General features: G+C 34.6%; 1 protein-coding gene, 1 long non-coding RNA gene and 2 pseudogenes across 30 annotated transcripts; all 4 read right to left on the bottom strand.

The window, feature by feature from the left end:
- Nucleotides 1–1,998: 1,998 nt before the first annotated feature.
- Nucleotides 1,999–13,436, bottom strand: LOC147406211 (14-3-3-like protein D). 25 transcript variants are annotated; one of them, XR_015176357.1, is made up of 10 exons: nt 13,109–13,435; nt 10,740–11,007; nt 9,472–9,559; nt 9,260–9,369; nt 8,907–9,055; nt 6,802–6,920; nt 3,021–6,595; nt 2,641–2,700; nt 2,270–2,503; nt 1,999–2,196 (listed from the first exon to the last, which is right to left on the bottom strand). XR_015176357.1 is itself a non-coding variant. In XM_086434184.1 (9 exons), the coding sequence occupies exons 1-4, from the start codon at nt 13,142–13,144 to the stop codon at nt 8,495–8,497; spliced, it is 306 nt and encodes a 101-aa protein (XP_086290310.1). In that variant the 5' UTR covers nt 13,145–13,430; the 3' UTR covers nt 1,999–2,196; nt 2,270–2,503; nt 2,641–2,700; nt 3,021–6,595; nt 6,802–6,920; nt 8,391–8,494. The 25 variants fall into 25 exon arrangements, 18 of the variants coding, with proteins under 18 accessions (XP_086290310.1, XP_086290296.1, XP_086290303.1 ...); XR_015176360.1 differs by lacking the exon at nt 9,472–9,559 and having other exon boundaries at nt 13,109–13,436; XR_015176358.1 differs by lacking the exon at nt 10,740–11,007.
- Nucleotides 13,437–16,248: 2,812 nt separating this feature from the next.
- LOC147406210 (uncharacterized) lies at nt 16,249–22,406 on the bottom strand. 4 transcript variants are annotated; one of them, XR_015176356.1, is made up of 8 exons: nt 22,130–22,406; nt 19,085–19,168; nt 18,965–19,004; nt 18,758–18,829; nt 17,446–17,523; nt 16,908–17,037; nt 16,742–16,820; nt 16,249–16,572 (listed from the first exon to the last, which is right to left on the bottom strand). It is a non-coding gene; the product is annotated as an uncharacterized LOC147406210 (long non-coding RNA). The 4 variants fall into 4 exon arrangements; XR_015176354.1 differs by lacking the exon at nt 16,249–16,572 and having other exon boundaries at nt 16,579–16,820; nt 16,939–17,037; nt 22,130–22,404; XR_015176353.1 differs by lacking the exon at nt 16,249–16,572 and having other exon boundaries at nt 16,579–16,820; nt 22,130–22,403.
- A 5,481-nt stretch (nt 22,407–27,887) lies between these two features.
- On the bottom strand, nt 27,888–59,537 carry LOC147406208 (uncharacterized; annotated as a pseudogene). Its single transcript, XR_015176352.1, has 12 exons — nt 59,337–59,537; nt 58,475–58,539; nt 58,124–58,384; nt 57,920–58,027; nt 57,671–57,823; nt 31,306–31,392; nt 30,740–30,805; nt 30,554–30,650; nt 30,335–30,438; nt 30,087–30,162; nt 29,146–29,259; nt 27,888–28,439 (listed from the first exon to the last, which is right to left on the bottom strand). The product of XR_015176352.1 is annotated as an uncharacterized LOC147406208 (transcript).
- On the bottom strand, nt 40,308–40,919 carry LOC147406209 (large ribosomal subunit protein uL13y pseudogene; annotated as a pseudogene).
- Nucleotides 59,538–72,089: the final 12,552 nt, after the last annotated feature.

Genomic DNA, 72,089 nt, shown 5'->3' with positions numbered 1-72,089 from the left:
CATTTCAGGTCATTTTTCAAAGTTCTGAGATGTTTTGGATTCAATTTTTCGTAAGGAATTCGATGGGATTATCAGTTTGTGTCACTTATGAAATTTTTTGTATGAAATGATTGTGAACCTTATGAGGGGCATTTTCATAATTTTGTCAAATTTGATGAAAATTGGATGAATGGTTTATTTGATTTCAATTTGTTGTTTTATGTGTTTGAAAGGGTTTTCCTAAGCGTAATGTGGGCTCTAATGATGTTTTGATATTATGGGTATTTTGATAATTTGGTCATTTTTTAATGATTTTTATCGTAAAACTTCTTTTTATCTGAAAATGATGATTTATATGTTTTTGAGTCGTATTTTCCTAGCGTAGCATGGTTTTTAAAATTTTGTTTGCTTGAGATACCTCATCTGAATTTCTGAAACATATCTAGTAGTAGACAAAAAACATTGGAATATTCATCCATCATTGGGAACCATCGCATTCGGGTTGACGAATTGATTAATCAGGCATATGCAAAAATGAGGTGTCTACATTACCAAAAATTATAGGTGATTTTTTCAAATCTTTAACTCTTCGAGATGTGTTATAATAAATACAAATAATGATCAACTCTGGTCTTTTTCTTCAGTAAAGCTTCTAAGTTCTGTCCGTCTTCTCCAACGATATTTCTAAGTTTTTGGTTGTAATCGTCAGTCGCCTTAACCTGAAAGGACACTGGTGTGGTGTTGGGCCAGGAGCCTCTGACAATCAAGTCAATACTTGATACAAATTGCAAATAAAGAATAAGAAAATAAGAGCAATAGAATTCTCTATAACTTGTGCTTTGGGACTTGAGTAGGAAAAGTCTCCTTATTTATTGATTGAACTTATTAAAAGAGATAGTAAACTCAACTATAACCACTCACCCATGTTCTCTAGTATTTATGATTATAAAAACCCATGGTACTTTAATGATAATGAAAACCCACTCCTCATGGTTCTTTAACCTACATGAGGAGTGTTCTTAAATAAATAATTGTCTTAATGCGGTGGCTACTTAGTTTTTAAGTTGAATTAGTCAAGTTATGTAGATGTGATTCATTTGGGCACCATGTGTAATTTGTGCTACTTGGGTAGCTTGACATAAGGTTACCTCTTTAGTTACAATGTAGGTTTCTCCTTAGCCTAGGTGGCTGAAACATGTAGTATATAATATTGAGAAAATGGGTCGGCCTTGATGGCCGAACCTTTTAGTGTTTGTGGAGCTTGTCAAAGGTATGGGTTGGCCTTGGTGGTTGAACCACCTAGTTTGAGGGGATTCATTGACCAAGCCTCTTAATGGTTAAGGGGTTCATTGGTCGAACCTCTTAGGGTCAGATCACTACAAAATATGAAGTTTTTAAAGGTGATTTTTAACTGCCACCAAATTCATGAAAATCACCTCGAATATATAGAAGGGTAGTTTAGTCATATGCCTACTATAGTGGTGTCATCAATTACTTTTAGCAGCCAACTAACGGTGGTTACAAAACCACCTCTAATAATAACAATTTAAGGGTTGTTTTAAAACCGCCTCTAATTAATGTGAATTAAGAGTGGTTTTCTAGTATTAACGACTGCTTTTTCGAAGACGATTGTTATATTTTTAGAGGTGGTTAAAAACCACCCCTAATCTCAAAAAAAAATTTAAATAAATCTTATTCTAGGCAGTTCAAAACCACCCCTACTATTGTCAATTTTTTTTATTAAATTTTTTATTTCAAAATAAGACCTCCACGTATATAAAGAAAAAGAGCTGCTATTCGCACTCCAAATTTCACTTATTATGCTTCAATTTTTTTTAGAAATGCTATTGGCAACCCATATTTTACATAGTACACTTCAACTAATTATCACACCATAATTAGAATAAAACAGAGCATTCACATCACAAAACATTATCACACTCTGATCAAACAATTTCACTAAAAAGATTGAATCGTCGCTTAGAACAAAGAATAAATTCCAATGGCAAGAAATATCAATGTATAGAATTGTAGAAATTTTATTCTAAAGAACTTAAATCAGCAGTATAACCCTTAAAATTAAGGTAACTGATTAAGTAGTGAAATAAGAAAAAATATCATCTTCGTTTACCAAACATGTAGCAACTAAGATGCCTCTTTACATGATGGAGGTGCACACTTCCCCCTTATGGTTCAAGACCTCCTAAAATAACCATCCTGCATCACAAATGCTTTAGCAATCAAGATTTTTCTAAAACAAAAGATAGTAATTCGTTTTTTAGATTCTTACCCTTGGGGATTGAAGAATCACCAGTCCTTCATCTGCAGCTTTATCAAGAAATGTTTGGTTTTGTCCAAAAACATGTATTGGTTTGGATATGGCCAAGGAAGTTGTAGGGGCTGAACCATTTGAGTCGGGAGTCTCAACGATTGTTTTTGTACTAACTGGAAGAGAAATTGGTGGAGGGGAAGGTTCACTTTTCTGGGCCAAATCCCTCGTCACGTATAGTCGAAACCCATCAAGCTAGCCATATCAGGCGAAAGGGACATAAAAGAGTTAGAAGAACCACATTTTTTTAGTAGAAGATCTTCGTGTTTTTAAAAGAAAAATCAAAGCAACAATCGAACAAAATGACGACCTTAAAGTGAACATTTCCACACCTTCAATTCAAATTCTACAATCAAAGATGTATCACAGATCTCCGAGAGCAAAGATTGCACCTATAAACAAATTTGGATAGACAATACCACATGAAACTTATATGGTCCAACAAGAGCATAGCTCATAAATGATATGAGACTATGACATGACACCTTCAAGAAGTCTAAAACACAATTACATATTTTTCAATACCTTGCTTTTTATTCAAGTCAATATCGACCCGTATGTCCATCTCATTGATGTATAAATTGAATTATAAGAGTCTGATCAATTTAAACATACTAAAAGCTTCTTCTACCAATGCACAATGGAAAAAATTTACTAGTAAAAATGTTTGATATATTAACACAAATAACACTTATAAAGAAGTTGTACTCACCTCGAATGAATTTGGGATGAAGTTGGCTTGTCATCATAGTAGATTTCTTTTCTTCCAAAGCATCATCTACATAACTAGCTTCTGATTTTAAAGGAATATAATCAAACAATTTTGAGTTTTAGAATAGCATAAATTCATATAAAAACGTAATAAAATCCAAGACCCATTAAACAACATTTCTGTAGACCCAACCAAAATCAGAAATAAAACCGTACATCTTACACGAGTAGAAGTAGAGAATCAAGTTAACTCACCAACAGAAGAAGAGTAAGCTTATTTCCCTGAAGTTTCAATAGGAGACCCTTTTTTATGATTCGCAGTGAACCACACTACACGTGTGAACAATTGCTTTCCTCCTTACTTCACTATTTTTTTTATCAGTAAGTTGTTACTATGAAGCGCCCCACCCTATAATATTAAAATCAGAAGCTAACACCAAATAAAATTACAAGTTTATCCTTTGAAAGAATTAAAAACCAATCACGAGGAATATTAACTAGATAAAAAGAATGGAGACGTCCTCGCAAAGAGTCCCTTTTTTTTTAATAGTCTCATGGGTTCTCATTATCTTAGAAAAAAAATTACATCTTGGGTTCGATCAGAGATGATCTTATAAAACAAACTTGCACAAGTTAATTAAGAGTTGTGCTACACTGATGTCGTTGGATACTGCTTTCAACACTTTGCTGACGTGGTAGTGGTAGTACGCAAATAACCATAGATTTATTCCTCGAGATACAAGTAAAATATATACAATTCTCTATGCCCTGCCACATCAGCAAAATGTCGAACGCAAGATCCAACAAAGTCAGTTCAACATTTTTCGTTAATTAATGTGTTACAGTCAAATCAGGTTTGATTAAAAATGAGTTTCCAATGTTACTACACATTTGCGTAGCAACAATGGCATGTTAATGAGTCACTCTATTTGCACACAATCCATCACCACCAATTGAATAAAAAGTGTAACCATCACCAACATCATAAGTATGAACACTGAGATCAAGAGAATGTGGAACAACTCCACTAAACCATGCAAAAGAGAGGTTAAGATATCTCAATTCACGAAAGGATCGAAAGAACATTGGGATTTTGCAATTAGAAAAATTGTTCCAACTCAAATCCAAGTTATTTAAAATGTTTCAACTCTATCAATGAATGATTTACCTCTATCCCTGCTAAGCACGCACTGCTATAAGTTTCATCAGTGCCTATGTCTTCATTATAACGTTCTTTGTGAAATGGAAATGGGTTCCAAAGATCAAGCTTGACGACATGCCCGGTTCTATTATCGTAGTGTATTCCTTTCCAAGTGCAGCAATCCTTACCATGGGCAACAATTACAACAACTCAGGGTTTCTCAATCTTTTAAGTCCTAAAAACAGAAAGTTAAAAGAGTATTTATAAGCATAACAAGTGTCTCTTTCGAGGGTGGGACTTACTGCAAGAAAAATATGTATAGTGTTTAGAATTTATAGTCTTACTAGTATAGGAATCACCACCAACATAATGAGGATTTGAGAGGAACTCTGGGTGATCAATCAACTACTCTTAACACCACAAATCAAAATTTGTGAAGAAATATTTTTATGATGAGAATGGTTTTATTCTTCAATGGAAGTGATCTAAATTTTGATTGCTTGGGCATTTGGTAATTTGTTGATTCATTCTATCATGGTGGGACCTTGATGAGATTTAGGTCCCAAAAATGCCACATTTAATTTCATCCCCCAATAGTTATCTTCTTCCTTACCTTTCTAAGAAAATTGTAAACTTGTTTAGCTAATTTTGTATCTGTAGTATTGGAACCTTGAATTATGGTGCATACCAGTTTAATTTATTAGAAGAGAATCTTTTGTGATGCATAAACTCAAGGTTCAACAAAATGCTTATAGTTGGAAACATCTCTGCTAAACATGATCAATGGAAGCAACCATAAAACTGTATTATAGGCTTAGTTATGAACTTTGAATATCAAAAAGTGAACCACTAAAATTTGTGTCAAGCCATCCCCTAGCCCCTAGGCTTTCCCATTTTGAGTCCAACATTTCACAAATTATGTAGCTCCTAGAATGGGAAGCTTAGAAATTGTCCCACTTTAATATTAGCTTCATTTAGAAAATATCAATTTATCATAATGAGGTCTTATTGTTTACATAAACCTGGACATAGAAACTAAAATTGAGGAATCTAATATAATATTTTGATTGATCTTAATCAATATCACACCATCTTACTAGATATAATGAACTAAGCACTTACATGTGCAGAATTTCTGCCTCAATAGAATCCTAACTTCTACTTGGGAGACCTTATGCACTACAACAAAAATGGAAATTAGGAACGGTTTATACCAGTTCCTAAATGGCTATGAAACGGTTGAACGACCGTCTCTAATCAAGGCGTCGTTAATGAATTTAAACGGCTAGAAGCCGTTCTAGATGGCAGGATTTAGAACGGTTAGGAACCGTTCCAAAATCTCGGAATTTGGAGCAACTTACAACCGTTATAAATCTGAATGCACACCAAAAAAAAAAATACCTTAGACATCGATTAAAATCCGATGTCTATAAGACTGATGTCCTAAGTCTGAGACTTTAGACATCGGTTACAAACCGATATTTAAAATTGTCACAAACCGACATCTAAACGTAAAAAAAAAAAAAATAGATATACGCCAATATGGATGGGATTTGACAAAAAATGTGGATGCAATATTTTAGAGCATAGATAAAACTTACTAGGCCTATGGATCTCTGCAACCCTATTTGCACAAGCTCGACCAAAAACAACAAGGTCAAGCAAAGAATTTGCACCAAGACGATTGGTGCCGTGAACTGACGCACACGCTGCCTCCCTAGCAGCCATTAGTCCAGGAACAGTTGCATCAGATAAATATCACCTAATTAAGCTTCACCTTATGATACTCCCCCAGCATCAGCCATTAGTCTTCACCACATTGAGTGGAATCGTCAATGCAACAGTCAAAGCCCCAGCCGTGGCATGAACCACCAATCGCTCATTGCTCACATTCACCAAGTTAGAAAAATCTCAAGAAACAATAAAACAATAGAAATAGTGGAAGGACAGTTATCAAAGCAACAACATATTCGAAGCTCTTATTGCTTTACATGCATATGCTCCACGATAGAAGTCACAAGAAAAAGTGATAACAGTCATAAACAACTCTTAAACTGTGCATTCTTTCCTTACACACTACAATATATACTCATCAAAATCTAGGGTCCTATGTTGAAGGAAATGACCTTTCTTTCCTTAAGCTCAATCTGAGAGTAATAATTAATGAAAGGTTCAGACCTTACCATACAATGGATTGAGTACTTAAATCTTTCAGGTCAGAACTTGAAGAAATTAAAGCAGATGATCACCTACTACAACCATCCAATTTGTAAATATGTATCTAGAGGTTTGCTTTTAATTGTTAGGTTGATTTATATAGGCATTAGAAGAGACTGAAATGTTGGTTACCTGCTGGTTCCAATTGGTTTTCCAAATGACTATCAAGAGATCAAGGTCTGTAGAGCAGTTCCACAAAGTATGCCAGCCCAGATTCCCTACAACCATAGCACTACACATTAGTATAGAACTTGATATGCTCCAAAAACTTTCAATTGCTATATTATCCGAAAGCAAATGTGGCAATGAAAGTGAGATTTACCTCAACTCCCCAGTTCAATTTGTAGCCTAGAAAGAACCCAAAAGGGAGCCCAAAAACATTGTAACAAGCTAAGTTAATATAAGCCACCAGTGTGTAACATACCTGTTCAAGCGGTAATTAATGGCAGTCAAGTCTTTGGAAGGGCTTTGGTATGCATGAGTACTCTCTCCAACACATGCGTAGAAGCTTCGAGAGCTACTGTTTGAGATTAAAGCATCCATCTGCACACATATTTTAACAGTCATTACAGATACCAACCTAACAGAACAATGGAACCAAACTTAAAATGCAGTCATCTTTTATAGACCACACATATATTATTCAGAAAATTGGATAATTAGAAATCTGTGAAAACAAGGTCATGATCAAGCAACGGATGTGTATACGATTTGGGACTCCATTTATAAAAAAAAAAAAATTATGACCTTCAGTTTCATTCGGTGAACTACAATCTTGACCCACAAAAGTTCTTTTTTATTATATTCAGCTGAAAAGTCTGCAAAAGAATAAATCCTCTCGAACATTCTTTATTAAAACTACTATATTTTTCTATAGGTGAATAATTCCAACTTCTGTATCTCAAGAATAACTAATATCGGATAAGCATTCATATTGCAACAGAGTCAACCCTTGAGGATCTAAGAACTTGTATGTGCTTCAATTCTTTATTAGTTTTTCCTAGCCAAAGTGGAGAAATATCTCACTTCCCCTTCATTAAAGATGTTTCTTAGTTTTACTTAATACTTGCTAAAAAACGCTTCTTAATTTTGACTTTTGAATGAGTAATATAACTGCTCATAGGCAATGTCATTCCAAACTAACTTGCTCCACATGGAAATGTTCTCTAGATCTTTAGATTATCCTCCGTAAGATAGTAAGTATTTGTGTTCCCTTTTGTGGGGATAAAGTGTGCACATCCTACACTTGTCGTACATTGGTACCATTTAGTGCTAACATGCTTAGAATATGTAAAAAATAAAAATAAAAATCTGGTCGATATGTCGGTTAAAGAAAAGCACAGTTTGCTGACAAAGGATTCTTTTAATAAGACAGTAAACAGTCTCCCTCAGTTCTTGAGATAGTTTTAGCCTTTCAACCAAGCCATTGATTCTGACAGTACCCAACTTGACAATCTATGAAGTCAACAAGATGCAGAATTAAAAACTAAATAGGAAATAAAAGAGGTACCTATAGCTGCATAGATGGGGAACTAATAGTTGTGGGTCACATCATTGATGGGACCCACTGAGGAAATCTTCCACGCCAGAACTCGACCCATTCGAGTGTAACCATCCAAGCTATACAGTTTTCTTCTTGATTATTCGCCATATATTTCCAAGTCATATTCTTTGATGTATGAGAAAAATTTAACAACAATGCCTTTTTTATTTTTCATGCTAAAGTTCCTAACATGCTTATTTCTATTTTTTAAGCATTCAGAGATCGAGCCCCCACTACAGTTACGTCATTTCCAGACACCATGGAATAGTTGAAATGAACTTACCCACGAAGTCCCAAGTATCAAAGTTAATATTGCTTCGGTTTTCAGTTTTGGACATCACTTTAAAGAAAAATAATCAAATTATGTTTCATCAAATTCAACTCTAAAAAATAACTGGTTTATAAATTTCCCAATCCTAATCAAACTGACATCAGAATCCTAATATATTTCAGCTTTTACCAAAGCTTACCTAATAACAGGCATAGAGGCAGGTGCTTTGCACATGAACAAAACTCGAAATATTTTTGGTCTACTCACTCTTTTTGGAACCTTCAACCTATTTGGTCTTCTACCTCAATCTGAACCTGAGCCAGATTCAGAGAATCATTGGAGCAACAATTGGATATAATTTCATAGGCAATAGTAAACATTCTATTTTCAGTCTCCACAATTATAATGAATCTGCCATCTTAATTACTGGTATATGTATATGATATTCTAATCACTCAGATGTGGTGAAAAAGATCTTAGAGATATTCACACTCTATAAGTAGTAAAACCAACCATTATAAACATCGTACAAGTCAATTTTATTCTTCAAAGCATAAGAAAAGCTCATAAACAAAATTAAGGTCGCAAAAGAAGAAAAAGAAGCTCATGTGAGATGACTTGAAATGAGAAAAAAATTGTAACTTATTGATCAAAAAAGACGATGTAAGATGGTTGCCAAAAAAATGAAGAACAAAGAAGACTTGTTCTTCTTTACCTCCCTCATCGGGCAAATCTGAAGTCCAAAGTGTGAGATTGTCCCTAAGAAGCTGCATTATAATGGTGCTGTCCTTATAAGATTCTTCGTTGAGGGCATCGAGTTCTGCAATAGCCTCATCAAATGCTTGTTTGGCAAGGTGGCATGCCCTGCATTGTAAGAAACCTTGAAGTGATAAGATGATCTAACAGGTAATCAATATTGATTAAAAGTAAGAAATTTAATAGAGTTCAATTATTATTATTATTATTTTAAATTTGAATTAAAAAATAGAAATGAAGGCAAAAGCAAAAGTTTTAAAAATAGAAATCCAAATTAAATATACAAAGGAAAACCTAGAGAAGCTTGCAAACCTTTTGGGTGAGTTCAATATCTCATAGTAAAAAACAGAGAAGTTGAGGGCTAAACCAAGTCTGATTGGGTGAGTTGGTGGGAGATCTGCTGAAGCAGTGCTAGTGGCAGCCTACATCACCACAAACAATTCCGTAACCACTCTCATTTCCACTTGTAAAGTTTGAAAAATTACAAAGAACGTAAATAAAATAAATATATATATAAAAGAGACCTCATAGGCCTTGAGTGACTGATCTGCCACTTCTTTACGTTCATTCCCTGGTTTATATTCGGCCAAATATCAAAAATAGTTCCCCTTCCTAGACAAGAGAACCAAGATTGAAATTAGCCTGAAAAATACTTGTTATGATAGAAAATCAAAACCAGGGCAATTTTCATATATCAGGTTTTGGATTTATATATTTGTCGGTGTTATAGGAGAGAAATCGAAATGGGAAACTCGGGTTCGCGGTAGGGGAGATCTGAAAGAGCCAAAGAGGTATCATTTGGATACACGTGTATCTAATGATAATACAAGCTTATAACAAATCCAACATTTATAGCATTGAAATGTTGTTCACATTCTGAAACAAATTGAAATTAAGTCAAGGTACTCCAAACAAATATGAGGAAGTAAATGATTGAATTTACAAGTCATACTAACAGGGCATCTAACTTATAAACAAATGTTAGAATAAAAAATATAAGTACATAGCAAAGGAATATCTATAGATGGAAGGGTTTAATGACCAAAGACAAAAAGACTAGGACTAGAAGTTAGCTACTCCCACAACAGTAAGACTAGGACTAGAAGTTACTCACTAACTCACAAATTACTTATGCTAGGCCTACCAAATTAAAGAAAAGAGGGAAAACTCTTAAGAGTTGCTCCCACAACAATAAGACTAAGACTAGAAGTTAGCTACTCCCACAACAGTAAGACTAAGACTAGAAGTTACTCACTCAATGCAGATTTGTAAAGTAGGCTCATCCACATAAAACCTTAATTGGGATGCTTCATCTTCTGTAGTGATATAAGTCGCATACTTAGATCAAGCATAATGAATTTTAATATAAACTAAAGCTAATATTCAAACACTAGTGAGAAATTATCATCATTGTTGATAAAAAAAAAGAGGATAACTATAACAATCCTCATCCCCATATTGCTACTTCGGACAAAAGGCATCGAAAGTTGGCTACTTTTTAGGATAAAAATTATATTCTATTCTACACAATAACGAAATTCAAATATATTTGGATAATAATGATAATGATTACCAATGAAGCCTTAAATGGCCTAAAAAAATCCAACAGAATTTTATTGTTGAAGGGTCATAGAAACATGTAATTTCAATGTAGAAATGGTAACACAGTCCTTAAATGATTGTCTGACTTGGCAAATACAATACTAACTATTGACAATCTTACATGTCACTGTATGATTCAATTAATTTTTGTTTCATATTCAAATCATTTTGGGAGTCAAGTCAATCATACCTTAATCCACAGAAACGGAAGGACTCCACAGCACTTACTATCTTTTGCAGCTTGTTGGGACCTTTGGAAGGAAAGGAATTCTTAAGCATTGGATGGGAAGGAACATTCTTCAAGAACTTCTATATTAGTATTTTGAGTATTTTGTTCTTTTGGGGAGTTGTTCGAGGGGTTCAATAGGTGTCTTCTTTTTCTAAGTAGAGAAGTATATGGTTTCCTATAGTTCGCAACGGGTGCAGAAGTGTCAATCAATTAGGTAATGAACGTATTTCTGCAGAAAAACCAGGAAATCAGGCCCTTGTCATATATAAGAAGAGTAAGTATATTCTTGACCAGACACATTGAGTGGTTTGTGCCCATGTGTTAAGCTGTTGATTGTAAATTTTGATCACTCATAAAGGAATTAGAATGAAACAAATGACTGCACAGAACATAAACACATCTCAAGACATCATCTTTAATCTTAGTATTTTGAATCATCTCAGCAACCACCGAGACCAAGATGACTCTGACAGCATGTAGACTAATATTAGAAGCTAAAATCACAAAATCTCATTTTATATAGCTCACAAATATTTAAATTCTGAAAAATCAATTACATATATAACCGTTCTATACTGGTCGACTTGGTCGAGTTTTTCAAATTCTTGGACAAGATGACTAGTGTTTTGGACCAGTCATTAGGATGGCTGATTCATAGTAGAAATCTCGCTTGGATGCCTCAAAATTTAGAGATCACTCGTCTAAGCTGTCTCCAAAATGTTGGATCATGGATTATGATCTATACAAAGTCCTCTATAGAATTGTACCAACCACACATAAAAAAATTCTTCAAAAATTAAAATAAAATTCAGATCGAAGGAGAATCTGAATTAAAATAAATATACCTGACTTTAAAATTAAATTAAAATTAATTAAATTAAAATTCAGATCAAATAATAGAATTACATACCTTTCAATTTGAATAATTCCAAATGTTGTTAAAGAGAGATCGAAAGAGATGTTTCAGATTTTTGGGGAGTTCTTCTCCCATTGATAGAGAGAGAGAGAGAGAGAGAGAAGTTTCAGATTTTTGGGGTTTTCGAGTTCTCCGACTGAGAGAGAGAGAGAGAGAGAGAGAGAGAGAGATATGAAGCCAACGAATTAAAGAGGGAAGAGATTGAGAGGTCGTTCGAGGGAGCGACTGAGAGAGAGAGATGAGATCTGAGAGAGCGACTGGGAGATCGAGTGATGAGATCGAGAGAGAGAGAGAGAGCTCGATCGAGGGAGCTACTGAGAGAGAGAGAGAGATGAGATCGAGAGAGAGAGAGAGCTCGATCGAGGGAGCGGCTGAGTGAGAGAGAGAGAGAGAGAATGAGACTGTTAGAGATGTTCATTCCAATACGGTGATTGGGGCGTTTAAACTACGAATAAAACGGTTTTATAAAGTAAAACGGTTTAATACCGTTTTTTAAAAAAAACGGCTTAATACCGTTTTAGACGTCTGTTCCTATTTGGCAATTTTTTTGTAGTGATGGCTCTTATTATTACTTTTTTTTTTTTTTTGCTAAGAAAAAAAGATTTTATAAAAATAAGAAAAGTTTATGGTTTTATATAGGAGGCATACCACTAGATTACAAATTTGCCAACCAACATAAAACCCAACAAATTGCCAACATAGGTCTTCTTACATCAATGGATAATTAAACCAGTCATCAAACATTTTTTTTGCTAAGTAAGCCAATGAATTAAATAATTATAAAGAAGAATTACAAATAGAGTTAAACATTATGAGTCTTAATAATTTCATATTTCTTTCTGCATTCAAATACATGTGTACAGAGACGGTAATGCTCCAGCCCATCTACTCACTAAACATGCATGGGTTGGCCAGGTTTCTTGTTAATTATTAAGAAATCTTTTAGATTTGCCACATGTTATTTATAAAACTAAGATTGGAGATGAAATGGGTCTCACTAATTTTAGATTTATGAAGTTATGACACTACTGGTATGGCCCTATGATCCTTGTACATCAATTCATTGCTTGAATTTGAAAATAATATTAAGAAAAACGACACAACTGCCTAATGGTATTACAACGTTGATATTGTGGTCTTAAAAGCCCTGCTCAAAAAAACATCTGGGTTCAACTAGACAATTCTTGTAATGGTTGAAACCTTTGGAGATTAGGGCTGAACTATATTCCTAAAGAGGAACATCAACTAACTTCGACCATAAAGAAAACCATGAAACATAAAAACATCGATGAGGAATTTCCTTCATATATTAGCTAAGATATGAAAATTCATCATGATTCCTCAAAATAAAGAGAAATTACAGAAGAACTAATCATTACGAAGAAAAGGATTAGAGAAAGGGAGATAAACATACCTCTTTAAGAATGCCAACTAAGCTCTTGCTTGCCATCAAAATTGTAGAGAGAGAGAGAGAGAGAGAGTTTAGAGTACAAGGGTTTATATGCAAAAGGGACGAGGATGAGGGTATGATCGAGAAGAGAGGAGAAAGATGCTCAGATTTTAAGGACTTTTAGACAGAGAAAGAGATAACCAAAGGAGAAGATGAAAGAGTGAGAAAGTTCCAAAAATTTTGGTAAAGTACCCACGGGAATTGTCATGCCAAAAGAATTGGCCAAAAATTGATATTGATTGAGCGGCATTTCCCCAAAAGAGCGTTGTTGTTGATATGGAATTAGAAGCGTTTTTTAAAATCACCATTTTTTTTTTTTTTTTTCATAGTAGTGAATGCGTATTTTGCCGAACCATGTAGAGTGAAAGGGCACGTGGGCTGAACCTTCTAGTGTGAAAGGACATGTTTAGCTGAACCTTGTAGTGGGAAGGGGCCCATTGGTCGAACCATTTATCATGTGACATGTTAAGAGGAGGGGGGCGACCTAGTTAGCCGATTAAGAAGAGGGGTCGATCAAGCGGGCCGAACCTCCTAGTTGGTGCATGATGAAAGGCCGACCAATAAAAGCGCCTCGACACTTTTTACTATAAAATAAAAAGTATCTTGCAAATTAAGGGATTTTGATAATGGGGGCAGTCGTTACCTAATTTAAGTCTAGGAATCATAAAATGACTCCAAATGGATCTAGAGTGATCCATGGGTAAAATATATGGACGAGGGGGTCGAGTTACGGGTTTTAGAAGGTGTTACGCCCGATTGAGATGATCAGTCTCCACTACGATCTAAGAAAATCATAAAGTCAAAAGAAGAAGACTAGGGTCAAGCCAAGATCCAATGATCATCATTATTTGCCCAATTATCCAAAGATCATCCTTATTTTGCTAATCAATCACAATCTTAAATTCTCAAGAATAAAAATCTTTTTGTCCAAGTTTCGAATTTAAGGAATCTCAAACAAAAACCACGTGGTATGCATCAATAAATTGATTGGCAAATTTATTCCAAAAATCGATGGGTCAATCGAATGGCCGTTTTTAATAAAATGAAATTCAATCTTAAATGCCATGTGTGCAAAAATCGACGAGTCAACTTGCTTAATAAAACTCAATCTTTTAAACATTCATTTCCCCCAAAATTAATGAGTTGATTCGGCCAATTTCATGAAAACTTCTCAAATTAAATCGATTAAAAGGTACCCCAAAAATATGTGACTTGGCTTGTTAACCTTAATGAAATAAATTTAATTTGTCCGATCTCTAAAGCACAAAATCAATGAGTTGACATACTGATTTTAATAAATTAAAAATGATCCAATCGGTCTATTAAGTACAAAAATTGGCGGGTCAACTCATAATTAATTTGTTTTGAAAACTTTTTTTTTTTTTCTAATTTTTGCTTAATGCATCCTCAAAGAGTGAGTTGATTCATGGGTGCCCCTCTTGAAGAAATTTAATTCTGCATGGTGCACACACCCAATCATAGGTCATATCAAACCTCAATCCTAAAAAAACTGGGTTAATATCTCCAATGATTAGAAAAGTTATAATTCATACAACCATCACAATAACTACCCATGATATTTGAGAGCTCGGTTATGTATGGTGTCCCGATTAATGAAACATAACCACCTCAACCTTAACCTCTCTTCAACCTACGATCAACCAATCTCTTCTTTAAATCAACTTGTGATTGTGTGAGTTCCAACATTAATACGACGAATGTATCTGATTTATTACACTGAATCATGTCTCAAACAACATTAAAGAAGAGATTGGTCGAGCACCTGCTCAAGATCCACATGAAATCACAATCAAAAGGGTCCAATAATCTGCACATGTTAAGGAAAACTTTGGCAATTGCATTCCTCATTGCTAAATCCTGGTATGTGATTTTTGAAATTGAGTGTTTTCCTCTTATAGCTTTAAGCCAAATCTCGAATAATCATACAAAAGTTGTCTTTGTCTCATTTTCTAGAAGAGCGCATCCAAATTGAATAGACTAAAAATGATAATTTACTACAATAAATGGGATGAACGATATCTTCTACTTATTTATCCTATAAGTTGTGTCAACTATCACCACATCACCGAAATATTCATATAATAATCTTGACCTCGCATCCACCCAAAAAAAATTAATTGCTCTCTTATCTTCATCGCATTGTATCCCATAGAAAATTTGCGGATTTTCATTTTGTTTTTCAATTAAGTACTTGAATAGACATTGTGCATTGCCTCTTTTCAAATCCTATCGCTTAACATTTCGAAAGTGGTTGTAATAGTCTTTACCATCAAAACCGATCATATCTCTACGAAGAATTGATGAAACTTTATTAATTTGAAGGTTTTGATTACAGAATATTTTTATTAGATCCTTAGCTATGCTCAACATATTTCGATTCGACTTCATTTTCATTCTCCTCGATGGAGTGACAACCTTGTGATTATGATCATTGTTAAAAAGCGATACTTTCCATTTTATTGCATATTGGTCAAATACAATGCGCATGTATGCTTCACATCCACATTTAAACATAGAACAACTTTTTACAACTCTCTTCTTCCCTCTTTCATTCTCATTTTTCATCGTATCTTCTTTTGTCTTCGATGTATGTTTGCCTTCATATATGCAAACATATGTTATCTTAGTCACTACATTTAAACCTTGTATTATCCTTGAACTACTTCCACTACGTCATATTGCGGGATAAACGACTGTCTTGAACAGTCGTTTTTGACAAAAACGACTGCCGCTACAGTCGTTTAAAAAGGAGTCACGATTAGAAAGCGACTGCCAAAAAAAGTCGGGAAAAACGACAGCTTTGATCCGTCAAAAAGGCCGTCGAAAAAAACGATGGCTTTGGGCAGTCGTTTTTATGAATTTATAATTTAAAAAAAAATAATTTTTTGTTTGGTTCGCAGAAAACTGATAGCGTACTTCCGGCTGCAGTATTGCATTAAAATGCTACAGAACTTTAAAACGTTAACTGATGATTAAGTCAATAATGAAACTGAAACTAAATCTAATTGATGTACCCATCATTTCCGATACGGATAGCACACAACAAAAAAAGAAACCTTCGTCCTAGAAATAGATAGAAGAACAGATACATTGATACACATCAACCTCTACTATACTCATACCATAGACTCTACCAAACCTCCTTCAGCCTTTATTTCCACGACAACCTTAATGGTGGTGCTTATGTTAATAGTCTGTGGAGCCAACCTTGTTGCTGGTAGCGAGTTTACGGATTGGTTAGCGAGTTTACTGGGCTGTGACCCACTAGAATTGTGGGTGTAACGCCATTAGACTTAACAGAGGATTACAATTCGTGTACACCGGGCAGCCCACAAGGTTTTACAATCAGCCTGATTGCAAGGGTGCAGCTGCAGCTGCAGCATCCCAACCATCACCTGACAAAGGAACTATAGTGCACACGAGAGAGGAAACAAAACAATAAATAAAAAAAGTATCTTGTATGTGTAATCCATGTGAAATATAACTTCGATCACAAACGGGAATTAGATCTCTTTAACAATAATAAGGGGTGAACACATATTAACACGAAACACCAATCACCGCCATCCCACATGCCTTGGTTGACGATTCAACGCTATCAATAGGTACAATTTTACGATCGAAAATCTGTCACTCCATAGAAAAATAAATCCACCTGCACATAGAAAAAGTAAACTTGAAACATCACAATTGAAAAAATTGGATTGATCAACTAAGTGGACAAACAGAACCATCTACTAACAACAATACGAGTGGGTTTGATTTGAGCTTGCCAATATGGTCCAACTTGTTTGACAGAATATCCCTTATGCGATCTGGGTCCATTATGTTTATCCTAGGAGTTGTTCCATACCAAATAACAGACATTTTACCTGTATTCAATAACAAATTCAATTCTTATATGTTGATTAAATGTAAAGAATCAAAGATCTTCTACTTCAGTTGTTGAAAGATTGATTCTGATATAATATATGGTTGGCCAAGTTGCTTTTCTCAACCAAAACAAACCTTACCTTAAAACATCTCCAAGTAAGTTTTCTTAAAGGTATGTAAAATGACTAAACCGTGAATAATTTGTAGGTAAAAAATTCGTGTATAATTAGTGAATAATGTGGAGAATTGCTAACTATGGTGAATCCATACAGTAGACCACTCTTATTTTCATTATGTTTTTTTTTACTTGTATTGAATCAGGTCCAAATGACAACCACAGTATTGCCAAATGAAGGGGAGAAATAACATGAAGTAGAAGACAATCTTCAAGTCGTTAAGTAAAATACCTTCCGCCCATGAGTTAATCGCAGACGTGGTTAATCTTTAAGAATGTCATGGACACAATGTGCTACGGTAGTCCAATTCTGATAGGTACACCATGAAACACAAAAATAAATAAGTTCAACTTAAAAGCTACACATAAGCTGCAATGCAGGATTCAATATGAACAGTCTAATTCAGTTGTAGAGATCAAAGCAGCCATTTTACCTTTCCAGATATTGTCACCTTCAAAACTAAAATTGAAAAACTATATAAAAATACAAACGATTAGACACATCTATCAAACTATTCTTTAAGTAAAGTAAAAGATGAAAAAACTATTCCAGATATTGTCACCTTCCAAACTAAAATTGGCTACTAGCTAAACATTTAAAAAAATAAAAAAATAAAAAATAAAAAACTTATAATAAATTGGTTAATTCCCATAAGCATCATAGAAAAAGTAAAACCTATAAAGAGATGAGGTATATCTCAATATTTCTATGGGGTGGGGTAATCGACCACAACAAATACTTATTAGAATCACTGAATCATGTGAGTCAGTAGGTCCACTTTAACACAAAAGAGAGCAGTATTTCATATATGGTTTAATCACATCATACTTTAACACAAAAGAGAGCAGTATATGGAAATAATTGACTTTCATATATGGTTTAACCACATCAAGGTATCTTGACAATAAATTTACGTCAATGAATGAATCTCGCGTACAATGGATAACAGAAGTATTACTTAAGAAAATGTACCAAAACAGGTGAGTTTGCATTTGTAAAAAATTAGTCCAACTACAATTCCAATGTAGCCTCACACACAAACAGTCTAATTCAGACATTTGAAAGGTGACAATATATGCCCCCTTCTCAATACTAAATTTTAAATTTACATGACATTTTGGAAGACAACGGCAAAAGTATCCCTGTAGATTCACCCCCAGAACTCAAATTGCTTTTCTTTTAGTGGGAGAATATGTCGAATCCAGGCCCTACATCTCTGAAAAAAAATGTCTGTTTTTCTTTTTGGAATCAATTTTGATAGGATGGATCCCTAAGAAAAAACAAATGAATTAATTATGGATCTTTCTCACAGATGATAGATATGACAGATGACAAATGGCAGGTATCTATTAAATCATGACTGCCACGTGTAGAGATGCTTAGTTGGCTAAATGTAACTGAGCTAACTTTTTGTTTTACTTTCTACTTTCTACTTTCTACTTTCAATATGAATGGCCCGCTCCTTTCAAGAGAAGAAAGAAAATCTTGATGAGTAGTAGTACTATGATAGTGTAGTTAAGGTGGTCCCACAGAAGAAAATTACAGTGTTTTGTGTTCATGTTTTTGCAGCGAAGCTTGCAGAAAGTTCACTTCTTTCAGTCAGAGATGACCCAACCTGATACAGACACACCAAGCATTTTACTCAACTAATTAGATAAACATCCGGTAACAGTTGGCAAACCTCGTTGGGGAAGAAGAATGAACAAAAGATAAAAGTAAAAATAAACAGAAATAATTATAATGAAATCACCTGCAAGCTTCCTGTGTATTAAACAATGGAGACGTGGCACCTGAAAATAAAAGGGTTATTTTAAGTTCCAATGAAATCACAAGTTTCATTATTATGTAGCTGACATATGAAATCACAGACCTTTTTGGGATGCAAATGGGACAATGTATCTTCACAAAGGTCGTTGGAGCAATCATCAGGAATACCTTGATGGAACTTTAGATTCTAACCCAAATAGAAGGTCCGAGAGATATGTTAGTTACATAAGCAAAAGATCTTTTTGTTCTGTTTATATATTTATATAACCTTAGATGAACACAACCAATAGCTAACAACATACGAACATAACTTCAACAATAAAAAACTAGAAAATTGTAATAACAATAAAAACAAATACCTTTGAAAGAGGGGAAAGGGAGAAGCGATCGTTCAAAAAAAAAATCATATCTCAAAATCAGGCACCACATTCATCTTCAGAAGGATCTCTTTATTACTTGGTGATTCTTGCATTTGAGCTTATTCGCAAGAGAATCCTCCAACAGTCATCCGGACTTGGGACCATCATTTTTCCTCCTCCTTTATCCGGGCTTGGGACTGGCAATGTAAAACATATAATTTTACATTGCCGGAGTTAAAAAGGGATTAATTAACAATAACAAAAATAGTTATAAAAGAAATCATAAAACATACGTAGGTAAAAAGTCTATGTAGTAAAATTAAATGTACCAAAAACTAAATGTATCGAGATGACATTGGATTTACACCTAACTCTTAACCTGATATTGGATCTTTCTGCATCTGCATTTGCATCATCACAACATTTAAGTATAGCTTCTTAGTAAGGAATAATGCAACTGCATAGTAATATAGGAAGTAATGAACTAAATGAATCCGAGTTTGATGCAAGCAAGTAATACAACTATAGGAAGCATGCTTTAAACGATGCGTCACTTGAAATACAAGTTTCACTTGAAATGGAGTGAATCATTCCACGAGCTCATAATTTGCTGAAGATCATGAATGAGATCCTTGAAGGCAAGCAAGGCGAGTCGATCAGTTTCATTCCCTAAGGTGCTAGATTTGGCCAACCCTATTGGTAAACCAATGCACAAGAAAATGAGGGAAGGTAGAAGAAAGAAATGAAGTACACTCATCATGGCCAACAATGTAATTAAGCTCTCCAGTGAGTGGTTTGTGTGGTTTTCTTTGTGAGTGAACTATATATAGACAGAGTGTCAGAATCATAAGCGGATCATCTACAATAACTTTTCCTGTAGAGCCACTGCAACACTTATGGACGGTTATCAAAATGCCACGTAAGCACATAGAAAACTTACACTGCTGACATTTGTTGAAAATTGGAGATTTAGTGACCGTCCATTTTCAACGGGTTGGATCATGTTAAAAAACAGTTTTTTTCAAATTCATTTTGAAAATCAGATCTAAACCATTGATACAATTGGGCTCTAGTGTTTTGTGTCCCCATGATATTACAATCTCTTAACTGTAGACATAGTGCTACAGGGGGCATTACAGGAAAAGTTGCTGCAGAGCATCCACTTCCCTCCACGTTGTGATTAATTTTTGATATACTATTCCAATATATTCAAATTGGTACAACTCTCTTGACCTCAGTCTTCTCATATAGACTAATAGAAAATGATTTCCGAATCCATTAATTTTTTTTTTCAAAACTAGTCTTAATGGTGATGGAAGTGATGATGATGATAACAACTATGTTGATGATTATGGCATTGAGATCATTTTGATGAGAGCATTTAGGTCATTCTTCGTTAGTCTTCAAGAGAATATGAAGGTCAAGGAGGGCATACCATCAATTTAAATCATAGAACGATGCATCTGAAATATTAACAAAAGTGAAAAGCATAACATTAATTTCAAGATTTATGGGGTTTCATGTCATTTAAAGACACTGGTTTCACCAAAATTTTGAAGCGGACAGGCCCCTTCAAATTTTACTCCTCAAAATTGTGGATTTTGTATTCTGTGTCTATAAGGCGATACGAAAGGTCAAGGAGGACACTTTCAAACATTCACCACATAAAGGATACACTTAGGGAAATTGAGGATCATAACAATTCCAAAAAACAACGTAAAACTAAAGCAAGCATGACTTAAAACTATTTCCACAAATAACTCAATGATTTTCAGTAGATATAAATGTTAAAAAGAAAATGAAAAGTAGAATGATTAAGAATCAATAATGTGCCAAATTTTTTTCTCTTAACATAGGATTACAAAATTAAAAAGGAAAAAGCATTGATCACTGTTAAATCAGTTTGCATTGCATGATTTTCAATACAGTCCTATAATAATGAATTTTGAGACTGCAAGAAGTCCCATGAAGATCTTCCATAGGCAAGTATCTTTTTCATGAGATTGAAATCCTACAAATTTCCAACCTAGAGCGTAAAGAAGTTGAATACATGTAGTAGAATATCATATATCTACTGTTATAGTACATATCCATCCAACCTAAATTGTTCCAAAAATTATATAAATAACAAACGAAATGTAGTTAAACAAAAATCCTAAAATAATCGAATTTTTATATAACGGATCTCTGATCTAGTTTAACACAAAGAGAACTCCTAAGAACTCCAGATTAAGACAGTTTAGAAATGGTCAGAACCTATTATAATCTACTCATAAAAGATAAAAAAATATATTATCATGATCATCTAACCTGAAGAGAACTTTTATCATCCAAGAAAAACAGGGAAGAAATATAAATAGATCAAAGATGACGAAATTGATACTCAAAACCATAACTAATAGAGCTAGATTTATCAGATCTGAGAAAACAACAACATTTACCGTAGACAATGATGGCTAACCTAATAAAAAATCAACGATTTCTTCAGGATCCATCCATGGTGTTAGGGTTTGTGGTCTCTCTTTCTCAGACATGGTAAAGAGAGTGATAAATCTCTCTTAGAACAATTTTCTGAACTTAAGAGGCCTTTTGGGTCTGAGTCTCAAGAAATTAGGAAAAAATAATAAACCCTCACTTCAATTCGAAGATTAGGAGAAAAAGGCGAGGACGACCACTAAATCCATAAATTAAGGAAAAAACTCTGATTACAGAGAAGAATTTTAAACAAAAACTAAGTGGAAGGCAAAAAAATGTATAAAACTCTAGTAGATCTTTGAGGAGAAACTTACCTAGAGTGGCGATCTTTAAGGAAAACCCTCGATCTTGGATGCTGCGGAGAAAAGTGCGTGCGACAGACAGATACAAGGACAAAGAGATCGCGAGAATTTGAGAGAGAGTGCGAGAGAGCGAGAGCAAAAGAGAGAGAGACAGAGATGAGAAGAACGACAGATTCGAGAGAGCTCGAGAAGACAGACAGAGTCGAGAGAGGAGAGTGAATGAGAGAAGAAAGAAGAAGCTCAACAGAGGCGGATATCGAGCTTCTGTCCAGCAGATATTTTTTTTAGAATGGCTATTGGCACCCCAAGTTTTACTTATTACCATTAATGGGTTAAAACGACGATTAACCGACTGTCCAAAACTGTCGCAATTAACGACAGCCTTCAGCAGTCGTTTTTAGCGCAATTGTAGTGTCGCAAAACCCGCAACATGACGTAGTGTTCGTACACAAATGCAAAATCCTTCTTGATGTCTGTATTTTTCATAGTATTTTTTTGCTCCCTCAATTGAATAAAAAATTATCCCAACATATGGTACACTTAACTTTCGAACATCTTTGTTAGGACTAAGGCAATCAACACGTTCCCCACTATCTACTTTGATGATCGAAGATGATTCCACATTTTTATTCATAGGTACACTCCCATACTTCTCAACATCAATCCCACACTTCTCAACATCAATCATATTCATATTCATGAACAATTATCTAAAATAAATTAACAAATGAATTCCTAACACCAAATTCAAGAGTAAATTTTGAAATTTTTTAGCCCAATTAGGACAACAAGTTGAACTCCATTACACAATAATAACAGATGCTTTGTACTGAATTTTGCTTTAACATAATTATATTAAATAGATCATAAATACACATAATCATAAAGAGTGGATGCATGAATACACATATCTCACCGTAGATATCATCCTCACCAAAAATCAGCCCATTCCAAAACTTCTAATTTTTGGTGATGATGATCTCCTCACCGTAGAGATCATCCTCACCAAAAATCAGCCCATTCCAAAACTTCTAACTCATGTTTTGAAAAATGTTTTGCCAAAAAGTTAGCCATTGAACGGGACCCTATATATATATATATATATATATATATATATATATATATATATATATATATATTGTCGAACCACCTCTTTCCATTGTTTTCTTTGACCGAACCTAAGATTTTCCCTTTTTTTTTTCTTATTTAGTTTGTGGTTTATTAGGTGTAAGGATGTTGGAGGAATTAGGTTTTTATTTTGGTGTTGAGGGTTTATGCACTTGTAGGAGAAGATTTTTTTTCAATTTTTTATTATAAATCTTGGTTTTTGTTTATGTTTGGGCTTAAGTAAAAGGGTTTGAGATCGGCCAGGATTAATTAATTTTTTTCTTTGATTTTGAGAGGAAAATTTTTTTGATTGATTAAATTTTCCATGATTGGTTGAATTTTGAATTTATGATAGGTTTAATTGGTTTAACATTTTGAGTTGGTTATTAATTTTTTTAATTGGTTCGATTCGATCAATTCATTGTGTGGTTGATGTCAAGATTAAGGTTTAACTATTTAAAGATTTTACTATGTTAATTTTTTTTAATTTTAAATTTTGAATTAGGGTAAACTTTTTAATTTTTTTAATTTTCTGTTTCGAATTAAGGTTTCAATATTTAGATTACGGCTTAAATTTCATCATTCTGTATGATCAATGGGTGTCATTCCATGTAAATAGAAATCGTTATTTCTTATGAAAATTTTTAATTTTATTTGTAAAAGCCTCAGAGGTCTCTAACTTTTATTGATTTGCGTGATTATTGGCGAAAAACTTAGTTTTGTCTCGGAATCGTATTTTTCTAACAGAGCGAGGGTTCTAAGTGCGAGTTGAATGTCAGGGGTATTTTTGGTCATTTTTAAAAAAATTTCTAATTTTAACAAGAAGCTTTATTTGGTTCTGATGTTATTATTTTTAAGTCTTGAGGTTTCATTTTCCAAACTTTGCAAAGTCTCTACATTATTAAATACGTAATGATTCTAAGCGTATGTACTTACTAAATTGAGTGTAGAGGTGGCGATAATCCTAAGTGTGCAAAATTTTCTAAATTGAACATGCCAAAGTAAGATAAATGAATCATAGAAATCTAGGAACTCTTACGACTAAGTAGGAATTGGAAAAAATTGAGAGATAGCCTCTCACAAACTTTCGATTTATTTGCATTTTTTGCGTTCATCATTAAGAATTCACAACAATCGGATGCAAAATGAGATGTCTACAGATGTCCCTCTTTGACAGAGGGAATAAGCAAATTGAAAGCGCATCGACATATTTTTACTAAATAATAAAAAGTATCACACGATAAATTGAGAGATTTTCTGAGAATTAAGAGTCTCCACCTAATTTAGGTTTATGAATCACAAAATAACTTAAAAGCGGATTTGGATCAGTCTACGAGTAAGAAAAATGGGTAAAGGGTCAAATTATAGGTTTCGAAAGGTGTTTGGCACCGAACCCGTTCGATCGAGATGATCGATCTCTACTACGATCCAAGAAAATCCTATAGACAATGGGTAGAAGACTAAAGTCAAGCTAAAGTCCAATCATCATCATTTTATATCGAATTTGCCAAATGAATCCTATGGTTAAAGTTCCCCTAATATTCAAATGATTCCTCAAGTTCCACAAATGAAAAGGGTAAAAAGCCTAAATCTTGTTCAATGCCCAAAGGCTCACGTGATAAATTCTCATAAAATTTGATATTCAATTAAAATACCCTGTGCACAAGTAATTTCACACAATTTTACATCCATCATGGCATCTATGACTTCCAATTCACACATAATTTCCAAATTTATGAAATATGATCACGTGTAAAGTTTCCAAATCAATAAAATTCATATCACATGTAATTGCCAAATTGGTGAAATATGAATATGTGCAAAATTTTCAAATTAGTAAAATTCATATCACGCATAATTATCAAATCGGTAAAATATATGTAAACTTTCCAAATCAGTAAATTATAAACATATGTAAAATTGCTAAATTGAAAAATTATGAACATATACAAAATTTCTAAATTGAAAAATTATAAATATATCTATAATTTCTAAATTGGAAAATTCTAAACATATGTAAAATTTCTAAATTGAAAAATTATACATGCATCAAAATCAACAATATATGGATATAGGCATGATTTTTAAATTTCCAAAATAGTCGTCATGAATATTTACCAATTTACATTATTACATGGAATAATTATAATATGTTAGGATCTATTGAATTGAAATTTTTTTTATTCTTGTAGACATCCTAATTTGCATGAACCCATTAGAAAAATCCAATTTTTCTAGAATTGATTTCAATTAAAAGCTTGAAGCTCTTCAATAGACTTACGTTGCCACTTAACACATTTTTTTATGCTTACATGCATATATGCATCATCTCATATTGTTTTGCATAACCAAACATGTCCCTAATCCAATCTAATTGCATACTCACTTGTATAATCCTATCTAATTTCATACTCACTTCCATAATCCTATCCAATTTCATATCCACCTCTCTAATCCAAACCTACTCTTCATTAACCAATTCATTATCTATATTCTAACTAAATACTAAGCTCATATTCAAATCTAGTTCAAATATCCAAACCTAAACCATCCTAAGCTCATGACCCAAGTCTAAAACAAAGTCCATATCAAGTCCATTCTAAGCCCATGGTCTTACACCTTTTCCCAAAAAAAGACACATGGTGGTCTCTCATAAACTCCCCAATACTCAATGCTCTAACCTAATTGGAGGGTCAACTTCCTTGAAAAATTCTAAGAATGTCCTCCTCAAAAAGTATGGTCAAGCCAAAAAGACACTTTGATTTTTAGTAAAAATCCATAAAATTGGGATAATTTCCAATCGTACCCCCAAAATGTAAGAATCTTCAAATACATACATGAAACTCTTATATTAGTCTATTTTAAAAATATACATCCACTCTTACTTTATGAGTTATTTACAAATGAATCAAGATTTACTTTTTACTTACCACTTTACTTTTACACTCGTCACTCCCATACTCACTCTCCTATTAGTTAATATAAAAAATATACATTCAGCCTTACTTTATGAGTTATTTACAAATGAACTAAGGTCTACATTTTACCTACCATTTTGTCTTTACACATGTCTTCTATTCATCCTCGCAAAAGTACTTTTGTTATCTCACCTCTATTTACCAAAAAATCAAAGACCAAAAATACTTTTAAAGTTTCTTCTCACAAATTTCATATTTATCCTTATAAAAATAAAAATTTCAAAAAGAAATAACCTAAACCTCATGTCCATTCTCTTCATTTTTAGGATTGGACCACTTTATACCCAAAAGTTTTTTAAAAACTCTATAATTAACCTCATTTCCTATGAGTAATTCTTATTTTCACCCTCCCTCCTCATCTCTCAACTTCAAACTCCACCAAAATCCCTACTCACCTCTATAGCCTTCTCTCAATCCAACCTTCAACCAACACCTCCTAGCCTGTCTAACCATCTACCATTAACTAAAGCACTCAACTCTCAAGTTCACATCTCAAGCTCATTCAAGATTATCAAGGGACAAGGTGGGTTAGATTAGATTTTCATTTTCAAGCATTTGCATCTTTTACTTTTAACCCTCTATTTATTATATGTTTTAGAAATCCTTTAAGATGTAATATACACCATCGCCCACCTCTGGTAGGTTAGACTTTAGTTTAGCCAAAAAGGTGAGGGTTGAAGCCTTCTTTCCTCTACAATATAATTCATGCATCATATTGTATGCTATGCACCCACTCACATATGCTTGGTCACGATGAAAAAATGTGTCACCCTCTTGTTAGGGTTAAAACACTAAGTTTTTAACCTTACATGCATGTATTAAAGTTATGACATTAAAGGAATTCCATCATAGAGTCTCTCTAAAAGGTTCAAACCAACATTCATACTCATGAAAAAATAATGTAGACTATATAGGCCATCATTCTTTATAGGGTATTCTTAATGTCACATTAATATCACAATCCTTTTCAGGGGGAACATTTTCATTTATTGCACACACCACCTCTAACATACACTTTTATATTTTTTTATTAAGTTTTTTAAAAGATTGACCAAGTTTCAAGATAACCACCTTTGGTGGAAAGGACAGGGTGTCTAAGACCTTTTCCATCTTCTAATCGGATCTCCTTACTTAATTCTTAGGTAGACCATACTTTTTTCATGTATGAGAGTCACTACAATGATAAAATTAATTTCAAAATTATTTCAAGTGCCCATTCATACTTATTTCCAAAAAAGAATGGTGGCGACTCCAAATAACGTAGCGTTGAGGTTCCATGACGAACATTTCATGTCTACAATTTCTAAACATAAAGAATTACTAAGGTAGTTTGAATTACTCTAATCATAAAAAAATAAAAAATAAAATTCAAGCAACCTCAATTTCATAAGAAAAAATTGATTTTAACATGGATCATAAACTTGCAAAAACGATATAATTTCAAATATGCCCGTCAAATATTTTCTTGTAGAATTTTTTTTTTTTTTGACGACCCTGAACTATCAAATTATTGGAGAATGAACTTTAAAAAAAGTTAAAAAAATCCATAGAATATGACCGTCAAATTTGGAGGTTTAACAAACAATAGCACGATCCTCTAATTCATCAATCACAATAAACAAAATAATAATGAAAAAAATCAGAAAAATAAAAAATAAAAGAAAAATTATAAAACAAGCTCCAAATTAAACTAAACAACTCAAAATTCATATTATATATTGAAATTTCATTACTACAAGCTCTAATAGAAGCAATTGGGCACTAATAAATGAAATTGAGTCATATAATTGCTTAGAAATAAAACACAATCAGAAGCAAATGATTGTGATGCCTTTCATCTCTTATGGCTATCTTCATTAAAGAAACTTGGTTCAAGGATGATTTGCTTAAACTGTGGGTTATTGCTTTCACGTTGGACGTCAAGAAGACAAACAAAAACGCCAATTCTTGTTCTCTTTGTGGAAAGTCCTTTCCCTGAATGGATTCCTTGTTGGATCACATAACACGCCACCGTGAAAGAGCGTGGAAAGAATTTGATCCTGATACGCAAGAAGTTCTTCTAATGGAGGCGCCCAAGAAGACATTTGTCATGGACCCACAACAGCAAAAGCCTGTTCTCCCCATGTCAGATAATAATTTCAGCAAAGGTCCAGTATTGGTGACTGAGAAGAGCTCGCTCCGCATCAAATTCAAGTACTCAAAAGAAGTTATGCATTGGACTATTTCTAAGGTGCCGGCTGATTCACATAAAGAACACCATGACGTTGGAAAAGAAAAGAAGAAGATAGTAGTAATGAATCCAAAGAAGATAAAATAAATAAATTAAGAAGATAATAACGAGGCAATCATGATGTGGGACCAGTGGAAGAAGCTGCACTAATGAGGATTGTGCTCATATAATTGCTTTACTATTTTCATTCGTAGTGGATACTTTGCAATTTGTGTCGTGGTTTTTTCCCCATGGGGTTTTTCCACATTAAATCTTCGTCTCCTTTCTTCCTTTATTATGACTGGTCTCCACTTTTGATGTTTCCTTCTGGAAATCAAGGAAAAACTTAGCATACTCTTTGGGGGGGGGGGGGGAGGTTGCTCAAGGGTTGGGCATGGGCATTGCCAAGGCAGGCCATGGGCACAGCCAAGAGCAAGCATGTGGGCATGCCATCCACTCGGCCATTGAGCAAGCCATCCACTCGGCCATTGGGCATGCCGTCCGCTCGGCCATCCGTTCGGCCGTGTGGCAGTCCATCAGCTCGGCCATTGGGCAGGCCATAGTCCCAGCCATTGGATAAGATTGGATTAGATTTTGAGTATAATCTGACCTATTGACAACCATATCTCCAAATTGACTCATATATAAGATCCAAATCGAAGACATTGGCAGCTCTATGAAATTAGAACCTTTGGATTTCATATGAAAAGGAAATGAAAATAAAGGAATGGGACCTTTTCCTTGCTTCCGGCACAGCCAACCATGTAGCAACCAAAAAACTTGGCGAACTATCCAACGAGATTTCCCACTGATCCGGAAGCCGCTGATACCAACACTTTTTCCCCTTTCTTGGGTTTACATGCATTGAAAAAATCAGCATAAGCTGTAAGTTCACTGAACGCTGCCCAAAAGAAAAAGAAGATTATTATGAATCATAGAGATCACCATTTGAATTGTTGAGATTGATATCACATTCATCATCCATCTCTCACTGTATTAACATGAGTCATCGAGATCAACGATTCAAATTGTCGAGATGAACGATTTGAATGGTTGATCTCAACCATCTGATTTTTCAAATGAATAATAATAATAATAATAATAGTTTTATTTTATTTTATTAAAGGTACCTAAGTGATTTCCTCACTATAGCAATGTGTGTATAATTGTTGAATTGATACGTGCACACCTCTAGGATACTTTCTTGCCATATTAACAATGAAATCTTATAGAACAACTAGGTATATCTAGTTTTAGGTACGTTCCACATGTAGCTAAAACTGTCATAAAATTTCACTATGGAAAACTAATATCTTGATCCTTCAAAACAACAAGGAGGCCCAATTTTGACGTAGCATGATATAGGTTTGGGTATAGAATCGGTATGTGTATAAGTTTTGTGTTGCATATGGCACAGGCACACTTACAAAAAAAATAGCAATAAAAATATTAAAGCATAATCATCATCACCATCTTAATCATAGCCCTATTTCACCATTTATTTCTATTTTGAGCAAAATGTATAACATGCATCTTATACAATCCTATCCCAGAACCAGACAAAACATGATATTTGGATCTGGGGCAGGTAAGTCTACCACTTGGGCCATACTCATATCCAATATCCTCATATCCAAGTAATCAAAAGAGAACTTTTTAATAAAGAAAGCCATACCTTCACCATGGAGACCTACAATGGGCTCATTAAGCCCGTCAATCTTCACCAAATCTTTGTGTACAAGAAGTGTTTCCTGACAATACCAAGGTGAACAACACCGAGTGTTATTATCTCACAAAAAGTGGAGAGTAATTACTAATAGCATATATTAGTCATAAATAAAAAGCCAAATCTGCAATATGTAAAATCCTGTTCATAACAGTATCATCTAACATATCAGTCAAAAGAATGTATAAAGGAATTACCATTGCATTGCAGGCGGCAGGATAGTCTATCTTTGCATCCAAAACAATGCATTTGGCCATATCAATGTTAGCTGACTTATCAACATAAACATGGCAAATACCATCTACACAGTAGACATTGCAAATTATAACTCTCATAGAAAATGTATCATATATCAAAATCGAAGCTTGTGTGGACAACATAATTATAAATAGAATTCCTAACATATTTTAGGTTACCAGCATGACCAAGAACGGGAGTTTTTGTTGACTCCTTGATTTGCGAAACAAGTTTGTTACTGCCTCTTGGTATCACAAGATCTATCACATCATCAAGCTGGGGCAGAGCATATATTGAGTTAAACATCAATGTGTTATGAATAATTCCAAGCACATATTCCTGAATTCCTTAATGACATTACCCACCTTAAGCAGATCAGGAATCTCATCTCTTGAAGTCACTAGTCCAATAAGCTTTTCACCAACTGTATCCGGGATGGACTCAGTAAAAACGTATTAAATAGGAGATTGATAACTTTTGTACCAATTGTTCTAATAAACAATCTAGTAGATTTAGAATTTATCGAAACATGGATAGGAGCACAATTAATTACTAGTTTTACTTTAGATTTATGATCAAGGTGATCCACAGATTTATGCAATGCAGACCGATAGAATGGAAACATGATGTGACCAACACCATAAGAGCAAAGATACATAACTAGCAATAACTGAAGATAGAGTAGCCACCTAACATAAGTATACTTCACACAACCATTCTCAGTTAGCTTCCAATAGACATAAATGGTTTATCTTTCTTTTACATGCAACATACATTGAATCAACCAAACATTTAATCAAAATAGGTGTGAAGGTCTAGACCACAACGATTTTTCTATGAACTAATGACAATCTTTCATCTATTAAAAATTTTAATATAACAATGACAACTAATTAATAGCATAAATGAAAATTGTGAAAATAAGAGTACCTTTTCCGAAGGACATATCTACAGCTGGAATTCCAATGTGTTGAACAAAAGGTGAATAATTTGATCCTCCACCACCTAATCTCCCAATCTTTCACACCAAGAATGTTTGGTATCATTAGCGATTTCAACTTATTTAATAAGCTACCAGGTTCATTTTTTAAGTTAATCATTCGTGAGTATTTAGTTTATGTGAGCAAAATAAAAAGATGCAGGAGTTGAGTTAGTTGGTTATGTTCAGAACAAAATCACCAAGTCGAAGTATGGGTTTAAAACGGCAAGGAAAAATTTCGGAAAAAAGGGAAGTAAGAAAAAAAAAAAAGGGATAAAATATAGAAATTTTTTTAAATATAATGAACAAGGTGAATATAATATAAATACATTAGATACTTACCTAAGTTTTCAATATATTTTTGAGTAAAAACTATAAACGCACACTATGAATATCTATGACATGATAACATATTTCTGAAAGCGCCCTCGATCCGCGGAGTGCGCGGATCCGCTTTTGACCCTTGAGGTTTGGGAGTCGCCACCTAGTTGTTATGGTTTAGGAACCAAATTGACTCTAAAAAAAAGCAAACTAATCTACGAAAGAGAAAAAGAGTCCGGGGATCACGTTACGGGGTTGGAAGGTGTTAGGTACCAACCCCGCCCGGCCAAAGCCGGTCTCTACTAACTTCCCAAATATATCACATTGCTAAAAACCTAGATAAAAATAAAAATAAAAAAATTTCATACCTTTCCGATAGCAAGAATTTTGATCTCTCAAATCTGACAAAAAGAGCTCCTTGTACTGTACTCCCTTGCTTCGTTCTGTCTCCGGATTTGACTTCGGATCTCCTAGATCAAGGTATCTCCTTGTTTCTGAATCTGAACTCTTCAAATTTATTGTGGATTTAGGGGTGTTTTTGGAGGGATTTTAGGTGTTTTCTAGACTAAAATTGAAGGGGGGATGTTAGGTAAGGAGTTGGGACTCCAAAACTAGGGTTTATGGGGGGCTATGGGGGCTTCTAGACCTACTTGTCTTAGGGTTTTATGATTTGATACGAAAATAGGGTGTGAGCACCTCTATTTATAGATGTTTTTTAGGATTGATTTGGATAGAGTTAGTGTTTAATTAGAGATCTTTTAATTAGAATTGTGTTTTAGTTAAAATTGTTTTAGGTAGAATTGTGTTTTAATTAGAATTGTTTTAGGTAGAATTGTTTTTAAGTTAGAACTCTATTAGATAGAGTTATTATTTAATTAGAATTCTATTATGACTTTTGGTCTTATTTGATTGACTTTTAATATTTTGACTTTAGTCTTAATTGATTGACTTTTAATATCTTGACTTCAGTCTTGCTTGATTGACTTTAATTTTGACTTCAGTTTCACTTAATTGACTTTAATACCTTGACTTCAGTCTTGCTTGATTTACTTTTAATTTTTGGAGAACCCCCTTCCATTATTTCTTTAATTCTTTGGACCCCCAAATGGAGGGGTCCTTAAAGAAATATCTCACGAACCCTCAACAATTTTGCCTGAGAGTCCGATTAATCGATTTTTTAGGTTCAAAATTTTAAATTAATTTCATTAATATTTCACTTTAATTATTTAATGTTTTATTTATTAATTTCGAATTTTTTAATTATGAAAATTGTGAAATTACCGTTTTGCCCCCGGAGAGGACTTTTCACGTTTTAAGTCGGTTTTTAATGTTCTAGGATGTTTTAGAATCGATTTTTCGTAAGGAATTCAATGGAAATATTATTTTGTGTTATTTATGAAATTTTTTGTGTGAAATGGTCGTGAACTTTATGAGGGGCATTTTCGTAATTTTGTCGAATTCTGTGAAAATTGGCGAAATGATTTATTTGGTTTCGATTTGTTGTTTTATGTGTTTGAATGAGTTTTCCTAAGCGTAACGTAGGCTCTAGGGTTGTTTTGAGGTTAGGGGTATTTTTGGTAATTTGATAGTTTTTAGTGATTTTTATCGTGAAGCTTCTTTTTGATTTGCAAGATGATGATTTCTATGTTTCTGGGTCGTATTTACCTAGCGCAGCGTGGTTTCTAAGTTTTGTCAGTTCGAGATACCTCATCCGGATTTCTGAAACATATCTGGTAACAAAATAAAGCAATGGAATACACATCCATCATTGGGAATCATTGCAATCGGGTTGACGAGTTGATTAATCAGGCGGATGCAAAAATGGGGTGTCTACAGATGCCCCTCTTTAGCAGAGGGTTGAAGCAAACTAAATAGCAAATCTATTTTGGTAGATAGTACGATATCCGAATGCCAAAGCTAGTGACAGTTCATTTTGCAGCCTGATTTAACAATTCGTCAGGGTGTTCGGATCCTTGAGCGTAAAACTCTCCCCGAACTAAAAGGTTGTCAGGTCCTCGAGCGTGAGCTCTCACTGACAGTGTCAGATCCTCGAATTTTAGAAAATTCTCCCTGACTAATGCAAAAGTGCACGTGTGTGTAATGGTGTGATGCTATGTGAAACTGAGTAAAAATGTGCCAGGTCCTAGAGATCTTCTCTCACTGATAATAATGATTCAAAATTGAGATGCACTTATGCAACGAAAACAATCATAGCAAGGTTTAACAAAGGTAATTGGAGTTATAACATTGTAGGAACTTCGTTAAATCCTATTTGAAATTCTTTTTGGAGTTCGAAAAAGTTTGAGTCTCATTTATCGGACTGAAGCCTATTGTAGCCAAGCTTCTCAGGCTAAGGAACTTAAAAAATCCTATTAATTCAATATGATTTCAAACAAAGCTGGAGTCTCATTTCTCGGACTCTAGCTAAGGTTTACAGGAACTTAAACAATCCTATTAAAATTGGAGTCTCGTTTCTCGGACTCGAACTAAGGTTAATAGCCACTTCAAAAAGCCTATGATTCAAAACATTGGAGTCTCGTTTCTCGGACTCGAATTTAGGTTTATAGGCACTTCAAAAAGCCTATATATTATTCAAAAATTGGAGTCTCGTTTCTCGGACTCGAACTTAGGTTAATAGGCACTTCAAAAAGCCTATTCATTCTATGATTCAAAAAGTTGGAGTCTCGTTTCTCGGACTCGAACTTAGGTTTGTAGGCACTTCAAAAAGTCTATTCATTCTATGATTCAAAAAGTTGGAGTCTCGTTTCTCGGACTCGAACTTAGGTTTGTAGGCACTTCAAAAAGCCTATTCATTCTATGATTCAAAAAGTTGGAGTCTCGTTTCTCAGACTCGAACTTGGGTTTGTAGGCACTTCAAAAAGCCTATTCATTCTATGATTCAAAAAGTTGGAATCTCGTTTCTCGGACTCGAACTTAGGTTTGTAGGTACTTCAAAAAGCCTATTCATTCTATGATTCAACAAGTTGGAGTCTCGTTTCTCGGACTTGAACTTAGGTTTGTAGGCACTTCAAAAAGCATATTCATTCTATGATTCAAAAAGTTGGAATCTCACTTCTCAGACTCGAACTTACTAAGCCATGTTTCTCGAGCTTAGATTTATAGGAACTTAAACAATCCTATTAATTCATTCTATGATTTAAAATCGAGCTCAAAGTTTGAAAGATCAGGCATTTATTGGCTTATCATGTATCTGGATTCGTAATTATCATTGGGCTTCGCCGAACTTTTAAACTTTTGTATGATTTTCTTTTTATCATGTGATTAAAAATAAAAACTTTGGAATTAAATGACCTTCAAAAATGCCCCTAGTTTCAAGGTTGGCTTTAACTGGAACTTGACTACGAGACAGATAGAATGGATTACGCTTGAAAAATATGGACTCTGATGTATGACAGATAGAAGAACTGACATTCTCTTACATTTAAGACTCTTAAGATTATAATATGTGCAATAAAGAATTGATCATTATTTTTGAGAAATACTTGAGTTGGACTTAAAAATCTTGATAAATATTAGAATAGAAAATCTTCATCTTCAAAGTGGTTGATGATTCTACATCTTCCATTAGCGAACACTTGAACAAGTAAACATACTTTTGAAGATCCTACAATGTTCAAGATGACTTTTGATTTTTTCGACTTCAATATTGTCTTTGTCGGATGTGAGCTCTTGGCTAAAAGACAAATATCGTGGCTTGAATGGTTCTGCAGTGTCTGCACAAGCTTCCTTCTGAATTTTTCTTCTTGACGGGACCTTTCCTCCCATTTGATGATGTCCTAATTTTTGCCTAGATCGCCTCTTTAGGTTTTCAATCTAGCGGGCTTTATTTTTCTTTTTCTGATGATGCCTTGATTTTTGCCTAGGTCGCATTTTCAGGTTTTCAACCTAGCAGACTTTCTTTTTTATGGTTATGCCCTAAATTTTGCCTAAGCCGCCTTTTCAAGTTTTCGACTTAGTGGGCTTCTCTTTTTTTTCTTGATGATCTTGTATAACCAACTCGACAACTTCTCAGTTCCCTGCACCTTAACCTAGTCAATTAGCATTCAGGAGGACTTAATAGGTGGGTTTAGGATATGGTTTAGAAAGAAAAGATATAAGGCTCAACTTCCCAAAATACCCCTAGTTTGATATTCTTTTTTTTCTGTCAATTATTTTGATTTTTTTTAAAGGCTGCGAGGGGCTAAAGAAGGTTATCTTCATCTTGGTAAGACAGGAAAATGGTTCGACCAAAGAAGGCCTCCTTTTGTGAATGCTGCTTAACTTGGTCAAAGTTTCAGGAATTCGATATCTGGATTACTTTGTCAACTAAGATTTTCTTTTGGAGAATGAATATTCTTCAGTCTTCTTCTGAGAAGGAGTAATCTTCAGTCTTCTTCTACAGAGTTGAGTGAGACTGAGTTTTTTGTATTTGACATTAACTTGTTCAACTATTTCCAAACTTCAAAAGAAATCTCATATTCTTTTGTGAATGAGAACTTTCTTCACTTGAGTGAAAAAATATGGTAGATCCACTTGTAAGTTTTAGCATTTTTGTTGATGCTTTCAGCTATATCATCTTTGATCGATAATCTTTGACTTTGAAATCACTCTTGACTTGATCTATGTTTTTGTGTAATTCATCTATATATCTTATGAGATCATGCAAGGAATATTGTTGAATTTCTCAAGTAAGTTTACTATTCTCTCATGTTCTCTTGAGGATAATGTATCACCAATTTGCACTTCTTGAGTGTACTCTTTAATTCCAATATTTATTAAGTTTAGTTAGTGAGCTTTAAGTCATTTCTCATGTTAAATCTTATATTCAAATCATTATTGCACGTATGATAATCAAAAGCTTCTTTATTTATTGGAATTGAAAAGAACATAGATTGACAAACCTTACTAAAACCCAAAAATAAAGATGACTAACTGAATTTAAAGACTGACGCAACTAAAGCTAAAAAAAAACTAAGACGACATCATTATGAATGGAGGGACGTAATTTTAGAGTCTATGCCACTTCAGTTATCTTCGATGGATGACTTGAACTTGCCTGCTTTTACTATCTCTTCATATTCCTGTCACATGCGGGACAACCCATTGCTTCAATAATTTCTCTGTTCTTTAGTCCTGTCAGTGCCTTAGGGTAGTTGTGCTCATTCTGGCATGGAGTAAATGTACTGTTAAGACCCATTGGGTGAATAAAGGAAACTGGGTCAACTGATTCGGGTTTGGATATTGATATTAGGTTCATAGTAGGAGGGGGTTGATTTTGAAAGGTAGGCAAAGGGTTAGTCTTAACATTGGGAGTAGTAGGAGTGGGTATGGTGACTTTTCCTTGCTCAATAAGATCTTGGATAGCATGTCGGAGAGTAATACACCTGTCAAGAATATGACCAGGCATCTGATGGAATTCACAGAATTACCCATTATCCATGTTTGGGGGAAGAGGATTAGGTAAAGGCTTAGGTTGTAAAGGTGTCAGCAATCCCCTTTTCATCAATTTTTGATAAGCAACACTAAGGGACATTCCAAGATTGGCAAACTGTCTCCTAGGCTTAGCTTGTGAAGGCTGAGTAGCTTGTGGAGATAGTGCGAAGGAGGTGTTGGCCACTTGTAAGGAATTGACATTAGGTTTGAAATGTTTGAGTTTTGACTCAGACGAGTTACCAAAAAGTCCCGAAGAGTAAGCATCTTCAACTTGATTTCCAGCCTCAAGGAGGGATTGAAAAGTAGGCAAGTATTGAGGCATCAAGTACTTGGCATAATTTGGAGTGAGATTCCTGAGAATAATCTTGACTTGTTCCTTCTCTTGAGGTCGGTCCCACAGTTGAGCGGCTTTAGCTCTCCATCGAGCAATGAACTCAGTGAAAGTTTCTCCGGGTTTCTGTTTAGTAGTTTCTAGGTCTCTTCTTGTAAGTTCAATATTTGTGTTGAATGAGTACCGACCAATAAACTCCTTCATCAATACATGCCATATTCTTACCCGAGATGAGTCCAATGACATTAACCAGCGTAGTGCAGGACCTGTCAGGGTTCTTTGAAAAAGTTGAGCCATCTGTTCTTCACTTAAACCCTGAGATTGCATTATGCCGACATATACTTTTAAGTGAGTCCTAGGGCATCCAATACCGTCAAACTTCTCCATATCAGGCATTGTGAACTTTTCTGGTAGACGGACCGTGGGAAACAAGGTCATTGACCCTAATCCAAGAGTAAGATCATCAGGGTCTTTGATGTTCTTCAAAGCAGTTTCAACTTTAGTTATTCGATGAGCTAGGACAGGGTCGCCGTGTAACTGATCATCTTCTTGGTTTTCAACGAGGTCAAATACATCCTGAGGTTTTATAGCTTTATCTTTTCCCTTTTCAATTTTCAGGGATTCAATTTGTGTTTGGACAGAGGCAATAATCTGGGCTTGAAAAGATTCTAAAATCTGACGGAGCGCAGCTTCATCCATGGTACTCGTTTCTTCTTGTGGCAATGACTGACTACTTGGCAGTGGTACTCTAGAAAGACGACTCTTTTCACGGACCCAAAGTGATACAGATGGAGGTTTAGAACGTTTAGGACCAATTATCACCTGATTGGAAGTAAACCAAGGTTAACCATTGACTCTAAAGGTTTGACTCTTAACCACATGATTAAAGTTTTGACATAAAATAGTCCAAGTCTGACGGAAAATAGAATCCAAATGCACCATAAGTCTATAGTGACCAAGAAAGTGAGAAAGGTTAGATGCGGGTTTACCCCTGATTGGGATTGAACCTTTGATTAGATAAATTAATTTGATCTTAAGATCGAATCTTTTTAGATAAAGTGGTCTGGATCTTTAAAAGTGAAACCAATTAGTCCAACTGATTTGGTATTGATCAGTTTGATCTATTTGTCCATTGGGTCAACTGGTTTAAGTGGTTCAAATTAATCAGTACATTTCACCGATTGGGTAGGACCGACATTGCGGGTTTTGTTTGTTTATTCTGGATCGGTCTGCCCACCTACCTGTTGGTTGGATTGAATAAAGCAACCTAGGAACACCCATAGTCAATTCGGGTCGTGACTTATAGGAAGGCTTCTAGACTCTAGGTTTACTACGTGCAATGCATTTTTATCTAACCACCCTTGCCCAAGCATACCTATATACCTTTCGATACGTGGTGACTTGGTTTGATATACCGTATAGGTGATAATCTAAACCTCAATTCATTTCTCTGAAGCCAAAAACAGCCAGTTCGATCTCCAGTTGAGAGGTGGCACACAATGCTGAGAAAGGGCCCACTTAAATACCTCTCGTCTAGAATAGACGTAGTCTATCCCCCTCGTACAGTAGGGTACAGCGGGGCAAGATTTTGCTTAGGCACCGGTTTTGACCAAGACGTGCAATTGATATACTTAGACTATCTTTCATACCTACGGGTACGAGTCAAGAGTTGTAGCTTTCATAAATGGTTTGGCATCCCACGAGGGGACCGACCACGTACTAGTACTACGTTGGCAATCGGGACATGTGACTGTGTGGCTCACAATAGGTAAAAGGCTCAGGTCGCTCCAGCCTGGGTGTATCAACATACTTCTCAGAATCACCTGATCAGATGGTATTGATACCCCAGTTTGATATACCCTAAGGTACGTTACTGGAGTTGTGATTTTCATGAATGACGTCGCATCTCCGAAGAGACCGGGCCACGCACTAGTGCCAAGTTGGCTATATGGGACGTGTAAGTGCTCAAAACAGTAAACGTGCATGTGGTGTGTGCAAAACAGGGTGGGGTGTGCCCGGGGCATTTTTCAAACAAATGGGCCCATGGCCCTGATGATACCATCATACATTGGATTATATAGAAATTTAATCAAAACCAAAACCATTCAAATCATATGAATATTCAATCAAGATCACATTATTCCAATCACATAAGCACATTAAGCATATCAATGTTAGAAGCAAGCATCATTTCCTTATGTATTCCAATCAAGGATTATTTTGAGTGACCCTAAGTAAATTGAGATTCCAAATAACATTGTACTAAAAATGGGATGAAGACTTTTAAAAAATAAAAATAAAAATCAAATAACCCTTTTTTAAAAGAAAAAAAATTAAAAAAAAAATTAAAAAATTAAAATCCTAAAAAAAACAAGAAGTGAGTTGTTATTACCATACCAACTTCTACCAATGTCACCCCAATGTAAATCACGTAGTTACTATAATTAATGTAACATTATAAAAATTGGTGTGCCGATAAAAAGAAATTTCTTTGACCATGGAGAGGGCAACCAATAATTCTCTCATTTCTTATTATCACGTGGTGAGGTCAATGACCGTTAGTAAGAAAGAAACCTCACTAAGCTAGTGAGAAAAGCAAACCACCATTTTTTCATATCCAAATGCAACAATGAATCTGTCAAAAAAAAAAAAAATTATAAAAAATATGTGTTGCTTCCACGTGGGGGAGATCAAAAGCCTTTAGTTAGATCTGAAATCTTGTTAAATTGGTGAGGATAGCCTCACTCCTTTTGCTGAAAATTGACTTTCTCATATATGAGGAATCATATAAAGTTGTTTTTTTTTTAGTAATAAATTTTATAAAACAGTGAGCTTTCTGTGATGAAGGTTAAACAAGCATGCCAAAATATTAATTTTAAAATAAAACAAGGTGGGACCAGGCATTATTGGTAAAATAAAAAACTTTATAAAACCTTTTTTTTCACTTGCTGGCAGCACACACGTTTTAAAAAAAACTCTCCTACCCTTTCTTCTTCTTCAAGTTCCTTAATGGTGTAATGATGGTCACTTCCAACCTCAGATGAAAGCTTGCCCAATGAACAATATTTATGTTCAGGTTGAAGCCTCAAAGCCTTGTGAGCATCAGGGATGACCATCCTCTTAGTTTTGTTATAAGGAGGTGGGACCCCTCATGAACTCTTAACCGATTAAGAACCGCCGCTCCACGCTTCGTCTTATGAAGGATCACCCCTTGGATGGTTCTCTAGAGAATCTCAACAGGAGCACGAAAATGGAGTTGGCCATGAGAGGGTTTGGTGTTCATTCTCTTCCTCAAGAACCGAAGATACTTCATCTTTTGTCGAACCAAAGCATATGAAAAACAGACCTCTCCGTATCGAACCACCACAACTTTCTGCCCATTGATGAGCTCCTTGGCTACAATGGAGGCTAATCGGCCAAGCACGTGGTGGCGAGCGTCAACCACCACTCTTCAATCGCAAATTCCTGAACTTGAAACCATGATCAATATCGACTGCCAGGAGAGATGCGACTCTGTGTTTCGATCTCTTCGTCCCCTTTTTGGTTTTTTTTTTTTGTCAATGATTCGAACAATGAACACCACAAAGCTGGTTCTCTCTCTCTCTCTCTCTCTCTCTCTCTCTTTGCTATTGTCTCTTCTTCCATGGGAGAAGAAGACAGGAAGAGAAATTTTCTCTTCTTACTAGCGGCACACCCTTTTAAAAACAATTGTTGCTGTGTTGCTAAGAGCACGCCCTTTGGGCAAATTTTTTTAATTTTTTTTTTAAATAAAAAAAAACCAACAAACCTAAAAAAAGAATTACTTATTGATGTTGCTTTCAGAATGTCTCTTACGCAAATTTTTTTTTTTTTTTTAAAGAAAAAGATGATAAAAAACGCAAGCACAATTTAAAAGAAAAACTCTTTACCAGCCACACACCATTCTGTCACGCACATATTCAAACTAATAAAAAAAGCTTCTTTGCTAACCACACCACGTGTAAAAATTCTTATCTGTTGCTAACAGCGAGCCAAAAAAAAAAAAAAAATCTATCTTTTTTTCAAAAAATCAGATATAGTTACCTCAAAAATAATTTTAAAAAAATAATAAATAAATAAAAATATATTTATTTATTTACTTTTTTAAATCTTCATGGTTCAACAACCATCATTCCATATTTAATAAAACTAACCTCTTGAATTATTTAAGGTCATCCAAAGTGACCCTCGATTGAACCATAATTTTTCAGAATATCATATTCAAAATCCAATCACATGATGCCGCAAGAACAAAAATAAGAGAATCTAAAGAAAATAAATAAATAATTAATTAAACGCAATAAAATAAAAACTAGGTCCATTTGGCAATATACCCATACTTGGGGCTTTTCAAGTTTGATCCTCAATGTCCCCAGTGGAGTCGCCACTGAAAGCGCCCTCGATCCGCGGGGTGCACGGATCCGCTTTTGACCCTTGAGGTTTGGGAGTCGCCACCTACTTGTTATGGTCTAGGAACCAAATTGACTCTAAAAAAAACAAACTAATCTACGAAAGAGAAAAAGAGTCCGGGGATCACGTTACGGGGTTGGAAGGTGTTAGGCACCAACCCCGCCCGGCCAAAGCCGGTCTCTACTAACTTCCCAAATATATCACATTGCTAAAAACCTAGATAAAAAAAAAAAAAAAAAATTTCATACCTTTCCGATAGCAAGGATTTTGCTCCCTCAGATCTGACAAAAAGAGCTCCTTGTACTGTACTCCCTTGCTTCGTTCTGTCTCCGGATTTGATTTCGGATCTCCTAGATCAAGGTATCTCCTTGTTTCTGAATCTGAACTCTTCAAATTTATTGTGGATTTAGGGGTGTTTTTGGAGGGATTTTAGGTGTTTTCTAGACTAAAATTGAAGGGGGGATGTTAGGTAAGGAGTTGGGACTCCAAAACTAGGGTTTATGGGGGGCTATGGGGGCTTCTAGACCTACTTATCTTAGGGTTTTATGATTTGATACGAAAATAGGGTGTGAGCACCTCTATTTATAGATGTTTTTTAGGATTGATTTGGATAGAATTAGTGTTTAATTAGAGATCTTTTAATTAGAGTTGTGTTTTAGTTAAAATTGTTTTAGGTAGAATTGTGTTTTAATTAGAATTGTTTTAGGTAGAATTATTTTTAAGTTAGAACTCTATTAGATAGAGTTATTATTTAATTAGAATTCTATTATGACTTTTGGTCTTATTTGATTGACTTTTAATATTTTGACTTTAGTCTTAATTGATTGACTTTTAATATCTTGACTTCAGTCTTGCTTGATTGACTTTAATTTTGACTTCAATTTCACTTAATTGACTTTAATACCTTGACTTCAGTCTTGCTTGATTTACTTTTAATTTTTGGAGAACCCCCTTCAATTATTTCTTTAATTCTTTGGACCCCCAAATGGAGGGGTCCTTAAAGAAATATCTCACGAACCCTCAACAATTTTGCCTGAGAGTCCGATTAATCGATTTTTTAGGTTCAAAATTTTAAATTAATTTCATTAATGTTTCACTTTAATTATTTAATGTTTTATTTATTAATTTCGAATTTTTTAATTATGAAAATTGTGAAATTATCGTTTTGCCCCCCGGAAAGGACTTTTCACGTTTTAAGTCGGTTTTTAATGTTCTAGGATGTTTTAGAATTGATTTTTTGTAAGGAATTCAATGAAAAATATTATTTTGTGTTATTTATAAAATTTTTTGTGTGAAATGGTCGTGAACTTTATGAGGGGCATTTTCGTAATTTTGTCGAATTCTGTGAAAATTGGCGAAATGATTTATTTGGTTTCGATTTGTTGTTTTGTGTGTTTGAATGAGTTTTCCTAAGCGTAACGTAGGCTCTAGGGTTGTTTTGAGGTTAGGGGTATTTTGGTAATTTGATTGTTTTTAGTGATTTTTATCGTGAAGCTTCTTTTTGATTTGCAAGATGATGATTTCTATGTTTTTGGGGTCGTATTTACCTAGCGTAGCGTGGTTTCTAAGTTTTGTCAGTTCGAGATACCTCATCCGGATTTCTGAAACATATCTGGTGTAGACATGTGATTTCCTCATTACGACGGTCACATCTACTATGATTTGGAGTCGCCACCATTCATATTGTAAGTGGGTGTGAATGGTCACCCGATGTGCCTTTTTTGAAAAAGTGACATTTTGGCATTTTAGTGACTCACGTGGATAAGGTACGGATCAAACCTTAAGATCCGGGGTAAGCGGCTCGGTTGGAGAAAAGGGAAGGTGTTAGGCACCCTTTTCTCCCCACTAAATAGTGGTAACCTCAACTCAACTCGGTCATTTGATTAAAAAAAATACGAAAAATGATGTGCCACGTGTTGTGCATTTGTACCCTAGATAGGGGTTCATTTTCGGCTTGATCATAGGGTCATTCCATTGATGGAAATAACCCTTATAGACCTTTAGCCTTGGGGTCCATTCATCCTAAAAAATAAAATGAAGGGGAGAGGGGTGATAGAAGAGGGAGAAGGAGAGGATGTAGAAGAGAGAGGGGGGGTTGCCTTGAACCCACCTTGTATCTTCTTTCTTCTTTTCTTCTTCTTTGAGTCTTCTTGAGTCCTTAGTATTTTAAGCAAATACAACTTTTTTTTTTGTTGGTTGAAGGAGTAAAGAAGAGATGATGAGTATGTGATTTTTTTTTATGAGACTTGGGGAGGATTAGTGTGAGGGAATTGATGAGGATTTTCTTAGTGAGAGGGGTGATAGTTGTTAGTAGAGAGAGAGTTGGGGAGAAACTTTGTAGTGAAAGTTGGGGGCCATTTTTGGGAAGAGGAGGAGGGTATTTATAGATATTGAGGAGTTATTTTAGGGATATAATGGGGTGAAGTGAAGAAAAAGGGTAGAATGGTTATGAGTTTGAGAGAGAAGTGGGTGTAATTTAGAGGAGATTGGAGGGTATTTAGGTAAGGAGGGTTAAATGGGTGAGTTTTGACCCAAATGGTTTGGATCCTACCCAACCCATTTGGGTGGAGTGTTTGGTGAGGTAAGTTTAAGATGGTGGTTGTGATTTGATTTAAGAGCATGGAGGATTTAAAGAGGTGGTTGATGATATTTTGGGAGGGTGAGGGAGATGATGCCATGTGTTAAGGTGGGTGGAAATGAAGGGTTGGGATAGGTTGATGGGAGAGGTTGAGTGTTTGACTTGAGAGGATGGTGTAGGTTTAGGTTGTAGATGTAGGTTTTATAGGGAATGATGAGGGTAGATTAGGGTAGGTATAGGTTAGGGGTGTGGGTAGATGTGTTTGATTTGAGAGAAAAAGTGATGGGTTGATGTGTGGGTAGATGGGATTTAAAGCAAATTAATGGGGTAGGTAGTTGGGTGAGGGAGGTGAGATGGGGTGATGACATGTGTCATCTTTGATTATCAAGATGGTGATTGGTTGATGTGGGTAGTGGTTGATGGGTTAGGGTTGTGGGTTGGATATGAATTGGATATGGATTTGGGCTTAGAGGCTTTGGAGTGTTTTGGGCTTGGGTTATGAAATGGTTTTGAATTTTAGGAATTGGTTGGGGGTTATTTTGGAATGGATTTTGAGGGTATAGGTTGGTTTTAGATTTTGGTTGATGTGGATTGATTTTAAGTTAGGGGTAAGATGAGAAATCGATTTAGGAAAGTGTTGAGGGCTCATGGGCCTTAGGTGGGCCTATGGTTTTTTGCGGATTCGGAGGCGGAGCGATGGTAGTAGAGGAGGGGTAGACATCCCAAGTCTCACATTTTTTATTTTTTTATTTTTTTAGATTTTTGCAATCATTAGTTTGATCAAAAATGCCACGTGTTGGCGAATCGGGCTTTTTAGGCCCGTTGGTGAAATTTACCGAAAATTTGGCGTTTTTTATTTTGGAAGCGGAGCGGTGAATATTGGGAAGACGTAAGGTAGGCCGAGTCCTTTTGGTGGGTCTCCTAAACCATTGAGAGGTCTTAGGGGCCTCGGGTTGGTAAAAATGTCACTTTTCAATGACTTAGGCTTTTAAGGCCCGTTGGCCCATTTATTTAGAAAATCGATATTTTTGGGCCCTTTCGAGAAGTGGCCCGTTCAAATTGAGGTGTCTACATCTGGTAACAAAATAAAGCAATGGAATACACATCCATCATTGGGAATCATTGCAATCGGGTTGACGAGTTGATTAATCAGGCGGATGCAAAAATGGGGTGTCTACAATTTCAACACATGATAATATATGCGATGATGCTAAAAAAAAATTATAATCAACTATGTTTCGAACAAAATAACACAATTGAAAAATTAACAACCATAATATCAAGACAGTCTTAGTAAATCCACATTAAACGACATTAATGAATCACTAAATCCTAAAAGCTCATTTTAATTGCAAGAGACAAAAAACTTATTTTAAACCCAACTTTTTCAGGGGAAAAGGCCATTTTTTGTAACTATGAGTGAATTACAGTTTTACTTAAATCACTTAAATGTAGTGCACTTTTAAATACTACTTGCTATGGGGAAATCACTTGAACCAATCCATGACTCATATATGGTTTGAGAGGAATTATCAGGGTCTTGGACAAATGAACCAAAATTTTCTCCACAATTGCTGTGAAATGAAAAAATCATCCCTGTTATATATCGCCTAGATTTATTTTCAGGGGCACAAAAAGGGGTTACCCTATTCACTAATTGGATGCTTAAGTGTAACACAATCTCAATTCCAAGTATCAAAACATTCCAAAGAGAAATGGATGTAAATTAATAAACTTACACATAATGCCACAAAACCTCTTAAATTAATAGACTCAAGTTTTTCTTTTCATTTCTAAAAGTAATTGTTGACCAAGAAAATGGTAATAGATATTTTCATTACCAAGTTCAACAGTGAAAGAATCAGTAAGTTTCCTTCAAATTAATCCACTACTAGTTATGCTAATATAATGGAGGACTATGATTGAGGAAAAGAAACAATAGCTCCAAAAACTTTTAGTAACAGAACTAAAACAATTTGTAAGGGAAGAAGAGATTGCTGATATGATCGAGAAGATATGTCGTTCATGTTTGCCTCTACAGGGAGCAACAATTAATCTAAGTCAGATAGTGATCACTCTCTCCAACAACACAGTCTCGAGTTGTGCTCTTGGTATGAAACATAAAGGTGAAGATGGCAAAAACAGATTTGGAGATTGTCAAGGGAGATGATGAAGCTTATAGTAGCTTTTAGTATTGGTGACTTGTTTCCATTATTGGGATGGATGGACACTCTCACTGGTTTGGTTAGGAGACTGAAGTGGGTTTCAAAATAAGTAGATTCTTTGATCAAGTAATTGAAGAACATCTAATTCAATGAAAAAATGTAAAACCCCGAATTTCTGATTTGTATCTTGAGGAAAAATAAATAGTGAAATTTTGAGAAAAATATTGAAAGTGGGACTTAGGGGTAAAATTTTAGGATGTTTCTGATCATTTTTAATGGAATCTGACCTCACCATTAGATTCAAAATGATCGAAAAACATAGTTTAGCCTGTAAGCACGCTCAAATGCGAGTCCGAATATAAAAGTTACAAAATCCTCGATTACCGGATCGGACCAAGCTAAAACAGTGACTTTTTGTTAGAGGAATAATTTTTAAAATTCGATCATACCATTGGGTTTATAACGAAAAATTATTCAACATAGACTATTTATTTGTCATTTTTGGAGATCAGGAAGTCGAATTATCGCCAAAAACGAAAATGACATCAAGTTCAGGGGTCACGTCAGGCTAAAAATGTAAATTTTTGATGGAGACATAATTTGTAGAAATTGACTATACCATTAGATCCGGAACGAAAAATTAGGCGAAATAGTATATTCGTTTGTCAGTTTTGGAGACCGAATGACCAAGTTATCGTCGATCAAAACAATAGGCGAAATACCGATTTCGTCCTAACTTTTATAAAAAATAAAAAAAAAAAAAAAATAAAAAAAATTTAATTTTTTTTATATAACTCATCTTCCCCAACGCGTCATATGGCCGAGACATATAAAACGAAAATTTATTTTTTTTCTCTCCGATCTTCCACCTCAGATCTCTCGCAAACGGTCCACTTTCGACGATCGTCGCAGAAGAGAAAAAGGTCCGCAGCTACGTTCTCTACAAAACCCACCCTACCTTTCTTCGTTTCACTTTCTATTTTACCCGATATCGTCAAAAATCAGCCGTATTTGGATACGGAAATTTCAAAACTTTGACCTCGGATTTCGTTCGTTTCGGGGTCAAACCGTCTTCCGACGTAGAAGGGAGAAACGTCCGCAGCCTCATTCTCTACAAAACCCACCCAACCTTGCTTCGTTTTACTTTCTTTTCACCCGTATCGTCAAAAATCAGCCGTATTTGGATACGGAGATTTTCGTAACTTCGACCTCGATTTTCATCGGTTTCGGGGTCAAACCGCCTTTCGCCGTAGAAGGGAGAAGAGACAAGCACATCGAGATCTTCAAAACCACCAGGTCGATTTCAAAAATCAGCCGCTTCGAAGTTCGGTCCGTCTCGATTTCCGTGCCGATCGCCTCGATTTCCGTGCACGTGCTTTGATCCTTTCGCCTAGAGATTGTAAGGAACTCTGAATTTCTATTAATAATCATAGATTGTGAAAATTGCATTTAGGATTTTATTGGAAAAATTTGGATGTATTTTCGAAATATAGAATTCTTTGTTTATTTCAAAATTCACGCCAGAAATTGCATGTTTGATATGTTTAATTGTATTTTTAACAAATTATACGTGGGTAGAGTATTTTAACGGGTTATTGCCATAAATTGGGTCTTGTGCACTGCTCGGACCCCGTTTTGATATGAAATTTGTATTTTTTTTCAATATTATTGATAGAAATAAATTGTATAGTTGAAAAATGTGATTTAATATTCAATGAACTCATATTGAGTTGATGAATATCAGAAAATGGATATTTTATGAAGAGATTGAAAACTGTAAAAGTCGAAAAAAAGGGAAAAAGGGTATGAAACGGTAAAATGTCAGAGTCACACCCGAGGGGTGATGTCTGCATTTTACGTTGTTGTGTTGTATGCAGGTTGGTGAACGGATATCCAGGGATAATGTTACTGGTTGCATGTTTATTTACTTTCTGTTAGCGCGAGGCGCTCTGTTATGTTATTTATTTTAGGCCGGGTGGCCACACTTGCATGGTAGGAAACTGGATATCTATTCTCAACCTTGTATTGTTAATTTCTCTTTTGTTTTCAAATGAAAATAATATATATAAGTAGCTATTTTGTGAGCTGTTAAAGAGTTTGTGAATGCCTGAAGGGATAGTGCATCATATCATCCGGAGTGGTGTACTATCCTGGGATGTACGGTAGGGACCACCAAACTCATACGTGGTATGGGACGCGTATGAGAGTGGAGTCACAACTGGAATCCGGGTTTATTCCTCTCTATCTTTACCAGTGAACTTGTAATGTAAAGGTGGTCGTATACGAATGGTTTGTATCTTTGGGAATCACATGTACGCCTGATAGGCATAGACGAAGATGATTAGTTAGTGATCACTAACAATCTATAGTAGTCGAACGTTCTGACACATCGAAAGAGACCCATTGCTTACGGTCACGTCAAACGGCCAGCCTGAGCCGGATAAATGGTCAACCAAGCATGGTAAACAGCGACCAGCCACAAAATCAGGAACTAAAAACCCGAGAAGAATTGTAACATCATGTCCCGACTGGGAGCGATCCAGTCGTGAATCCCAACTCTCTAATTCCAATACTCCACCATTGTGTATTATGTATCTGTTGCTTATTTTGATATATAAGATGAAATGCATGTTTATTGTTTCCATTTGATCAATTAGATTTGTATAAAAAGAGAATGTTATAGTGAGTACTGCTGATCGATGTAATGTGAGTTTTAAAATGTTTAGTTGCTCATCCCTGGCTATATGTACCAGTTAATCGTAGTTTTCTTCTGTAAAATTTTGTTTATTTTAAAATGATTCAGTATGTTTATTCGTTCATGTTAGGAGAGGTTATTGGCAGAAATTGTTGCTTCCTTACTGGGTAACCCTTGTTACTCACCCTTTCCTTCTCTATTTTTTAGTTTCAGATCTAAAGCTTGGCGAGACAAGTATAGAGCACGAGTGAGAATCATCTGGTGGGTCAAATAGATAGCCAGACTTTGTCACTTGGTGAGTATTGGGGCTACACCCCTCTAATGGTGTTAGTTTGTCTAGGTAGTATTATAGATGTTGTTCTGAGCGTTAGGACTTTTGTTAGAGTGAGAAAATCTCTGTATAATCCTGTATATAAATTTTCTTCTTCCGCACTCTGATCTATCGAACGATATTAGATGTATATAGGCTTCCGCTCGTTATTACATTATGTATGTAAATGCAGGATTGTATGTCGTTTATCAGGTGCAGGTTGAACACCTTGGAATGCTAACATAAACAGAGGAGACCATGCCGAAATTTCGAGGTGCTACATAATACCTCGAGATCTGACATGGGGATTTGTGTTAGTGTTTGGCGGGGCGCCACAGATGGTATCAGAGCATAGCATTAGATCCGTATGGGATACAGATCTGCTATGTTTTAGAGAATTTGTTGATACCATAGATATTAGATCGACAATCATAGAGTGTCACTAAGAATTCGGTATCCGAGCTCTTCAGTAATTCCGTACTGGGATTGCGAGCTCTTCTGTGTCTAGAAATCCTTAGCGCTTAGCAAGCGTAGAATAAAATTATAGGTTCATTCTGTTAGTAATGAAAATGGTATTCATTACTAGATTCCTTTATACTAGTAGTTAATACTTCTATGAGAATGATGTTGGTGTGGTTCGGAGAAGTGCTTTGCTTCTGATAAAGTGAAGATTTCTGAACTTACAGGTTATGAAATATGCAAGGAAATATTGGTGCAACTGGACCCATGACAAGGAGTCAAACTGGTAGGGAAGACTTATCTGGGTCAAGTAAACTCACTAAGTTAGAACAGTTGATAGAAGCAATCTCGGAGTTATCCCAAAGGCAGACTCGTATGGAAATGAGACAATTGGAGATGTTTGAGGCTCAAATGATTATGGTTGGTCAACTGACAAAGAGATTAGAGAGGATAGAAGAAAAGCTTGACCACCATCTTAAGGATAAATCCCAAAAGGATTCGAGGGTAAACATCCCAACAAAGGGAGGACTGCAAGAAGAAGTAGGGATATTGCAATCATCGCCTCAAAGCCTATTTGAAGAAAGACAGTTAGAATCTGATGAGAGGCAAACAATTACGAAACTAGCAAAGTCACGAGGAAATCAACCATGCATAAGAAGCGAGACTATAGAAATATCTGCTCAAGAGATGAAAGAGTTTTACAAGAAACAACAACATATAATATTAAATCAGTCAAAAGAAAGAGTAGTGGCATGTTACGAATGTGGTAAGTTAGGACATAGAGGGGAGCAATGTTCTAGTCGACGTCAACCGATTAAAGATCCGTGGCTAAGAAAAATGTTAGATGGGCCAACTCAAGGAACAATAAGGCCACTGGATTTTAACAAGATTGATGAAAAACTTATGCCACCGCAATCAGACCGAATTAGCGGTCGAAAGCGAGAAGGAATGGAATTACAGATATCTCGGGGACATATTAGTCAATCCCAGACGTCTCTTCCTTCCAGATGAGATCCAGCCAAGAGACCGGTGTATTCAAGACTGAGTGTCTCTGAACCCGTATATCCGCAGTACCGAGCTCCTACTCCACTATCGAGTTATAGGGTTTCTTCATTACCTAGCCATATAACAATTGAGACTCCAATGATGCCAATAGGGCCAAAGGAACCAACAAGACAGGTTCAGAGCTTACAGACCCCAATACACCAACTGCCCGCTTCACAGAGATCTACGAAGACAGGATTGTTGACATGCTACGCATGTGGTCAGGTGGGACATATTAGGAGAGAGTGCCCTCTATCACAGTCGCGAGCAAGGGTTGTGACCCAGGAGAAAGTACCTGTCTCTGACGAAATTTTGGAAGGTACGATTTCTAATTATGATGTTAGAAAATTAGACTTCTATTCAATATTGTTTCATTTAGATCATATGCTCCTGATAAGATTATGCATACTTACGAAAGTTAGAAGTTGTCGAGATAGGCCGAGTAATAAAACTATCTATGCCACGAGAAGACTATGATTGACAAAAGATTATTGAGTACTAGGATACAAAGAATGCTGTCGAGATATGCACAGTAGAGTAGAATAGAAAAGAACATTATACGAGGAAATATGTGTGTGGGGATGAGTACATCTATAACATGGTAATAATATGGTGTTGGGTTTGTATACATAAAGGCTAAAAATATTTATTGGTTAGAAAGATTATATAAGAACCTACAGAGTATAGGTGTGCAATCTAAAACTAAAATTTGGTAGGTGATCAAAATGAATGAGTATTTGGAGGTAAACTCGACGTGTGAATGATGAATTTCATTAGGAAAGGTAAGGGGTAGATTTATGAATAGTGGAACATGTTGGATTTGGCAATTGGATAAGTTAAAAATAGCGTTAAAATGATTAGAATTATAATAGGAAAGAGTTAGATAGAAAAGATAGTTTTGAAAGCAAGGTAAGTCAATGTAAAATGCGAGAAGGAATGATTTTGTGACAAGGTTGCATTAATGGTGACTTAATAGAATTGTGAGAAATAGATGAAGAATGTAAGATAGCAATATTACTTATGAACTGAAAGTCATGAGAGATAGTTGTTAGATTTGTAAAAGTTAATTGTGGTACTGTCACTATTGGATGATAAGTGGAAATATGTATGATTTAGGCAAAATATAAAGTTACATGAATAAGGATTAATTGATATTACAATGATATTTAAACAGTAATTGGTCAATACTGTAATTTTGGGAGTAGAGAAAGAAAGCTGTGACTTGCAGCTTATGGGATCGTTTAAAGTAGTTGAACAGATTTTGAGCAAGTTCACCGGATGTTCTACGTGTCCATGTTGAAGAAGTATTTGTCAGGCCCTTTACACGTGGTTAGTTGCGAAACAATTTAATTGATGTAAGATTTACCTTCTTAATTAAGGTTTTAAATTATGAAAACTATGAGGAGATGTCACTGTAAGCAGAAATAGAATACTACATTGAATATAAAGATATTGGAGTATTGGGAATAGAGATTTTAATGCAGTTTGTGAATCTAGTGTTAGTAGATATTTGTATTATAGTAGGGATATAGTAAGTGTAAAGGTTGTATATTATTTTATTAAGGAGTATTAACTGGTGTGCAAATAGTAGTAATGTATTTGCGGTAAGTCTATGCAATGAGGAGTAATAATCAGGGTAAGTATGAGTAAAACATAATAGATGGTGTAACTGGTGAGAGAAGTAAATATAAAGAACAGAGAAGATTTGAAGGAAGTGTTGTTGATAGATATTAGCAAGGAAGTGATATAAGGTGAATTAATTGTTATCTTAGGGTTATAAAAATAATGGATTGGTTGGAGTATGAGTTTGAATTAGAGTGATTAAATTATGAATATGTTGGATTGACGGAATATGAGAGACATAAGTCTATGAGTTATAAATGAGATTGATTTGAGACTAAGAATAAATGGTAATCGAAAATAGGTGTTGTTTATAATACATGTCGTATTAGTGGAATCGCGACAAAGCTCGATAAGGTATGATTTTAATTTCGAGGACGAAATTTTTATTAAGGGGGGGAGAATGTAAAACCCCAAATTTCTGATTTGTATCTCGAGGAAAAATAAATAGTGAAATTTTGAGAAAAATATTGAAAGTGGGACTTAGGGGTAAAATTTTAGGATGTTTATGATCATTTTTAATGGAATCTGACCTCACCATTAGATTCAAAATGATCGAAAAACATAATTTAGCCTGTAAGCACGCTCAAATGCGAGTCCGAATATAAAAGTTACAAAATCCTCGATTACCGGGTTGGACCAGGCTAAAACAGTGACTTTTTGTTAGAGGAATAATTTTTAAAATTCGATCATACCATTGGGTTCATAACGAAAAATTATTCAACATAGACTATTTATTTGTCATTTTTGGAGATCAGGAAGTCGAATTATCGCCAAAAACGAAAATGACATCAAGTTCAAGGGTCACGTCAGGCTAAAAATGTAAATTTTTGATGGAGATATAATTTGTAGAAATTGACTATACCATTAGATCCGGAACGAAAAATTAGGCGAAATAGTATATTCGTTTGTCAGTTTTGGAGACCGAATGACCAAGTTATCGTCGATCAAAACAATAGGCGAAATACCGATTTCGTCCTAACTTTAAAAAAAAAAAAAAAAAAAAAAAAAAAAATTTAATTTTTTTTATATAACTCATCTTCCCCAACGCGTCATATGGCCGAGACATATAAAACGAAAATTTGTTTTTTTTTCTCTCCGATCTTCCACCTCAGATCTCTCGCAAACGGTCCACTTTCGACGATCGTCGCAGAAGAGAAAAAGGTCCGCAGCTACGTTCTCTACAAAACCCACCCTACCTTTCTTCGTTTCACTTTCTAGTTTACCCGATATCGTCAAAAATCAGCCGTATTTGGATACGGAAATTTCAAAACTTTGACCTCGGATTTCGTTCGTTTCGGGGTCAAACCGTCTTCCGACGTAGAAGGGAGAAACGTCCGCAGCCTCATTCTCTACAAAACCCACCCAACCTTGCTTCGTTTTACTTTCTATTTCACCCGATATCGTCAAAAATCAGCCGTATTTGGATACGGAGATTTTCGTAACTTCGACATCGATTTTCATCGGTTTCGGGGTCAAACCGCCTTTCGTCGTAGAAGGGAGAAGAGACAAGCACATCGAGATCTTCAAAACCACTAGGTCGATTTCAAAAATCAGCCGCTTCGAAGTTCGGTCCGTCTCGATTTCCGTGCCGATCGCCTCGATTTCCGTGCACGTGCTTTGATCCTTTCGCCTAGAGATTGTAAGGAACTCTCAATTTCTATTAATAATCATAGATTGTGAAAATTGCATTTAGGATTTTATTGGAAAAATTTGGATGTATTTTCGAAATATAGAATTCTTTGTTTATTTCAAAATTCACGCCAGAAATTGCATGTTTGATATGTTTAATTGTATTTTTAACAAATTATACGTGGGTAGAGTATTTTAACGGGTTATTGCCATAAATTGGGTCTTGTGCACTGCTCGGACCCCGTTTTGATATGAAATTTTTTTTTTTTCAATATTATTGATAGAAATAAATTGTATAGTTGAAAAATGTGATTTAATATTCAATGAACTCATATTGAGTTGATGAATATCAGAAAATGGATATTTTATGAAGAGATTGAAAACTGTAAAAGTCGAAAAAAAGGGAAAAAGGGTATGAAATGGTAAAATGTCAGAGTCACACCCGAGGGGTGATGTCTGCATTTTACGTTGTTGTGTTGTATGCAGGTTGGTGAACGGATATCCAGGGATAATGTTACTGGTTGCATGTTTATTTACTTTCTGTTAGCGCGAGGCGCTCTGTTATGTTATTTATTTTAGGCCGGGTGGCCACACTTGCATGGTAGGAAACTGGATATCTATTCTCAACCTTGTATTGTTAATTTCTCTTTTGTTTTCAAATGAAAATAATATATATAAGTAGCTATTTTGTGAGCTGTTAAAGAGTTTGTGAATGCCTGAAGGGATAGTGCATCATATCATCCGGAGTGGTGTACTATCCTGGGATGTACGGTAGGGACCACCAAACTCATACGTGGTATGGGACGCGTATGAGAGTGGAGTCACAACTGGAATCCGGGTTTATTCCTCTCTATCTTTACCAGTGAACTTGTAATGTAAAGGTGGTCGTATACGAATGGTTTGTATCTTTGGGAATCACATGTACGCCTGATAGGCATAGACGAAGATGATTAGTCAGTGATCACTAACAATCTATAGTAGTCGAACGTTCTGACACATCGAAAAGAGACCCATTGCTTACGGTCACGTCAAACGGCCAGCCTGAGCCGGATAAATGGTCAACCAAGCGTGGTAAACAGCGACCAGCCACAAAATCAGGAACTAAAAGCCCGAGAAGAATTGTAACATCATGTCCCGACTGGGAGCGATCCAGTCGTGAATCCCAACTCTCTAATTCCAATACTCCACCATTGTGTATTATGTATCTGTTGCTTATTTTGATATATAAGATGAAATGCATGTTTATTGTTTCCATTTGATCAATTAGATTTGTATAAAAAGAGAATGTTATAGTGAGTACTGCTGATCGATGTAATGTGAGTTTTAAAATGTTTAGTTGCTCATCCCTGGCTATATGTACCAGTTAATCGTAGTTTTCTTCTGTAAAATTTTGTTTATTTTAAAATGATTCAGTATGTTTATTCGTTCATGTTAGGAGAGGTTATTGGCAGAAATTGTTGCTTCCTTACTGGGTAACCCTTGTTACTCACCCTTTCCTTCTCTATTTTTTAGTTTCAGATCTAAAGCTTGGCGAGACAAGTATAGAGCACGAGTGAGAATCATCTGGTGGGTCAAATAGATAGCCAGACTTTGTCACTTGGTGAGTATTGGGGCTACACCCCTCTAATGGTGTTAGTTTGTCTAGGTAGTATTATAGATGTTGTTCTGAGCGTTAGGACTTTTGTTAGAGTGAGAAAATCTCTGTATAATCCTGTATATAAATTTTCTTCTTCCGCACTCTGATCTATCGAACGATATTAGATGTATATAGGCTTCCGCTCGTTATTACATTATGTATGTAAATGCAGGATTGTATGTCGTTTATCAGGTGCAGGTTGAACGCCTTGGAATGCTAACATAAACAGAAGAGACCATGCCGAAATTTCGAGGTGCTACATAATACCTCGAGATCTGACATGGGGATTTGTGTTAGTGTTTGGCGGGGCGCCAAAAAAAATAATCCAGAAAATAAAAAAGACTTTGTCAACATTTTGTTACATGTTCAAAAGGATAACACACTCGGCATCAACCTCACCAGCGACAACATCAAAGCAATAATATTGGTCACATCTCTATCTCTTTCTCATTATATATACATGTTATGTGAGTAGTGATCATGACTAAAGCTAGCTCTCTCATTTCTCATACACAGGACATGTTTGTTGGTAGAACTGATACGTCATCCACAACTATAGAATGGGCTATGGAAGAGCTTGTCAAGAATCCAAATGTGACGAAGAAAGTACAGGAAGAGGTTATAAGAGTGGTTGGAAAGAAATCAAAGGTTGAAGAGAATGACATCAGTAAAATGGACTACTTAAAATATGTTATTAAAGAGACTTTGAGACTACATCCCCCTGGCCCCATGCTTGTTTCAAGAGTGTTCACTACCAATACTACTGTGAAAGGTTAAAATATACCCTCTAAAACCATAGTCCTCATCAATGCATGGGCGATTCAAAGGGACCCCAAGCTATGGGACACTCTAGAGGAGTTTATCGCTGAGAGATTTAGCAACACTATTGATTTTAAAGGGCAAGAATTCGTATTTATCCCCTTTGGATCCAGGAGAAGGGGTTCTCCAGGAATGTCATTTGGGCTTGCCCTCGTTGAGTTTTTTGTGGCCAACCTCTTATACTGTTTCAATTGGGAGTCACCTCATGGTGCAAAAGGGAAACCAAACATGACTGAATCAACTGGGCTTACTGGCACTAAGAAAATTCCTCTTCATCTTATTCCAATTGCTTTCCTGATGGGTCCTAACCAGGAGGCTTTATGTTTGGCCAATCACCCTAACATCTTAGCTTGATGTACAAACTCTTCTTTCTTTCAAAGAGAGCATAAATAGAGAGTAAAAGCATAAGGTGAGAGTACGTAAAAAAGGGTGGTGACACAGATACTACCTAGAATATAACAAAGCCTTTCAAGTGTCTGGATAAATAATTATTAATGGTGTAGACTCTACATGACAAATAAATATATGACTTACAGATCAGTATGACATGGTAGTCCCCGTTTTATGCTTCTGACCCCATACAGTTTGAATAATTGATAGCCCCAATCAATGGCAACTTCACAATGCAACAATGACCTTCCACATGATGTAATTAATGAAAAAACATAAGTAAGAGGCAACTTCACAGTGTAACAATGACCTTCCACATGATGTAATTTATGAAAAACACAAGTAAGAGTTGCCATATGTCAATAATCAGGACGAAAGAAATTAACTTGACCTAAATTATAACCAAGCACAATATGAAGTATGACTGTAGGACATTAACAACATTTAGAAATTTACCGTTTTCCAGCCATCTGGATTAAGGAAAGAGGTGATCATGGTGTTACTTCCATGGATTGGCCATGGTTGTTGGGTTATCTTTCCTCCCAGCTCTTGAGTAACCAAGTTAACAACCTCAACACTTTTACATACATCATCAGTGCTCACAGCAATCTGGGAATGACTATTGATGCATCATAAAACAATAAATGCTTTGCGACGAACATAAAAAAATAATTGGAGTACATGATAATTAGGAAATTAACTAACCTGTGCATACGGATTTCCTTTAGTGTACTCGGTCACACCATAATTATATGTCAACTACAGTACAGTTGACTCGTATTCATTTGCATGTCCCAACATCACTATTGTATACTGTACAGTTCATGGAACCGAAGAAATTAATGGGTACTTAGAAAAAAAAAGCACAATATCAGGGAATATATTTGTATAAAAGGCGAAATTTTTTACCTTGTATGCAGGGTTGTCCAACTTCCTCAACAGCTTCATTCCCAAAGCCTTTTCATAGAACTTAATAGCACGATATAGGTCACCCACACAAAGTATAACTTGACAAAGTGGTTCAGGAGTTGAGCCCCTTTGACTAAACTAAAAAATGTAGCCATCATGATCCTTCACAAAAGCAATGACTGATGACCCACCTTTAACTGGACCAGGTTCACGAGTGATATTTCCCCCCTTAGTTCGAATGTCTTCAGCCATTTTATAGATCTGTACAGCCATGAAGTTAAAGAGTCTTAAGTTCTACAAGAGATAGCCATGATCATGTTTCTAAAACTTAAATCATAGAACAACAAAAACATCTTGAGTAGCGGTTGCAAAATGTCCAAAGCCTGTTCCGATGTCATAGCTATCCACTCCATAGTCTGTGAATCAACACAAAAAGTAAGCACATCAAAAACAATATTTTAACAAGATATATAAGATTATAGCACAAAATTATAACATGGCCAGATATAAAAAGGAACTGAGAAATAGATGAATTAAAAACAATTTTGCCAACGCCTTCTTATAAGTCATTTTTCCTCTATATAACAATACCTAGTGTTACATCTGTATCTTAGTATCAAGAAAAGTAAGAAACACACAATTAAATAAACATAAATCCACTACAACGACAATCAATGGTAACACGGCTAGATATACACATATATAAAGAGCCAAAAGCACTAACAGAGATGCTCAAAATACCAACCAGAGTTGTCAAAAGATAAAGAAGCTCTAACAAAGGCTCATCAAATGTTATACAGTCATCCATTAACAAAAAAGCAAATGATTGCTCATACAAAGAGCTGTTCAAGGTACCCATTGGTTTGAAACTCTCTTGGAAACAGACTATAAATATAAAAGACAATGACATTGTGATTTCCTCTACAATTGCATAAGTTCTTTATCTAGAAGCAAAAAAAATTTACTCATCTCCACATTTAGACATTATCTAGAAGCCTTTTCGTAATTAGTCTCAATAAATTCTCCACGTTCAAACATTATCTAGAAGCCTTTTCGTAATTTACTCTTCTCCACATTCAGACATTATCTAGAAGCATCAAATTACATGCTTCAAAATATAGGAATCAGTTGGATAAGTATTTCAAGTATTCCAAAATGAAAAGATTGAAGAACCAACATAAGTGATGGAGAAGAAAGTATAACGAAGGCCTACATGAAGATGACATGTGAATTGGTGCAACGGATTCCCTCCCAACCATCACCACAAGGATCTGATCCCTGCCAATTTGGTGGAACATTCTGACATAGATTCTTGAAGGGCATTAGAGCAGCACCTACATCATTATAACAAGGACTTACATCGAGTTTTTCTTTGTGTCAAATGTGTTCAAATTGGGACAATATTTAGGAAATAAACCAGAACAATAGGCAGCAGAAGCAGATTTTTTGAAAAATACGGAACAATATTTAGGAAATAAACCAGAACAATATTCAGATTTATAGAATCATTGGGATATATTATAAAATTTTTATTTGTTCTTAGATTTTGTTTCTTCATGCAAAATTAACACATTTGGGAAATAGAAAACCAAAAATAATATATTTTGTGGAATCAAAAACCCTAGATCTCAACTTCAATAGTCAGTATAGTGTTATGGATCTACCAACCAGAGAGAGAAAAGAGATAGACTCACCTTAAAATCAACAGAGAAATTTCAAAAGGTTAATGGCTTCTTCTTCTCTCTATCCTTCCAATGTTGAGAGATCAAGAGATCACTTCGACAGATCAAAGACAGAGAGATCACTTAGACAGAGCAAAGACAGAGAGAGAGATCAGAGGGTGAGATGAGATCGACGGAGGGAGAGAGAGAAATCAAAAACAGAGAAAGATGAGATTGAGAGAGAGAAAGAGTCCCAATCGCGGTTTAATGGGGAAAAACATGAAATTCGTGGTCTACTAGCCATCAAATTTGGACTCTAAACTTTGTCAAGCCAGGCCCAATAATTTTTTATGTCAAATTTTGAAGTTTTCGCGTAGTGCAGGGATGGAAATAATTTGACCAAAGAAAGTTTTGAAAAAATTCGACAAAAGTCAAACAGATATTGAATATATTAAAAAATAAAAACAAAATTTTTAAGTACAGAAATATATATATTTTATATATTAAATGATATAATTATACTTAATATGCTAAAAATAAAAATAATCTATGATTTTTTTTTTCAAAAAGTCATCAATTGAATCACAATTTAATCGTATATATTTTTTTAAAATAATAAACTTCACGATTTTTTGAAAATATCATGATTTAATCGACAAATATTAAAATTGCTATACTTCAAAGTGATGACGTGCCTCTTGACTTTCGTATTTTCCTATAGAATAATGAAAAATAACTTCAATGCCCTCATCACCCTCATCATATTCATCACTAACACAACCATCATCATCATCATCTCATCACTATCATCATTGTTATCATCACCACCTTCATCATCAACATCTTATCATCTTCACCATATCTAAAAGAGGTTGCATATGATTTATTTTGAGAAAAACAACCAAACATTTCAAAGTATATTTTCTTTAGTTGATAAGAGAAAACCGAGATCAAGGGGTATGTCAAGAAAGTGAAAATAAAGGTGTTTATATTTGGCCCCCACTGACTAAAAATTCTGGCTCCACACCTACTGTTAACCATCATCCCCCTTCTCTTTTTCTTTTCTTCTTCCTCCTTCTCCCCCCTCCACCTCTAACCAGGGGCAAAGCTAGTAAAGAGCTAGTGGGGGCAATTGTCCCCACAGAACTTTGAGACATCCCTATATTTTCAACTAATTACATACCTTATTTGCCCCCACACTCTCACCTCCTTCCAATCATATTTTTTAGCCCAAATAATTTTCCGACCATTCAAGTTCTTCTACTATACAACTAACCATTGTTTGCCTCCACTACAAGAAAATCTTGACTGCGCCTGCATCTAACCTACTTGCCTCCACCCTTTCTTCCTACACAACTACTCTCCCTCTCTTCCTTTTCTTCTTCCCTCTTTTCTGATTTCTTTCTTGTTACAATTTTCTAGATGTAATCAAACACTAAGGGTGTGTTTTGATTGTAGAGAAAATATTGCTTGAAAAATCATATGCTTGAAAAATTATTTCCAAACAAATCATTTGCCTGGCAAATCATTTTTTCTGTTTAAGTACATCATTAAAAATTTCGAAGAAAATTATTTTTATTGTTTGAGTTGCATTTAAAAAGACAATAAAAACCATTATTTTAACTTTTTTTTTTTTTTGCTAACTATATAAAAATCATGTTAATATCATTTTTGTGAAAAATTTGAAATAATCTCTTTTATGAAATAGGATAAAAAATTCCTTCTAATAGACAAGCATTGAGAGTATCTGTAAGTACAATATTTAAAGTCCTTGGGATCAAGTTCTGGCATTCAAAACTATGATCAAGTGCTTTAGGGTTGTAGAGGACAAGAAAAATTCCAAAAAGAAAAAGTTATTTTTTACCATTGGATTTTATATTTAAATTTGGGAGTTATGCAGCTATCCATTTTCAAAACCTTGGATTAAGCACAAAGGAAATTATTTTTTAAATATAATTTTTTCTATGAAATCTAGAGGGTTGTGGTGTTGGATTGCCAATGTGGTTATCCATTTGATCAAAACAACTCTAAGTAAGGCTTAAATCTTTATTAAGTTAGTAAGCAAAATGTTTCTCATGAAAGGTATATACATTGTACCACTCGTTCAAAGTTTAAACAATGTAGTACTTGTTTAAAACATGTAAAAACTAATTTCGATAGGCACCCAGTAGTTTACAACTACTATAACTCTTCAATTAGTAGTTGCTACATACTAAACTACTCGTTAGGCTCATATAATATCCTATTCTAAAGCCTAAAAAGTTAGAAATTTAATAATAAAAAAATGAGAAAGCAATTGGATTTGCGGTGTGTGCTAGTAAATCAATTTCCAAGGGGGGTAAGAGTTGGATTTGCCTATGATCATGGAAAATCCTCAGTGCAGACAAATAGATTTTCTCGCAATTTTGTTTTATTTGCTGCGTCAAACACATGAAAAATATAATTTTACCATGGCAAATCGTTTTCCACCTAATTTTCCTTGCAATCAAATGTACCCTAAATAATTCTTTTTCCACTCTACTCATTTTTCCATGGATTTCTAATTTCATAGAAATTGAATTTCCATGAAATCAAATAGACTCTAAAAAAGGTTTGAAAAGTCTTCAATCTCTCAAATAAATTATTTTTAACCTATTCAACCTTAATTGTCTTCAAACTTTTCTTCAATCTGTTATAGAATAATCTTGATTTTTATATTAAAATATAATCATCATCTTCTACTTATCAAAAATCATATCTTAGTTTTTGGATTTGAAGGTTGAAAGACATAGAATCTTCAAGTCGAAGGCGAGGGTAAATTATTTTACTCGATAGGTTAAAAAGGAGGGTTTTTTCGCTGGTGGTTGATAACAAGGGTATTTAGATCATTTTATGTCAGCCTTTAGAGAAGATCTAGGTCAAAGACTCAAAAATGCATGAATTGAGTTAGAAACTAAATCAAGTTATTCAAACGTATATAATATTTTTGTGGAAAAAAAAAAAAAGAAAAAATCTTATTTATTTCAGTTACAAGTATTTATAAATTTAATCTAGAGAAATTTCCCAAAACATGATCAACTTTTGGCGATATTTCGATTCCGGCTCACTATTCATTTTAATTCCCAAAACGTAAACCTCAAGATAATAGGTTTTTGAAATGATGGTCTCATTAAAAGTAGTGAACCTGCGTGATTGTCGCTTCAAACTTGCAAAATTGTCACTTTAAACTGTGAGATTGTCACTTGAAAAACATGCGATCTTGTTGTTCACTTTTTGGGAATTAAAATGAACATTTATCCGAAATTGAAATTTTGTTATATTTAGCTCACAAAATTGTAATTTATCCTTTAATCTTTTTATTTTATTCATCTGACTAGGCATGTGAGTTTTCAGCTTGCCTCCACTTCATCGACGAGGAGTCGAGTTTTCAAACTATGTCTAGACAACATAGAGGGTATCTCAAATGTGAACAGTTGTATCAAGACTTGAAGGCCTATTTAGCTGGTAAGCATGTGAAAATGGGAATGAAAACTAAAAAAATTACTTTATGGGTCGTGATTGAGAAATTTCTTCCTAAACACCACCCAATTTTTCTTATTTGGTAATTTTTTTTATTGCAAAGTAATTTTTTTATGAATTTAGTAACTTTGATACTGGTGGGATTTGAATCAAGTGTCTAGTGTTGTCACTTAAAGAGTTTACCAACTAAGTTAGTTGGCACCTGCAATTATTTAGTAACCTCTTTTCTTTCTTAACGCCCCTCTCCCTCTTTTAGTTGGTGTGATCGATGATTCAAATGGTTGTGATTGACAATTCAAACTATTTGAGATCCACTTTATGTTAGCTCACATTTGGTGTGGCCCATACAGCCTACACGGTTTAAAGTGTATTGATTTAATATGATTCATGATTAAAGAATGTCAATAATTAAGGAAATCTTATTTGATGGAAATTGGAAAAAATCCTTATTAGGTTTTATTAGAAAATCTTGATGGAAAAGAATTATAATGAAAGAGGACCTCTAAGTGCTCTACTTTCATCTATATAAGAAAGGATAAGTACACGATATATCCCTAACAATTGGTTTTCTATTAGGACTCTATTTTCATTAGGTTTAGTTTCTATTTCTATTAGGATTCTATCAATAGGATTAATTATTGCTTTACTAGGTATTTGATTTGGATAGGTATTTTAGTAAGAGTAGATTTGGTAAATTATTAGGACTGAAACTCTTTATTTATAAACGGATGTAATCCTTTTATCAATTAATAAATAATATAATTTTAATTGTGTTTTTACACAATTCTTGGTGTGTTGAATACTTGAGATCGCCTTATCTCTTGTTTGAGTGGGCACATTAGGAATTAGCTTCCTAACAATTGGTATTAGAACATTATTCTGGGCATGCTTGCAAGGAAAAAGCCAACAAGGATGAATATATTGGAGAGTGAGTGGACCGTTTAGAAGAAGCGACCGCGATTGTACAAGTTACCTTGGTGTCAATCCAATAGACTATGGAGAAATTGGCGGTTCAACAACCACCCCCCTTACCGAATCCTCAAGTACAAGCCACTTAGGTTGTTGGTTGAAACTCAAAGGTAGGAGATCAGGTTGGTGATCTTGTTAATCGAACGATTCCAAGGCCTCATGAAGATCAGACTAATGGATGATTTTTGTCACACTTTGCTCAGATCAATTTCCCTCATTTTGATGGGAATAATCTATTGGAATTTATATACAAAGCAGAACACTTTTTCTATTATCATCAAATTGTCGAAAACGAAAAGGTTCTTTCCTCGTTCCACATTGAGGGAGTTGTGTCCAATTGGTTTCAATGGTATAGTCGTACCAATCCAGACCTTATAGGGGAAAGAATTGCAAAAGCCATGTTGGTTCGTTTTGGATAAATTGATTACGAGAATCTTGATAGAATGTTGGCAAAGATACAGTCAGGTTCTAGATCTGTACAAAATTACCAAGAAGAATTTGAACGACTTTTCAATTGAGTTGATGGTTGGACAAATAGAGCCTTGATGAGATCCTTCATTCGAGGCTTTCGAGACGAGATCGCACAAGAAGTGTTGATGTTTCAACTTTCAACATTACAAGAGGCAATGATGTTCACTGGATGACAAGAAGATAAATTGTTCCGACTACAACATACAAATCAACCAATGTTAGGATTAGTTACCAATGGTCAAACACACACACAAAATCTACATGAGATGATCGACGGGACAAAAGATTGTGCTATTATTGCGATGAACGTTACACTCTAGGCTATCAATGTAAGAAAATGCAAATATATTTACTATAAGGATAAGATGAAGTGGATGATGAACTTTACCGCCATGAGGAAATGGTCAATTTTTAGAAAAAATTACCAAAACGGTGCAGTTTTGAAAAATATTTACAAAAACGGTACACTGTAGCAATTAATTCCGAAAATGGTAAATTTACCGTTTTCGGAATTAATTTATTTTACCAAAACGATAAAAACAGTAATTCATTATTTTTTTCTGCCGAAAATACCCTTTTGTTAATTTAGATTGAAATTACCGTTTTATCCTCGCCTCTTTCATAAAATTTTTTGTAATTTCAGTCGAAAGGGTTTCCTTGTTCTGCAAGAAGTCCAAGATGAAGAGTGCCACCTCCCTCTTTCTCTCTCTCTCTCCGTTGGGGAGATCTTGAAAATATTGCAAGTTACCCTTTCTCTCTCTCTATCTCTTTGCGTTGTGAGACGTGAGAAACTTGCAAGTTTCTCCGTATTTGTTTTCTTTGTTGTGGAGATTCTCCGTTGGGGAGATGTAGAAAATATTGCAAGTTTCCCTCTCTCTCTCTCTCTCTCTTTTCGTTGTGGAGAACATGAGAAACTTGCAAGTTTCTCCATCTTTGTCTTTCTTTGTTGTGGAGATTGTTAAAATAATTTCGATTCAAGTCTCTTTCTATCTCTCTCCGTTGTGGAGATTTTAAGAAATTTGAATCGAAAGTGTTTGTGTATGTGTTTTGTAGTATTCGAACCATAAACTTTTCATAATATTTTGTCCAAATTCTTTTTTGACTTTTTATTAATTATTGTCATTATTTGCATGTTGTTAAATCTCTTTCAACAGGAACCTTGGAAAAATTGAATACTTCAAGGTGACAATTTTATTTGATTTTAATTTATAATTTTTTTCTTTCTACCAATGGAATGCAAATTATTCATAGTAAAAACTTATTATTGATGAATTTAATTACGTTTAGGGGAAAAAAGATGTAGTCATCATATCATTAAACTATGATATTTTCAAGATAATGAAAGGACTGTAACAAGGTGCTTTTTGACATAAGATCAAAACTATTTTAGTCAATGTCAAAAGGTGCTTTTTGACATAAGATCAGAACTATTTTATTCAATGTCAAAAGACACCTTTTGACATTAGATCAGAACTATTTTAGTCAATATCAAAATGAGCCTTCTGACGTTAGATCAGAATTATTTTACTCAATGTCAGAAGGCTCCTTTTGACATTAGATTAGAACTATTTTAGTAAATGTCAAAAGGCTCCTTTTGACATTAGATCAGAACGATTTTACTCAATGTCAGAAGGAGCCTTCTGACATTAGATCATAACTATTTTAACCAATGTCAGGAGGAGCCTTCTGACATTAGATCAGAACTATTTTAGTCAATGACAGAAGGCTCTTTCCGACATTATATACAATACATAGAGAATCATTTTGATATAATTTATTTTTGTTATGAATTTAATGTCAGAAGGATCCTTCTGGCATTGTCTAAATGTTTTTTTTATCTCACGTCAGAAGGTTCCTTCTGACATTATATACAATACATTCTGATATAATGTCAAAAGTATCATTCTGATATTATATTGTATTGCTTATGAAATTAATTAATTATTTTGAATGGGTCTACGTTAGGTCAATCGTATTGGAAATAGTCTTTCATCTACGTTGACATGATATGTTATCCTCTTTTTATGACATTAAGTATCATATTTTTTTACATTTTGAAAAATACGATGACATATTAATATATATTTTGCAGGCACGTGTTGTGTGTAACGCAAAAAGATTTGCACAATTCTTCTCAAATTTAACATCTGAGCAGAAGACATATTTAAATTCTACTTGTTTTGCTCCACTACTATCTATGCCACGCGTCCCAATGTGTAGCAATTTGATTTTTCTCCTCATAGAGAAATTTAATCCTAAAAATGATTATTTTTCATTTGGAATTAAAGATATTTCTATTTCAGAAGGTGAGGTTGCATTGATATTAGCTTTGGGAGGTTTGTATAGTAGTGATGGAATTGGTTCTCTCTCAAAGAAAGACGAGCTTTGTGTACAATTATTTTGGAATAAGTACTTTGACATGCCAACAGAGATAACCTTAGATTCTTTTGAGACTGTACTTAATACAGTCTTAAAAAATGAAAATATTATTGAATTTAAAAGAATATTTTTATTGTACATAGTTATTACATTTTTACTTCCTAAGGACAGACTGAAGATTAACAAAGAATTTTTAAGTATGGTATGGTGCGATGAGATCTTCAATAGAATCCCTTGGGGCAGATTAGTACACAACCACCTTTTAAAGTCTTTACGCATCTGTGCGACGAAGTTTAAGGAAACTGGTAAACATGTACATTTCTATGGTGTGCATTGGTGCTTCAGGTAGGTAAAGAAAAATTTGAGTTATTAATTTAATCTTACTTCGAAGTACTAGTTTTATAAACTATTGATGTTTATTTAAGCATTCGTCCTGTATTCTTATGCACTTGTAGGTATGGGGATTCAAATATATACCGGTAATAACCCCCCGCATATTTGCCAATCATTTTCCAAGGCACCTGAAGTATCCTTATTATTTAAATGAGGAACGACAATTTTACGTCGATAAGTTTGTCAATTGCACGGTATGAATTATTGAACTACGATTTCAATCATATATATACATATATATACCTCCATCTAATACAAATTTTTATATGTATGTATCATCTTTAACAGATTATCAATAAGTTGAAATTGACCGATTATGAACTTTGTGAGGCAGTTCTTGCTCCATTTTGTAAGGGTTATAAGAGGAAAAAGGAAAATGGTGTTCGGTCTAAAAGGAAAAACTTAGAGGAGGTTGATAAGTTGAAGAAGAAAATGACGATGATGGAACAGAAGTTGAAAGATCATTCTAAAGTTATCCAAGAATTGAAAAAAGGACATCAAATGTTTGAAGTCATATAATGAATCTGGCCCTAAGGTATTGTTTCTCTACTATATGTGATAAATTCACATAATAGGTTACATCCACTTAGAAATTATTATGAATGTTTGTTTTAATATCAAACAGTACAACGTTAAATTCGAAAAGCCTCGGACTTTGCACCTTCGAAAATCAAGTCATCTCCCCATACCAACACCTCTGTCGATCCTTCAGATATGCCTAAGGCATCGACCCCTACCAAGGGCTTAGACGATCCTTTAGGTATACCTAAGTCTTCGCCTCCGACAATGGGCTCTAGTGTTCCTTTTGGTATACACAAGGCATCTCCCTCTACGAATACTTCCACAAATGAGTATCCACCTCACGAAGAAGAAATTGGAATCGATGCTAAAAAGACATCTGAAACAATGCCAATGAACCATTCACCTGAAGTATCATTCTCTTCCTCCACAAAATACAAGGTACCTTGCATGAACAATATTTAAAATGTTCAATAAATATTTCATGTGAGTTGGTTTTTATGATCATTTTCTATTCTTCTTATTCAACTGTCTACTAAATTTGATAACGGACGTAGTTCGCCTAATATTTTGAAAAGTAATTATCTCAATAATGAACAAAATTCAGAATTCAAATTCGATGCTGATAAGGTATGTATATACTTAATATTTAAAATTTTAATGTAGAAAAAATCACTCACATTCGACTTCATGTTTTGTCTAATTTTTAAACTTATATGTTTTTGTTAGGAAATTGTTATCTATATAATAAACGCCTCTTCAATAATACCTGTCTAACTTTTATTTTTTATAGGCTGAATCCTCATCTCCTCTTATAAAGTTAGAGTCTGAAGACAACAACATTCTAGCTAGGGGGAATTCATCTGATTTTGATCAAAAGGTGTGTGGTCGTTTGTCTTACAATATCCCCTCTTGGGATCTATCCGGTATATTTATTATGTTGTAAGATTTTCAATCAATTTCTTTGATTTGAAATATGTATCTATGCACATTTACAGTTTCTTATTACATGTCGTTGAAATTGTTAGGATGAAATGAAATTTTTAATCCTCGTATCAATTGGTTTCTTTAGCGAATAAGATGTATAAATTTTAAAAAATATATTATTTGAAATGTTATATCATGGTTAATTTAAATACAATCAGTTCGCTCTTCATACGTAATTGTTAACTTCATATTTTAAAGGTGTGAAGTACCATACGAGTACGAGTAATTTATGCAATGTTGTCATTTGTTGTAGGAGGGTGGGTATTCCATGAATCCTAGGAAGCCTGGGTATTCCATGAACCCTGTGAAGTCTAAAAGAGATGTGAAACCTTCAGTATATTTGAAGCCACCCTATGCACCCTTAGATATACGAAAAAAGAAGAAGATATGCAAAGAGTTGAAGTGGGATGTATGCATGTTTCAGATTTCATTTTGATTATGTTTGTTCTAATATTATTATGAATGATATGTAATTATTTTACGTACTAATTTGTAGAGATGCGCTCGTAATTATTTTCATGATCCTAAGCGCCCCTTTACCAACAAAGAATTAACGTTGATAAATTCACATCACGCTGATATAAATTTGGAAGACGGGTATTGTATTCCGAGCACATCTATTGATTCACTTAGGGGGGTTGGGTGGTTGGACGATCAGGTAACATTTTTCCATATTTTAATTTTAATTTTTTTGAGAATTCTAGAATGATTAAATATTTCTCTGACTTTGTTGCCACACAGATAATCGATGGATATTACAAATTTCTTAAAAGGAGAGAGTTGTAACATCTAGATCATTTTCTCAAATGTCATTTCTTTAGTACAATGTATATTGTACGTCCAATTGACATAGACACATCATTTACATATCTTTAAGTTAGATGTATATATCTTTATAAAGCTTTTTTCATTAATCGGTGTAGGTATTACTTAAGGAAGCTCAAGAAGATTACTCTGGCTGGTCAGTGGGTAAGGTCTTGTTGAATAATTTTGAGAGTGTGTCGGGCAAAAAATTTCAACTAAATAAAAACCTCAAAGCGTTTACCAGACCTGACTATCTTAAATATCATATAACATCTTGTGATAAGGTTTGTTTTTTTCTTGTCTCATGCCTCCGTATATTTATTTTGTTGTTAAATTGCCTCTCATTCTCACATTGTTATTAATCACTAGGTATTTTTTCCCATTCACGCACACGCTCATTGGACCGTTGCAATATTGGACATAAAAAATAAGAAATTAGAATTTTTGGATTCCCTCTCTAAGGACTGTATGTCAGTCTATAAAGTTGAAATTAAAGCATTGGTATGTATTGATAAGTTATTTAATAATTATTACGCTAATTTAGTAAGGAATTCCACAAGTACTTATCACATTATAATTTGTTAATGCGTAGAAAGAATTTTTCCCTATAGTACTCGAGCAGATGGGGTCAGCGAAGATTGACATCCCACATTGGCCTTGTTACGATCGTAAGAACATTCCCAAACAAACCAATACATGGGATTGTGGAATGTTTATTTTAAAATATATTGATTACGCAAGCCGCGGGTTGAAATTTAATTTCAATCAGGTACTACTATATCCCATTTATCTATTTTTAACTTAATTTGAAAACATTCAATTAGTAAGATTGATGATTATTTTACACATCACTCTTTGTAGGAAGATATGTCCTACTTTAGGTTGCGGACTATTCTTGAGGTGGTTATACAGATGGCATTACCTTAAAAGTTGTTTGTTCTTATTTTTATTCATTACATTGTTATCGACAATGTAATCATGCACGAATTAAAGATTTGGAAGTCATAACCAATTGGGTGGTTGGGAAGATCGATGTTGGAAAATGCAAAGTTGTGGTCTTCACGTTTAAGGTAGAAATCCTAATCTACGTTTATTGACCCTATTAAAATTATAATTATACATAAAATTTCGTAAGGAGTTGTGTTGACAAAATTAAATAGTATAATATAGTTGCATGGTGACACAATCATTCATGATGAGTTAAATGAAGTTTGGTAAGCAATATCTATTCTTTGAAACTATTAGTTCACGTCCAATCAACTTTAAACATAGTATCCACCTTTTGAGACATGTGGATATTATGTATGTAGCAGTGTTAATTTGCATTTATTGACCCTAATAAATAAAGTGATAAATTGATTAATTTCTATGGAGGGAGTTAGGTGGGCAAAAGAAAATATGGTGACATAAGCATTCATGAGAAATTAAATGTCATTTGGTAAGCATTAAATATCAATGTAAATGCACTTAATAGCTCCATTAATAGTTATACGACTTCACCTTCATTATATAGTCTTATTCACGGACAGAATCCAAATTTTATTCCTATTTAGAAGCTGCAATGAATCACGATGATAATATGCGTCATGGATTTCGGACGGGAGATGCATATAGAAAGCACATGCTGGAACGCGAATGGATTCTACTTGTGAGGAATTCAAAGAAATTGATTAAAGAATCCAAACTTGTGCAAGTACCTATCCCAAAAAGACGTGCGATTTTGATGCCGCATCATAACCTATATTCACTCCATGCGGCAGTTATGAGGTTACGAGCTGAGGTATCAAGGATGTGTAGACGAGTTCTAAGGATTTCATCACATGAAGTTGATAACGTTCCCAACTATGCATCTACTTACGCTATGTCGGATGAAGACGATGACAGTTCTTCTGACTTTGAAGATTAATTTTGTTACTATAGACTTGAGAATTTAAGTAAGTATGTTTAGATTCTAAAGTTTTTATTGAAAAACTAAGTTTGGTAAATTTCATCACAATATTAAATGTATCGCTTGTAAATTATTTTTCATCTAATTTATGTAGCATTTAAAAAGTTGAAAAGGCAATAGAGGATCTTTTAGATCATCTTTAGTTAATGTCAGAACAATCATGTATTTGTTCAATCAGGACTTTAGCCTTCCCATGAGTCCTTTTTAGTGGCTGAGAAACCCATTGTTGCTTTAGAACAATGTATGAGCACTATGCATGAGTATCAAACGGCATGAGCATTTTCTTGCTTTACAATTAGGCCTAAAACGTGGCCAAAAGGTTTGTTTCATTCATATG

This window comes from Akebia trifoliata, chromosome 3 (genome assembly GCF_017979445.1).
Source record: "Akebia trifoliata isolate Shusen 1 chromosome 3, ASM1797944v1, whole genome shotgun sequence".
NCBI lineage: Eukaryota > Viridiplantae > Streptophyta > Magnoliopsida > Ranunculales > Lardizabalaceae > Akebia > Akebia trifoliata.
Note: the sequence above shows the minus strand (reverse complement) of the source record. Positions and strands in the feature narration are given on the sequence as shown.

What these genes read in the sequence shown, in the direction of transcription:
- LOC147406211 (XM_086434165.1), bottom strand. Translation starts at nt 13,144, where the DNA reads ATGGCAAGCAAGAGCTTAGTTGGCATTCTTAAAGAG. An exon ending in TAGTTGGCATTCTTAAAGAG is followed by an intron (nt 9,370 to 13,108) that starts GTATGTTTATCT and finishes GTGGTGATGTAG; the next exon opens with GCTGCCACTAGCACTGCTTC. An exon ending in ATATTGAACTCACCCAAAAG is followed by an intron (nt 9,056 to 9,259) that starts GTTTGCAAGCTT and finishes CTTACAATGCAG; the next exon opens with GGCATGCCACCTTGCCAAAC.